The 72,089-nt window shown below is 35.3% G+C and overlaps 4 protein-coding genes across 4 annotated transcripts; 3 read left to right on the plus strand and 1 right to left on the minus strand.

Annotated features, from left to right (window-relative positions):
- Positions 1-6,873: 6,873 nt before the first annotated feature.
- Positions 6,874-9,650, plus strand: LOC120076518 (uncharacterized). The gene is made up of 3 exons (XM_039030372.2): positions 6,874-6,952; positions 8,293-8,619; positions 9,442-9,650. Exons 1-3 carry the CDS (start codon positions 6,874-6,876, stop codon positions 9,648-9,650), a joined length of 615 nt encoding a protein of 204 aa, XP_038886300.2.
- Positions 9,651-11,545: 1,895 nt separating this feature from the next.
- LOC120076526 (VASCULAR-RELATED NAC-DOMAIN 6) lies at positions 11,546-16,328 on the plus strand. Its single transcript, XM_090307848.1, has 5 exons — positions 11,546-12,001; positions 13,237-13,378; positions 13,610-13,701; positions 13,832-13,934; positions 15,936-16,328. The coding sequence occupies exons 1-5, from the start codon at positions 11,699-11,701 to the stop codon at positions 16,091-16,093; spliced, it is 798 nt and encodes a 265-aa protein (XP_090163974.1). The 5' UTR covers positions 11,546-11,698; the 3' UTR covers positions 16,094-16,328.
- A 1,259-nt stretch (positions 16,329-17,587) lies between these two features.
- On the plus strand, positions 17,588-18,551 carry ADF10 (actin depolymerizing factor 10). The gene is made up of 2 exons (XM_090307851.1): positions 17,588-17,965; positions 18,373-18,551. Exons 1-2 carry the CDS (start codon positions 17,724-17,726, stop codon positions 18,521-18,523), a joined length of 393 nt encoding a protein of 130 aa, XP_090163977.1. The 5' UTR covers positions 17,588-17,723; the 3' UTR covers positions 18,524-18,551.
- On the minus strand, positions 18,204-23,409 carry LOC120086310 (uncharacterized). Its single transcript, XM_039042889.2, has 6 exons — positions 23,061-23,409; positions 21,279-21,883; positions 19,962-20,154; positions 19,738-19,802; positions 19,430-19,640; positions 18,204-19,277 (listed from the first exon to the last, which is right to left on the minus strand). Exons 1-6 carry the CDS (start codon positions 23,247-23,249, stop codon positions 18,915-18,917), a joined length of 1,626 nt encoding a protein of 541 aa, XP_038898817.1. The 5' UTR covers positions 23,250-23,409; the 3' UTR covers positions 18,204-18,914.
- Between the last annotated feature and the right edge of the window lie 48,680 nt (positions 23,410-72,089).

Raw genomic sequence — 72,089 nt, forward strand, 5'->3', positions numbered from 1 at the left:
CATCTGATTTGGGAGTTGGGAACTTAGCTTCACAAGATGGAGTTCACTCCTTCCCCAAAGTAGGGGTAAGTAGATAGATTGATTTCTTAAGGGTTGATCCCAGAGCTTAAAACGATGTGGTGCCACATACCTTCTCATGGCCCGAGAGGTATTCACACATAGTAGGACTATGTTGTATTGTTCATTAGAGGGATCAGTGGTACTTAAGGAGGAAGATGTAACTACAGGGACAAAATGGTAAATTGGCCTACTGTAATTACGAGCATCTGTGAAGGGTCATTGTACTGATGATTGGTTATATCTAATGGACTTAAAAATATACCTATGACAAGAAGAGTTCAACTATCGGTCTTTAGTGGAATGCCTGACAGTTAACGGATGGTGGACATCGTGACTAAAGAATTTAGTCAACTATTCATGTACTGTTGGAGCTTCGAGCCATAGGTCCATAAGGTCCCCTTGGTAGCTTGGATACAAGTTGAGAGTCAGTTTGAAATGTTCGAATTGACAAGAGTGAGTCCGATTATATATGATATAATTGAACGAGTTAATTAAATATGATATAATTAACTTTATGTATGAGATACATTAATTTTGAGAAAATTGGATATAAATATGATTTATATCTAGTAGAGTAAAATATTATAATTAATATATGATATTAATTTATATGTTATGAATATGATGAGATCATATTCATTATATGGTTATAAAGAAAATGAGACGGCGTGTCTTCTGTTCTAATAACGAATGAGTGTATTGAAAGATCACTTAAATAGCTGACGGTGTGTTAAGCATGAGATGCATAGACATTGTGTTAAAGAGAGTGTCATCGCTTAGAAAATCAGTTCCTATACAATAGTGCCTGCACGATCGCTTACATATACGATATTGCTAAGCGATCACTTACTGATTACACCTTTGCGCGCTATTAATTAAATGATCGTTTACCTTTTCCTAAGTGATTGTTAAGCTCTCGATATTTACTAAACGATCGTATAGATGATCGCTTAGTTTTTTCTATACGATCCTTTAGACGATCGCTTATTTTTTCCTTCACGGTCGTATACTTCACCTAAACAATCAAGCATCTTGTCTATGCAATAGACGACCTCATCTCTCACTTGCTTGATCGTTGTGGGTCTCTCTTCCTCTTTCCCTCGACCAAATCCGAACAAAAATCACACTTTGGATTCTCACTCCAAGAATACTAAGGTTTCTGAGTGATGGTGTCATCTCCGTTTCCTTTTGTTCGAGTGGTGATTGTTCGAGGTAGACGGTTGAGTTTTAGACTTGTCGTGAAGAAGAAATCTTCATCTGGTATGATCTCTTTATCTCTTTAGCATTATGAATGCATATTAGTATGTTTGAATGTATATGTGGTAATTCTATCATAATGAATTAGAAAGATTTGCATCCGCTCGTAGGAACTCTAAGAGTTCCTTCAATTGGTATCAGAGCACTCAGTTTCTGATATTCCAATTCATTGCTGCAAAAGAATTGCATTTATATTCACGGTGGGTGCAGCATGTCTACTCTCTGTTTTAATTATTAATTTGTTTGTTGATGTGTGGATTAATGGAAATTTCTGGGATGTAACCTCGGTTTGTTGAATTCTCTAGTTAATTGTTAAGGCCCCTGCATTTTTTGGGTACAATTAATTGCTTTCGAGTCTGTAAATTCAAAGTTACTTTGGGTCTTAAGTCATTCGTGATGAAGTTCAGAGCAAGGGTTGCTATTCTTCGTGGAAGAAGACGATCAAGTGTCTGTCGAGTGGTGTAGACGATCGCTGATATCGGATGTTCGACTGTCGTTTAACGCGCGCGTGCACTAGATGATCGTATAGCTCAGCAAGCCTCATCGCTTAGTTACTGACTATACGATCGCGGAGTAATTGCATGGTAAATCATATACCTTTCGCGTGCTAAGCGATTGTCTAGACGATCAGGCTTCACGACCTCATTGTTGTTAATGCGATCGTTTAGCTTTCATACTATCGTCTAGTGCGCGGTACACGATCGTTTACCTAGCGGCGTTTACTACAAAATGGGAGCTTCACCCGATGGTTCAAGACCCGGTTCGCTTGTGAACCGGTTTGCTCAGTTGAATTATGTAAATAGATTGTTTTCTCATTCTAGTTTTATTTTGGTTCATCCCGGTTCATTAATCCATAGTTTTATACATGTGATGTATATATTTTTTTTGTCATATGGTATGCACATATAGATAAATCCTACCTTAGGTCACGCATATTCTCTTTATTATAAGTGTTATGATTTAGTGAAGCATGATTTAATTTACATAAGTGCATGCTCATGCATCATATAATATAAGAGTTATATTTATGTATACTTTATTTATTTAACATTATATTTATAAGCGTTATAAATACTTCGTTATGTGGCATGAGTATTTTAGTTGTTTATTTTATAAATGGTTATAAAATGAAATTAGAACTAATAATTAGTAAAAGATTAATATGTAGCAAATCTATCTATTATAGACCTTTTGTCTAAGAAGGGTTCTGTCTAGGCTAGGATATTTAAGATGACGGCAACAGAACACCCCTACTTGGGAACTTACCTGGAAAGGTAATTTAGATAGATTTAATGCATGCGTGCAAATTAAGGCCAGTCCGTTAAAGAGTTTAATGTGACTACTTGAATTTTTTTTTTTTTTTTTTATAAATTTCAAAGACAAAAGTTGTTTTTGAGCAAACTTAATAAATGACTTAGATCATTATCAGTAGCTGGATAGTCTATGTTAATAAACCCCTAGGTAGAACATTCAGTTTGAGATACTTGGGGCATTTAATGCTTCATTTTCACCTCTCGCGTTTCTCCCTCATAGTCTACACCGTGAGATCTACCCTCAGCCTCGAAGCACCTTTGGCGTGTCCTCCTAATGGATGGTGTTTGGGTAGGTCAATATTAAGGTAGATGGAGAGAGTGTTCATAATAAGTGGGAGCAGGAAGTGCGATAACATATCTCTCGGTCTCCCTCGTTGGATTGAATAAAGTTTCTACGCACCGCCTCATAGCACCCTGGGTATGTCCACCTATAGGATAGTTGTTTTGCATGTTTCTTTATTTGATCTCTTGTAAGAGCATATGGTTACTTAGTCTCTTGTCCTAATCTATTTTTTCCCTACGGTGGGCGCATTAGGGCGGGACTCTGGGGCCGAAAACGAGGGGTTACACTTATGCAGAATTGTTAAGGGTTAACTATTCTGGACCGAACAAATGATGGCTATTAGGTTTAATTCCAAGAGTTGGTTCTTCCTAATGGATGAGAATGTCTCATCCCAGTGAAAGGACATCTGATCACCCTAGGTGATGTTTGTCCTGTCTCGCTAGGGCATCATTACAAAATAGAAGTCTTTTCACTTAGGATACTTGGAATCTGTTTTGCTAAAACTAATTGGTTAAAAAAATGTGGTTTTTGCAAAGTCTTATAAAAGGTTATTCATTTTTTTCAGCAATAGTTTTTAATAGCTTCAGCCACTATCAATTTACTTAGCGCCGAAAAACTGAATGGCCAAAACTATTCAAGTTGGAAACATATGCTCATGACGATACTCATCATCGAGGATATGAAGTTTGTTCTTATTAGGAATGTCCTCCTATTCCACCTCAGGACGCTATTCAAAATGTTCTGGCTGTATACGAGCGTTGGACACGAGCAAACGAGAAGGCTCGAGCCTATATTCTGGCCAGTCTTAGTGACGTGTTGGCCAAGAAACATGAGTCCTGATCTCAACTCATGAGATCATCGAGTCCTTGCGGGGAATGTTCGGACAACCGTCTGAACAACTCAAGCATGAGGCTTTGAAACACATCTTCAGCTCCAAAATAGAGGAAGGCACCTCTGTTCGTGAACACGTGCTGAATATGATGGTCCAGTTTAACGTGGCGGAGATGAATGGATCTAAAATCGATGAGGGAAGTCAAGTTAGCATCATCCTGCATTCATTACCGGAGAGCTTCCTCTACTTTGTTAGCAATACGATTCTTAACAAAGTGGACTACTCCTTCACCACTCTCTTCAACGAGTTACAGACTTATCAATCCTTGCTGAAAAGTAAGGAGAAAAAGGGAGGTGAGGCAAATATTGTCTCGTCCTCTAAAAGGTTCTATCGAGGTTCGACCTCAATAACAAAGTCTGCACTTTCAACTTCTAACTCTGGAAAGGGGAAGAGAAAGAAAGGTGGTAAAGGGAAAAGGAATGCGCCTGCTAACCTACCACCTGTCGCCCAGAAGAAGCGTCCACCGCCGATTGAAAAAGGAAAATGTTTCCACTGTAACCAGAATGGACACTGGAAGAGGAATTGTCCTCGTTATCTGGAGGAAAAAAAGGCAGCCAAGGCTAAGGCTAAGGTAGACAAAGGTAAATATGATTTACTTGTATTAGAAACTTGTTTAGTGGAGAATGATGATTCTGCTTGGATAGTAGATTCGAGTGCAACTAATCATGTATGTTCTTCTTTTTAGGGGATTAGATCTTGACGACAGTTGGAGGCTGGTGAGATGACGTTGCGAGTAGGCACCGGGCACGTCGTCTCAGTTGTGGCAGTGGGAAGCATCCCGTTAACTTTACAGAACAGGTTTCTTATATTAAAAGATGTCTTTGTAGTTCTTGAACTAAAAAGGAACCTCATTTCTGTAAAGTGTTTGTTACAATACATTTACACTCTTTCTTTTAAATTGAATAAAGTGTTTATTCATAAGGATGGTGTTGAAATTTGTACAGCTAAACTGGAAAATAACTTGTATGTGCTAAGACCTTTAGCCTTAAGTTCCCTCCATAACATAGAGATGTTTAAATCTTTCGTAACTCAATCTAAACACCAACGAGTTTCTCCAAAAGAAAATGCCCAACTTTGGCACCTTCGATTAGAGCATATCAATCTCAATAGGATTGAGAGATTGGTGAAGAATGGCCTTCTAAGAAAGTTAGAGGAAAATTATTTACCGATGTACGAATCTTGCCTTGAAGGTAAGATGACTAAAAGACCTTTTACTGGAAAAGGTTATCAAGCCAAAGAGCCTCTAAAATTAGTACATTCTGATCTTTGTGATCCTTGAATGTGCGAGCTCAAGGAGGCTATGAGTACTTTATCAGTTTTACTGAGGATTACTCGAGATATGGGTATGTCTATCTGATGCAACGAAAGTTTGAATCTTTTGAAAAGTTCAAACTATTTAAGGCCGAAGTTGAGAATGCTTTGGATAGACGAATAAAAATACTTCGATCAGATCGAGGTAGAGAGTTTTTGGATTCTGAGTTCCGGGACTATTTATTAGAACAGGAAATTGTTTTCCAACTCTCGGCACAGGGTATACCTCAGTAAAATTATGTAGCAGAGGGGAGAAACAAAACCTTATTGAACATGGTTCGTTCGATGATGAGTTACGCTTTCTTACTGGACTCGTTTTGGGGTTTCGCAGTGGAGACTGTGGTATACATTCTCAACTGTGTTCCTTCTAAGAGCGTTGCAAGAACAGATATGGAGTTGTGGAATGGGCGTAAAGCTAGTTTACGTCACTTCCGCATATAGGGTTGCCCAGCACATGTGCTTGAGGCAAATCCCAAAAAGTTAGAATCACGATCGAGGTTATGCCACTTTGTAGGCTACCCCGAAGGTACACGAGGAGATTACTTTTATGAACCGTCCGAAAACAAGGTATTTGTTTCCACGAACGTTACTTTCCTGGAGGAGGATCATATCAAGGAGCACAATCCACGTAGTAAAGTCATGTTAAGTGAGCTTTCCAAAGAAACTACTGAAACTTCAACAAGAGTTGTTGAAGGACCTGCTTCATCAACCATGTTGATGATAGTTCATCTGATAGGTCGGTTCCACCTCAAGAGTTGAGGGAACCTCGACACAGTGGAAGGGTTACGAACTTGATTGATCACTATCTGGGTTTTATGGAAATCCTAGTTATGGTGACAAATGGTGACGTTGAGGATCCGTTATCCTATAAAAAGGCAATGGAGGATGTTGACTGGGATGAATGGGTCAAAGCTATTATTGATAATTTAGGGAACGACTTTGTTTTATTTTATTTATTAAAAACGGATGAGTTTGAACATGAAATCACGTGTTAGACATAACTGATGCGTTTGCTCCCATGCGTCTGAGGTCATGCGTCGGAATGATGATGCGTTAATCTTAGCATGGAATGACCATGCGTTAATCTAAACCAAATAGTTCGTTTTGACAATTTTTTAGTTCAATAATATAATGCAGATAAGAATATTTGAACTTTTAATACTGATAACTAAGAGTACATTTTTATGTTAGTCAACTTTGATTCACATTTTGTCTTGAACATCATATTTATTTTGTTTTTGCAAAATTAAATTATCATTCTCACCATGATAGAAATGTAACCTCTGAAAATAGAACTTTTTTTAAAAAAACTTTGGGTTGTTTTCAAATATAGAAAAATGTACCAAAATATTTACAAAATATAGTAAATTCCAAAACCTATTATTGATACACTTATAGAAATTTATCCGTGTCTATTGGACTGATAAATTTTGAAATTTGGTTATATTTTGTAAATATTTTCAGCAATTTTACCATTTGAAATAATTTCCCTAAAATTTTCTTTTTCTTCGGTTATGGTCCCCTATGCAAGCATCTATAACAACTTTTTCTTTTCTGAATAATTTTTAAAAATATCTTATTTTTTCCAATATAAAAGTCCCTTTGCTTTGTAAATATCTATAAAACTCCCCTTGAAGTTCCAGAGGGCTCAGAAATAGCATTTGGCTCACAAGAACTCCATATAACAAAGCTTGAAAAAGCTTAAAAGTTTTTGTGCCCTTTAACCTCCATTGATGTTGTTTCCTAGCTTTGCCAAAATGAATAATTCTAAATTTTGTATTAGCAAGCTTGCAATTGCGGCTCTTTTCATGGCTCTCTCCCTCCAAGCAACAATAGGTACACTTATATAAACTCTACCTTAAACTATATATGTTGTATAACCTTTTTTAGTCTACATTTTTGTATATAAGTTGTTCTTCTTTGATTGCTATCAACTCAAGAACAAAATTTGTGAGCATGGGTGGAGTAAAATTTTTCTTTCAAAGAGAATCGATAAATCATTTGCTTAAAAAGTTACTTTCAAGTATATGTCTATTGGCTCGTAAACAAATATCTAATAAATTCTTAAATTTTAAAAATATAGATCACGTTTCAATTTTATCTCTCTAACAAATCACCAACACACTTTCACAAATTAAAAAAAAAAAAGAACCAATCTATCTATTATAGAATTGAATTTTACGTCAAATATGATTCTAAACATTCAAATTTGCATCTTATAATTATAGGTCTTTGATTTTTGTCAGTACAATTGTGAGGTGGAGGATTAAACTTTCATCCTCTTGGGATGGAAGTCATGTACCAATACTACTAGGTCAAACTTGCTTTGGTGATGTAACTACTTATTCATCCGTTACTTCGTAGTTCTATATCCTTAGAAGTATATAATTTAGGTTATCATATATCGTGACTTAATCTAGTATTAAAATGCCATTTTGGTTCCCTAGTTTGAAGTTTTTTCAATTTTAGTTTATCTACTCTCAAAGAATCTTAAATTTATTTCCCACTACTAATTTGTTGTTGATTAAAAAAATTATTATTTATTAACATTTTTACTATAAATTTTGAAAACATAATTACATATTGTAATTTGAGGGGACTAAATTTAAGATTTATTAAAAATACAATACTAAAACTGCGGAATTGAAAGTACAAAAACTAAAATTGAACAAGTTTCGAAGTTTGGGGATCAAAATACTAGTTTAACAAAAACTAAACATCATGGTGCATTCCAAATTACCCTTTGGCTTTTGTGCATATCTCATCCAACTGTTCAATCCTAATTTGTCACATGACAAATTCTTCTGATATATTTTTCAATTAAATTTTGTTTTTTTATTAGAGCATAGGATGTAATTAAGTATTGCTCGTATATATGTAAAAGAAAAAACGTGTTGCTTGTACAATAATCAAAATCACATTTAAGTATGAGTGACTATTTGGATTGACTAAAAAAAGAAAATGTCTTTTAGAAAAGTCATTTTTACTTCAACATTTAAAAAAAAAAAAAAAAACAGTTCAAAAAACACTTTAAGAATATTTTAAAAGGTATTTTGAGCGATTACCAAGTTAAAAAAAAACGCAAGATTAAAATGTAAATTTTGGAAAGCCAAAACACAATTGAAAAAACAACGATGATGATGCAGGAGAATCAAGAAAAACGAAAAGCATGAAGAGGATAAAATGTGAGGCTCTAGAGAAAAGCAAGTATGCATTTGCAGTGTCATGGTCAGAAAAAAGATGTGTGCTTGAAAAGACAGTGAAACGCGGCGGAGGAGAAGCATTCACATGTCAGACATCAGAGATTATGGAAGTGAAGGAATTAAGGAACAGAGTGGAAACAGAGGAGTGTGTCCAAGGTTGTGGCCTCGACAGAAACACTCTCGGCATCTCCTCTGACTCCCTTCTCGATGCTCGCTTCACTCACACTCTCTGTTCCTCTCGTTGCTATGACCATTGCCCTAATGTCGTCCACCTCTTCTTCAACCTCGCCGCTGCTGAAGGTCATTACATTACCGCACCTTGTCTTATAACAATTTTGTTTTTTGCAATTATTTTTTTTTATTTAAATACTACTTTGCTCATTGTACCTTTAGTTTTAATTCATTTTAGTACTTGTTCTTTCAAAATACTCATTTTTCTTGCTTTATTTTCAAAACTTTTTATTTTTGTACACTTTCAACTTTGGAGCATTTTGGTCTTACTTTTAAAAAGTGAATATTTTGGTATCTCTATTTTCATTTTTAAGGAATCAAAATGGTCACTTTTTGAAACTTCAAAAACCAAAATGAACAAAAGTTGAAAGAAACTAACAAGAATGAACGTCTTGAAAATATAGAGACTAAAATGAACTAAAGTTGAAAGTGTAATAAGCAAAATGAACATTTTAAATATATAGATACCAAAATGAACAAAAAAAAAAAGTACGGTCACAAAGTTCTTTTTTTGTTTTCCTTTTGTTTTTTTGGTGTTGGAATGCCTTGAATCTTAATCAAAATTAGTTTAGGAGATTTGTTGGAATGCCTTGAATCCTACATCTAAGTAGAATTGGTATTTGATATATTTAATTATTTAAATTTTTTCTTTTTCCACTTAGAATTTAGAGAAGTGCACTATATAAACTCTCTAACCCTATATGCATTATTTGACATATTCTATATTTTTTATAATATTCTCTCTAATAATCTTGTCCTCCATCTGTCCCGTGGATGTAGCTAACATATTGTTAGTAAACTACGTAAATCAATGTGTCGATCTTCTCTATTTCTTTTTACATTTTTTGTATTCTTTAATTATCGATTTCGTAACATTGTTGAAATTGGCAGGTTTGTTTCTTCCGAAGCTTTGTAAGGCTCAAGGAGGAAATGTGAAAGGAGAAATGTCGGAGATTAGAAGTTCTGGGATGGTTGCATCGGGATCGATTCAGTCGGCTTCTTTTTCGATTGCTCCTGTAGTCGCACAAGGGCCGGTTCAGTTTAGCTCTCTGTCATTTGCTCCGGCACTCACTCCCATTGCAAATGATCATCTTTACTAAAAAAAATTATAATTAGAGAAGAAGGCTAAAGAGCTTTGTGTGTGTATGGCTTTCTTGGTTGTTTGTTGATGGTCTCTCAGGCTTACTTTTTCATTTTCTTTTCCCTTTTTTTTAGTTTGGTCTCTTGTAATAAAATTTAGATATATTGTGAAATAATCTCATTCAATAAGTATATGATTTTTTATTTTTATTTTTTGAAAATTAAATTGAACTATTTAGGTCATGTTTGGTAAACATTTCGTTTTTTGTTTTTCTTTCCTTTTCTTAATCATTTTTTTTTTAATTTTGGTTTGATTTTTTAAACCATTAGTAAAAAGTAGATAACAAAGAAAAAAAGTTGGAGGTAGAAGTGGTTTTTATAAGCTTAATTTTCAAAAATAAAAAATAAAAAAGACGAAATGGTTATCAAACGGGACCTTAGTAATTTTGCATAACATCAATGATACTTATTGAATGAATACATCTTCAACATAGACATATTTGTACTAACTCAACAAAATTACCTTAGTTTTCTAATGGTTAAATTACTAGTTTAGTCACTTCCATTTTGTGTATACTAAAACCTTAAAATTTTAAAAATATGTAATAGGTCTTTGAACATTTTATTCAATGTCTAATAGGTTCGTTAAATTTTAAAATTTCAAATAGATACCCGAGCTTTCAATTCCGTGTTTTATTTGGTCTCAAACATATTTAATAGTTTCTTAAAATTGACGAATCTATTAAATATAAAGTTAAATTTTGTGTCTAGCAAGATATTAAACTTTTGATTTTGTAAAAATATATTTGCTTATTTTAAAAATGTGTTGAATAGGGTGATAATTCATTTTAGACATAAAATTAAAACAAAACAACTACACAAATAAAAAGTTTAGAGACTTATTAGATATTTTTTTTATAATTTAATGAATAATGATCTATTACATACAAATTTGAAAATCCAATTCGTTACCTTTTGAAGTTTAAAAACTATAATGATAATTTAACGTTTCTAAGTTCAAACCCAATAAAAAAGCCAAAAACCGAAAGGAAAATTAAATGAATGTATCATTTAATAGATTAAAATTTAAATCTTATTTTGGTTTATGAACTTTGAATAATATTCTATTTTGATCTCTAAACTTTTAAAAATATATGTTTTAGTCCCTAAACTTTGAATATTATTTTATTTTGGTCCCTAAACTTTAAAAAAATGTTCATTTAGTTTCTAAATTTTTAAAAAGTGTCTAAACAGTATAGGGTCTGGTTTTACTTTGGTCCCTGATCTATTAAAACTTTGTTAACTCTTTACCAAAATGGCGAGATGACTAGTATTTTTGAATGTCTAAGCTACCAAATAAGTTAGCTACGCTAACAAATCTTGAGTTACACTTTTGAATAAGATGGCAAAAAGAGAGATTTTAGAAGACATTTTTAGTTCATAATTTTGGTTGTTCAGTATTTTGATGTATTGGTTGGTGACATCTTATTTCACCTTCATCTTGCTCAATACATCTAGAGCCTAGTCATCCAAAATTACAAGATTCATCGTATTTTTGTTAGTACGGACTAAAATAAATATTTTTTAAAAAGTTTAGGGACTAAAACAAATGTTTTTTAAATTTTAGGGACCAAAGTAGAACCAGATTTAAAGTTGAAGGACTAAAATTGAATTTAAATGAAAGATTAATAACTATTTTCAAATATAGAAAATTAATCAAAATATTTACAAATATAAACAAAACTTCACTATCTAACTATTAATGAATCAAAATATTTATAAATATAACAAAATTTTACTATCTATTTGACTATTTTTATAAATATTTACTATAATTTTATCATTGAAATTATCCTTTAATAAAGTTTGTTGGTACACTATCTCAGACTTGAAACTCTTAGACTAAGACTTGACTGGGCCTTGATTTATAAATCAGCCCAATTAGAATGAGAAGAAACCGACATGTAGTTTTTAGTTTATACCCATTCGCATAAACCTCGCCGTCTATCCGTTTGTTGAGAAACCTTCGTCGGGATTTCGCCGGAGCCGTCACCTTCCGATCCTGAAGATGGTAAGCCAAAGGCAAAGACTTGCTCGGAAAAAGTACAGAGAAGAACACCCAGAACTGTTCCCGAAAGCAGAGCCAACGCCACCAAAAGACCCTGACAAGAAGAAGAAGAAGAGTAAATTCAAGCGCAAAAAGGAAGAATCGATTTCAAACAGAGACGCAAATAAACCCTACAAAAAGGGTTTTAAGAAACACCCTCTTAGAGTGCCTGGGATGAAGCCTGGAGAAAGCTGCTTCATCTGCAAAGCTAAAGACCACATTGCTAAGCTTTGCCCTGAAAAGGCTCAATGGGAGAAGAACAAGGTTCGTCTTTCTGTTTTACCTTTCGTTCTTCTGTTGTTTCACTGTTCACTGAGTTTATGGAAATTTTGCTCAAAGAATAGGGTTCTCTTTTCAAAGCTACTACTGTAAGGAATGTGCTATCCTTGACAGTGGTTAGGATTGGATTCTGCTCTCCAATTTTAGGGAAACTTCTTAATATAGTTGGGCCCATGCTTAGGCTTCTTCTATCAACTATTGTCACTTTGAAATAGGTTGTTAGAGGTCTTGGGCTAGAGTGACATGGATTATATGGAAGAAGCTCTGTGATGATAATCTTTTTGGAAAGTGGAAGGATTGAAATTAAAGAATTTCTTTAGACAAATATGGGGATATGTGGGGATACTTTTTATGGCATGTTAATGGTTTTGAACAAAGATTTTTGAAACTTTCTATGCTAGGGTAGTACTAAAGACTCCGAGAGTAAATTAATCTCGCTCATCTCAATAATGAATGGAAGAAGGACATATATATATACTCTGTACAATACACGGAAATAACTAACTGTATGACTAACTATACAAGACATGGAAACAATCCATGACTTCAAGAACTCACCAGTGGGTCATGGCAGAAATCCATCAACAAAGCAAAACTTGTTCTTAACAGTGAGCCCAGTCACCGTAGCCTTACTCCATGATGTGTAATTAGTTTCAGTCAATAGGTACGAAACAAGAAACGACATTGGTGGAATCAGAATGATGAAGATAGTAGGATTGGCATACTGTTTGAGGATCGAAGAATTGGTAGATTGATTTGCAGTAGAAGAAGAAAAAACAGGATTAGGGTTTGTGAGAGAAGGCTCAACCATGAGAAGCAACACGCAAGAGATGAAGAACTGTCGGAGAGAAAAATAAAACTCAACTGATACCATATTAACGACTCAGAGAGTAAATTAATCTTGCCCATCTCATTAATGAATGGAACAAGGATATATACCCTTGAAATGACCAACTGTATGACTAACTATACAATACATGGAAATGAAAATATCACATTTTCATAGTTAGGGTGGACTTTGTTCGTTTATTCTTCCTTTGGTTCTTGCAATCTCCTATTTTCTTGAGTATGGTTGAACATCCAGTCCTTCCATCATGCCTCTTAATAGCATTTAAGGTTGTTTTTGGCTTTTGCATTCGAGGACATTAATAACAAAGTTTTTGTAATAGTGTCATGCTGAAGGGAGTCTTATGTCCATCTCTGTTATTTGGCATTCACAGATATGCTTGCTTTGCCGAAGACGAGGGCACAGCCTAAAAAATTGCCCGGACAAAAATGAAGGGACTCTGGATAAGAAGTTATGCTATAATTGTGGTGAAACAGGACATTCATTGGCTAATTGTCCACAACCCATTCAAGATGGTAAATTTTGTTACAATTCAAACTCATATTTATCAGTGCTTTGCATAATATGTAGAATATTTCCTTTTCGGTTTCCTTGTGGCATTCGATTTTCAATTTTTCCAAACCAAGTGACTTTCATATATTCCTATGAAATGCAGCGCTTTTGTGATACAGATGCTATGGAGCTCTTAAGGCTTTATTTATTTATTTTCTGAATTATATGTTTCGTTTTCCATCTTGGATCTATAGGGGGAACTAAATTCGCCAGTTGTTTTATTTGTAATGAAAGTGGACACTTGAGCAAGAACTGTCCAAAGAATACTCATGGTATCTACCCTAAGGTATTTGATTTAACCTTTACATATTTAACTTTCATGTGATGGTGATGGTCACACACCAGACTCTTGGCTTCACTGTAATAAATTCTAGGATTTCCCACAGTTAAGAATTTCCTTGTATGATATTCTGCAGGGTGGTGGTTGTAAAACTTGTGGGGAAGTCACACATTTAGCTAAGGATTGTCCAAACAAAGGCACCCAAGTGATTGATAGGGTTGGTGAATCTGGTTACAGATGTAAGTTTTCCTGCTTCTAGTTTCTTATTTCTATTTTTATTTATCAGTTTCCAACTTTGTTTCAAGCATTTCATTTTTTGTGTGTGCTGTTGTGACATGTTTTGTCGATACAAACAATCTAAAAATTATTCTATTTCAAAAAAAAATCCAAAAATTATAATTTTTTTTTTAAAAAGATGTCATAATCTCTTCATATATTAATTCTCTCTTTCTCATTGGGATATTATGTACATAAAAAAATAGAGCTTCGTTATCCGTGCAGACAGTTTTCTTGAAGATATTTAACTCATTAATTAAATGCATGTAAATTGGGCTAAGAAGTGTAGCGTATGTTTGGTTAGTCGATTTATTCATCTCAAGCTAGTTTTTCTAATCCCACGTGCTACTTAAACTTCTTTTATACAAGCTACAAAATATTAACTTTTAGGGGACGTTTGGGGCAAAGAGTTGGTTATTATAGTTCTAGGTTATTATAGTTGAGTTATAATAATTTGTGTTTGGGGTGTAGATTATTTTAGTTTGAGTTATAATAGTATGCGTTTGAGGTGTAAACTATTTTAGTTTAAGAAGAAAATCGTAAATGCTGTGGCAAATAATAAAAAAATGATGAATGTAAAATAGTAAAAACTATAACAAATAGTAAATACTAGCAAATGGGGTTTTGAAATAGTGTTGACGGTAGCTAATTGGGAAATACAAAATAGTATTGACTGTAGCAAGAGGTGGTTATTATAACCTTAGGATAGTTCTTGCCCCAAACATCTCCTTAGGAATTATGAACCTACAAATGAAATACAGAGTTACACAAGCCAAAGTTTCTGGAATTCATTCATTTGCACAAAGTAAGGGCATGTTAGGATTGACCTTGCAAGGACTTAAAAAGTGTCTTTAAGCACGAACAAATTTTTTTTAATCACATAAAAAGTCAATTCAAACAAGTCCTAAGATTATTGATAGTATTTGAACTCATATATTCACTATTTAGGCAAAAGCCAAGGGAGTTCAAGATCTACCCCTTCTCCTCAATGCTCAAAGAGCTCAAAAAAAAAAAAAAAAAAAAAAAGAAGAAAAAGAAAAAAGAAAAAACGTATATGCCAAAAGATAAAAGAAAACTAGCTTCCCTCATCTTGCCCTAAATAGCCGAACTCTAACTAACTGAATCCAGTATCTCTCTCCTATTCTTCCCTCACATATTGCATCATTTTCCTCCCCCTTCGCTCTCTCCTATTCTTCCGAGTGTACACTTCAGTAATTGGGAGGCTTTCACTTACAAAAGTTTGGGTTTCCGAAAAACGTGGTTTTCGATTAGAAGAACAAAGCCAAACTTAATATAACTGAGCTAACCATCCCCATTTTGACCGAGATACGTGGGTTGGACATAGAAATCGTGACCTTTGGTCCTTTAGGATATTATTCCACCCACTCAAGGTCAAGCCTGCTTGAAGGAGCATCAAATAACAAAATTGATATGATGATCTGTATTCCTTTTCTAGGAGTCTGCAGGTGTATGTTACTACCCTATTATTCGTCAAAGTAAATGATTATGAATCTTCCAAAGGCACTTCTAACTAGTCAAAATACTTCGAAGTTTTTCATTAGTACTTGTTTCCATATCAACCATCATAGGTTAGCTTAGTGGTAAATAAAGGGCGTTGAGTTTGATAAAGGGCTAAGAAGGATAGGTTTGGTAGCCACCTACCTAGGATTTTATATCCTATAAGTTTCAAGGAATCGGAATTTCATGGATTCTTGGGAAAGAAAAAGCTTGTGCTTTGGAAATAAGTATTCCACAGATGTTTGTATAAAAAAACGTTATAGGAGAAAAGTCATCCTTCAAAATTACTACTCCAATTTGTGGACTAAAAGGGTGGGAGATACTTGGGAATGAGGAACCAAGTCGTCTGGATTGACAAACTGCTGCTAAAATTATCTATTAGAATATTTGCAAAAGCATGAATGGAATATACTGATAATGAGTAAGTATTTATTTTCTGGTCCCAGCATCTGGATATGTGGAAATGCCGAGACGACCAGAGACGAAGCGCATCAGTGGTGATGATCTCGAGGATGACTTCATGAGTGATGAAGATCGTTTGCAGATCAAAGATGCAAAAATGGGAAAGAAAAAGGGTCCTAAAGTTGTGAGGTTCATGGATTGATTCATAGCTGTATGAGATAAATTGTTCTCGTGTTTGTTGTAAAAACCTTTTCTTTTGCACATAAGAGAAAACTGGGTAGTTTTGGAACCTCACCCATTATTTACAAGTGTTTCTTAATTATTATTTTCATCAAATTATGTCTCAAAAGGAGGCTCATTATTTGATGACTTTTTTTTTTGTTTTTTTTGAGGAAGGAATGAAAAATACAAATGGTAACTAACTTTTCCCCTTTAAATCTCTTGCTTACTTGAAGGAGTGAAAATACAATTGATAGTCACTATTAATATATTCATTGTAATTTTCTGTTCTTTAACAACTATATACATATATTTCAATTTTTTTAAAAAAATGTGTGTAGTTCTTCGTTTTTTTTATTTTTTATTTTTTATTTTTTTTTAAATTAAAAAAAGAAATTAACTCCTATTTCTCATACACGAAGGACTAAATATGTGTTTCAATCCTTAATATTTGGGCTAAATGTATCAATGTATATGCATTCAATTATTTTTTAAATTATGTCCTTACCGAAGACAACATACAAATATAAATCCATAATATTTATAAGTTTGACAATGGTTAGTAAAACAACATTATAATTGGTCGTTAATTCGAGAGCTGATGGTTGAAGGTTTAATTTTTCACTTTTTAGAATTAAATTTACATTTTAATAGATCAATTTTATACAATGAATAATTTCATTTTTGAAAAATTCCTATACGTCGAATCATATGAAACTTGCATGAAACAAAATCAATACAAAATCATAGACATTTATGTCTAAATTGATCTACTTTTGTATTGAGTGGTTTAAATGTTATATTATTAATATGAAAATAATGGTAAAATTAAAGAGGTAAGTGTTTATTTTGGGGAAAGGTAAAGAAAGAATGGTGCTGTGTTTTAGGAAGAAATGTGGATGAGGACATAATCACCATTGAAAACAATTGTGAACCTTAGTTTTAACCCTCAAATTACTCCTTTTTATTCTCATCTCTCTCCCCCTAAATAAGGATCTCTTCATCTCTCACATTTCTCCTCTTCTCTTTTCTTCCATTATTCTTCCCCTCCATTTTTCCCTACACCCATCTCTCTCCCCTTTCTTTCACATTCTTCATACACAAAAATGGTAATTTCATCTCTCTCTCTCAATCTCTCTAACATCTTTCATGGCTAAGTGTTCTTGTTTGCAATCTTCTTTTATTACCCTTTTCTCAGTTTCAACACATGTTTATTGCCGTCGTCATCATTATTATTAGGTTAAATTACAACATCTGTAGATATTGGAATTTGAAATAGTGTGTTGGTAACCAGGAATGATAATTACGACCGTCACATGACACTATTTCAAGTCTCAACTTCTGTTCAACATTCTAATGCATTTCTACTTCATTAATGAAAGAATAGATATTCTTTTAAACAAAGAACAAAGTTTAAGAGCATTATTAGCCTTATTATTATTGAATTAGAGGAATGATGAAAAGTGAGAATATGAAGATTTGTACCTCCGACCTTAAGTACATGTTAATGCTCAAAATTGTGTTTTCATAGGTAATCTTAAAATATGATTAGATTAAAAAAGATAAGAATGATATGGTTGTTTGTTATGAATTAGGCGAACTCTGCATCTGGAATGGCTGTGAGGGATGAATGCAAGCTGAAATTTTTGGAGTTAAAAACGAAGAGGAACTATCGATTCATTATATTCAAGATTGAGAATCAAGAAGTTGTTGTGGAGAAACTTGGAAGCCCTGAAGAGACTTATGAGGATTTCACTGCTGCTATTCCTGCTAATGAGTGTCGCTATGCTGTCTTTGATTTTGATTTCACTACTGATGAGAACTGCCAGAAAAGCAAGATTTTCTTCATTGCATGGTAACCTTCCAACTTTGCAATATATTCTTACCTTTCACATTTCGTAAGCATTTCAAAACTACCTTTAAAGTTGAAATCCGTCGGAGTGTTCGACAAAAATCGAGACTCGAATGCTAACACGCAGTTTGACGATTTAAGGAATTTATACTCGAACGGTAGTTTGAAACGTTTGTGTAAGGTCAAAAGTAATACAACAACTAGTTTATGATATAGATATAGATAACAATCCAAACGAAGATTATACAAAACACCATTTCTTGATTTCCTCTTGGGACATGTAAGGAGAGAATTTCAACATACTTTGGTAAAATTTCAAGTTCTCAATCAAATTTTGTTACATAAACTACACCTTAAAGTTGGAGACAAACACATGAACTGAGGTTGTCTGTGATGTCTCTGTTTTGAAGGTCACCTGACACATCCAAAGTGAGAAATAAAATGGTTTATGCAAGCTCCAAGGACAGATTCAAGAGGGAATTGGATGGAATTCAGGTGGAATTACAAGCCACGGATCCTAGCGAAATGAGCTTCGACATAATCAAAGCTCGAGCTTTTTAAGCTCGATTTTCCTCCCTCTCTCTCTTTTTCTCCATCTTCATTTTTGAGACTAAGCATAACTAATGTTGTGACATTACTCTTTCACTTTCTTTGCCCCCTTTTTTCTTCTTTTTTTACTTTTTCATCTTTTTCACAGCTTTGTTTATTTTTGCTTCATGGGGTTTCACTGATCTCTAAAGCTGTATTGATGATCTGTTGTAATTCTATATCTATATATAAAAAAGGGACTTCCTTCTTTCACTTACTGTTTTTATGTGTAGTTTAAAATGGTAAGAAAAAGATTTCAACTTGAAGAAGAAAACATGTAAGAGAAGAACACCCAGATGACTTTTTGTATGGTTTGATCATCATTGATTAAGCTTTCTCTATTGAAGTAGAGGGGTGTCTTTATCTATGGCTGCTTACTTTGAGTATTCCAGAAACTTGTCTCCCATTTTTCTACTTGTTTGATTGAATTCTCTTTTCTACTAAGAACAAAATGAAGCGATGCGGGATCATATGGGGGTGGCATTGCGCAGGGGCTCGAATCTGCAGGCCTTTTCACTAATGAATCCATCATAAATTTCTTGGTGAGCCCTTCAGCTGGACAAGCCATGGCCTCAGAACAAAGCTTGATCGCATTGCGCGGTATCTTCGGCTTGAAAGTAAGGAGTTTAGAATATTCACTTAGAAGATGAAACATGTAGTCATAGACATAGTCCATCTTCAGCTCCTCTTGGATGAAACTGCTAGCTGCTTTACCAATGGCTTGTGCCTGAGTAACCACGAAATGATACATAACCTTGTACCCGAAACTCGAAGCGTATAAGGAGAATTTAAGTCGATAAGTAGCTTGACATGAATTCAAACCAAAAGTTGATACCAATATATACAGCTAGCAACCAGTTTGGCCTATTGTAGAATTACCTTTTGCTTATGGCTGTTGCCCCAATCAACTGCAAATTTTATAGACTTGCACTTGTCATCATCCTTTACGGGCCAATAGTGGTGCACCGGCATCAAACCTCTTGTGAAGAAGTCGTAGTAATGGGGCTTTACGATTAGGGTAACGGAATCACAAGCAAGAATGTATTTTTCGCTAACAGACCAAGCTGATCCTTCTATATAGATTTTATATCTGCAAATGTGTTTAAAACAAAGGAAAACAGAGTTGAGTTGAGTGAGAGATTGGCTAATAATATTGGAATGAACAAAGAGAGAGCTTCAAATTGTACCTATGAAGACATTGGTTTGCAAGATCTGATTGCTTGTATCCCTGCTGGGATTCTTTCATCCAATCCTGAAAATTGTTTTTCAAGCATTATAAGAATTCCTGTCCTAGTTCCTACTCCAATATTATGAGTCAAGCTCGATCCACTCGCAATCGAGTTCTGTTTCTGAACTTGAATGAATCATTAAGTGGCTTTATATTCAACAATATTCAAACATGAACCGATACCTGAGCGAATACACGAGTGTTCCAGTCTTGTTGGTCAGAGACATTGCATTTGAGTAGATCTTTTCGGGTTTCAGCGACCTCCGGATTTCCCTTCCAGTATGCATAAGCCTCTCTTCTCTTCCATGGGATCCTTTTATTCCCTTCTTTTAGATCCTTCAACAATGCCTCCCATGGCTTTATATTGATCTCTGGCCTACAAAAGTACACCACTATATAAATTATTAAATCATCATAACACTTAAAGCTTCAAGGAAACGACATTTTACTTATTCTATTGATTTCAGACCTAATGTTACTGTTAGAGTCAAAAGTTTAAAAGTTCATTTTGATCTTCTTAAAGGCAATTCCCATGATCGGTCTCAAACAATTAATTTCCAAGAAGCACAAAAACTTTAGTTTAGATAATGTATCAAGTTGAGGGTTATCCAGAGAAGGCCCAAAGCCCACAAGCGGGCTCAAGTCCAAAGAGGAGCAGAGGTTTGCATAGGGTTCCGCACGTCAAAAAAGAGAAAGTAAAACACTTAGTTCCTGTGTCAACCAGCCAAGCTTGTGAAGTTTCATCAAGGGGAAAATAACTGAGTCGAGCTTGCCGTTGGTACTTTGCAACCTCAAGGGCCTCACTCATTCTAACATCGTTGGTATTGCACATATCTCAAGGCAAATGTTGGAGGAGCCCCATACCAACAACCTCAAGGGGTAACTAATTCTCTATGTGCTTAGCTGAGCTAAATACTTCCTATAGTAACTTAAGCATCGGAGTGTGCTAAGCTCGGTACCACATTGGTGAAAGTACTCTTGCACAGGTTAGCTTCAACGACGTGTCCATGCCGGGCTGGAGGAGTGCTCATGGCCCATGTGCGAGTTTCATGCACCAACATATCACATACTTGTGAGATATGTATAAAACACAAGTTCTACCAAGTGATTACAAATCCGACAACTGCTCGAAAACTTATATGCATAATAAAACAGATATGAATCACTATATATCTACCATCTCACTTTTTAAGCATGTCACCGTGTCTACATACATATCTTTATCATGTTCGTGTCACAAATTTTTAATAAACCATAATGACCGTGTTTGTATGCCTACCTCTTATAGCATAACATAATAAGATACATTCTATTGGGCCAAAATGTCATATATTTGAATCTCTACTCCCCATTCATTGCACTAAAAAAAGGGAACAGAACAAGACATTAACCGAAAGCAAAGCAAAGCAAAGCAATAAGAACAAACATTCAATTCTCACAGCATGTTGTAATGTAAGCAAAATTTGAAGGGGGGAAATAAAAAGTGAAAGATTGACTCACCATCCCCAGAAGGACCAGTCAGGAAAAACAATATCCAGCGTGGCATCATCCCCACAATAACGAAACAAAGGAGGTGGGGTCGGCCCATTAGGCCCACTAAAATGGCTGGTCAAAATCACAGGCCAGTCAACGCAATCAAACATCAGCTCCAAATCCGGCACTTTTCCGGGGTACCTCCGTAACAACTGTAGGATCCCCCACACTGTAAAAGTATCTCTCGTTTGAAACGACTTTTTATAAGTCTCCACGTAAGCCTTCCCATTCAAAATCACCAGCCGGAAATTCGCCGTCCGTTTCCCAGCCTCTAGCGTGGCCCTCGTGATCCCCGTCCGGGCCCACGGCATCAGGTCCTCGTGGATCCAACGGAAGTGATCGGGGCACGTGGCTGATGATGGACGGTCCAGATCTTCCTCGACAGTCCATTTGGTCGGGTAGTTGGGAGGACAGGTTCCTCTTGTGATGTTATTGAAGGACGTACAATCGAGTGTGAATTCGACTTGTCGTCGGTGGTTTGGGTTTTCTGGGATTTGGGAAGTGTTGTTGGGGTAAAATTGGGCTTTCGCACTCCCTTTTATTGTGTTTCCAGATAAATTATGCGCTGTCGTCTGAAATAAAATCCAATCCAACGAATTTTCATTAAATTTTTCTGCCGACAAATTTAACAGTATCCCTAATCTCTCGGAAATTAGAAAGAAGGAAAAACCATTTTTATAAAAAAGAAATATGTTTCATAAACCATTCAAAATTATCTTTGAATTATAACTTTTTTTTTAAAAAAAAAAAAATTCTATGAACATTTGGACATGAAATATTGTAAGAATAAAAGAAAAATGGTCATGAAACAATGGAGCGTTGACTTAAACAAAACAATAAAAAGATTTCACCATTCAAATCTTCATTCTACATCACTCATTAGTCATTAAACCTAAATTTAGGTAAGAAAATTTTAAAGTATTTGTACTCCAAAAGTGGCTTTGAATTTGAGGTGTTTATGAAAGACTCAGAATATGAAACCTAGAAAAGACATGCGTACTTTTCAAATATAGTGTAAAGTTGAGGACTTTTCTAGAATAGACATGCATAGATTTAAGAACAATGTAAAAAGAAAAACAAAAACACGTTAGAATAACCCTCAAATAATTATATCCATTTAAATTTTAAATAATAATTGTATTTAGTCCCATCTTTTAGAATTATTTTTAAAAAAATGAAAATGAACTATTTTATTTAACTGAATCAATGATAAAAATATATTATAATCTATTGCAATCTCTCCCTAATAGATAGTGACATTTCACTATATATTTAAAATAATTACCAATCATTTATATGCACCATTCTTTGTTATAATTTTTTTATATATCACTTCTAATTAATTGTCATATTTTAAAATGGATATATGCATACGTGAGAATTGATGCGTGAATAACTTTTAAAATATAATTACAATAAAATGTCTGATTGTCCAGAGTACAAAATATAAAATAAATTGATATTTTTGGGAAAGGAAAAGTGGTGTCCACAAGAACGTGGCAAAATCTAAATAAAGGAGGAACAGGCGTCCGAAAAGTGAACAGCCTTATTGTTCCAGGAAAAATGTAGAACCGACAGTTCGGCCAATCCGTGGTTACTTATGACACTGGAAAACGACATGTCGGTTTCGTAACCTTGACAGTTTAAAAAACAATTGTTCTTGGAAATTAAGAGAGGAGAAATTGAAAGAATTAAGCAATTTAATTAGTGATGATCAGAGAATAAATGAAATTAAAGACGGGAACTTACAGAGGAATGAAGGAGGCGCGTGGAGAAGAAGACGCCGGTGAGGAGGAAGAGTGAGAAGAACAAGAAGAAGAGAGAGAAAGTGGCCGGAGATTTCAGAAATGGCTTTAACAGACGGTGATCGGAAAAATAGCGAGAGTTGGATGAAGCGTAATGTGAAAACCTCTGCTGGAAACTGCCGGCTTCTCTCATTTTAAAACTTCTTTATTCTTCCTTCACTCACTCCCCCACATTCTGCCTTTTTAGACCCACCACAGCCGCCGCCGTGCGGCAACGTCAGAGTGTAATTTTGATATTTAGATGAGAGAATGCGGGTTTTTAGATGGGATCGTGTGGCTTTCACTGAAATCATATATTGAATTAAGAAATTTTGTATAAACATAATAAAAATACCCCTTTTTTATCCTCAAAATTACAACTTTACATACTCAAATGTGATTCGTAGACGTGTCTAATAACAACTCTACAAAACATACTAAGAAAAAAAAAAAACATAAATATCAAATAACACAGACAATCCAAATAATCTAGATTATTCCATCTAAAATAACGGTTGGGTTGGATTAATTTTGTTCTTGAATTAGATTCGGTTAAATTTTTCTATTTTTGTTGGATTGAATTAGGTCGTAAAAAATTTAGGTTGTTTCAACATAAACTGAATTACTTCGTAGTGATTAGTTTGTAAATTTTTAACATATTTCTTTTAAAATTATTACGATATTTATCTTTGCTTGGGGTTTGCAATAAAAATCATACATATTTGGTATTTAGCATTTGAATTTTATAAAATTTTAGTTATTAGCCAAGTGTTGTATATAAAATTACATATTTTTAATTAAAAAAAAGTTATAACCCGACAACCCAACCAAATTCGAGTTGGGTTGGGTTTGGGTTGGAGACTTTTAGTTGGATCTTTTGGGTTACCAACCCAACCAAACCGAATTTTTAGATTTTTTTGGAAACACCATCAACTCAACCCATATACACCTTTAATAAACAGTAAAAATTGACATAGTTCAGTAATAGTATATTAGTTATGTATGTGGACAAAAGGAGAGAATAATTTTATTATTAGAGATATAGAGACACAAATAAGATTAGATGGTTTCTGTATCACACATATCAAATCTTAGGTTCAAAATTGTAAATAACATATAACGCAAATACAACTTAGACGATTTAAAGCGTCAAATAATCAATTTCAAGATATTTCAACAATATATATTAACAATAAATCGAGAGGTTTATGGTTTGTATCTTCTAATTATTCTATTATATTAAAAAAAATATGTATACATTAGACAAATATATGTACATATTAGACAAATTGAATTAAGCTTGAATGTAGGACATATGTAATATCTCTTCAAATTTTTTTTTTTAAAGTATACTATAAATATGAAGTAACAAAGATTTGAATCTTTTAATCTTTTGGAAGCGCAACATCTTATTATATCTTTTTGCCTATTATTTTTTTTTTCAAATTTATGAATTTATTAAACAAACTGAAGATGAATTTTGTTGTCTATTTAGACACCAAGTTCTCTAGCCTCTTTTTCTCACAAAAAAAATTCTTAAAAAGTTAAAAGTGCATATCAAACAAGCCAAAGAATTATTGGTAGGAATTAGGGATACCATTCACGTACTTCTTCATTCATTTTTCTTCTTAATAGTTATTTGAAATTGAAGTCATGTAATAATGTTTAGGATTTAGTTTATATGTGTTTAAAATGCTTGTATTTGTTTTCTTCCAAATAAATAAATAAAATGAAAATAAAATGCTTGTATTGTGATTACAAAATTATTCAAGAATTTTTTGTTTGATGAGACATTGTTAACTTGTTACATTTTTTTAGCTTATTAGTAAGAATAATTTGATATCCTATGTTTCACAAAAAAAAAAAAGAAAAAGTGATACTACTTATTTTATTTGGACTAAAATAGAACTACCGTATTAAAAGAGGTTATATAGAGAGAATTTTTACTTTTTCCTTTTGTCCTTAAATTTATCATAAATTTCCATATTGCCCTTTATTGAGTAGTTGTGACTTTTCGAGTGTAGATGTCTTTTTGAAAGACAGTGTAGGTGATTTTTCAAATTTTTAGTTTACAAAATAAATTTATATATTTAAAAAATTAAATCTTAAGTTGAATAAGTGCAATTGATGTTGGCGGGATACAACTCTTCAAGGTAAGATGATATAGATGCCAATTGATGGAAGAACCTTTTGAAATAAAATAAAATCTTACCCTCTAGGCGTGAATCCTTACCAACTTGATGGAAGAACCTTTTGAAATAAATTCTTACACTTGTTATATATATATATATATATATGTTTGCCTTTTTATCAACCGGTTCGATATTTTTCAATCCGTTTTTTTTGCCTAACTCGAATATGACTGATCGACTTCAACTTGGATCGGCAACCACATTTGATCGATTTGTGGTTTTCGATTTTTCCAAACACTCTTAGGGGCAGGGACGGAGAAACTTTCCCTACCTAGTGGCATCTGTACTTTATTGGGAGAGTTGTAAAATTTTTTAGTAATAATATTTGTTATTGGCAATTTGTTTTGAGAGAGAATGAGTTGAAATTGTGTTGTGAAATTAATGGTCGATTTAGTAGAATTAATTATAATTTAATGGAGAGATTTGAAAGGAAGTTGTAATGTTAATAGATGGCTTCGTAAATTGATTCTTCAATTAATTGTGAGAGAGAATTTGGAACCATAATGAATAATTCAATTTTATTAAGAGAAATATTAATTATAAAATTTATTGAGAGAGTTGAGAGAACTTTCGTCACCTTAATAGTTGCATCAATAATTGAAAGAAAGTTCAAAGTTGGTTCAAAATAAAATAATAATAACAAAAATAACAATGGAAAGAAAGTATTGTCCAATTAATTAATATATTTGTGAGAAAAACAACCTTTTGATCCATAAGATTATGTTTGATAATCATCTTATTTTTAAAAATTAAATCTATATCATTCACATATTTTACCATGATTTGCATCTTTCTTAAGTACAATGGTTGAATTCTTAGCCAAATTCCAAAAATAAAAACAACGGTTTGAAAGCTATTTTTTTTATTCTCAAACTTTGGCTTGGTTTTTTAAACCATCGGTGAAAAAGTAGATAACAACAGAAGAAATTTGGAGGTGAAAGTAGCGTATATAGGTTTAATTTTAAAAAATAAAAATAAAAAACAAAATAGTTACCAAATGATACCTAAGTTTTTGGTTTAGTTTCTTTTTGATTCTTAGGTTTCAAAATGTTACACATTTAGTCCTCCAGTTTTGAGTTTGGTTTCAATTTAGTCCCTAGGTTCAACATTTTACAATTTTACTCTTACATTTGGTTTGTCAATAAATACTGACCTTTTTATCTTTATTGTTAATGTCAATTAATTAATTTAAAAGGACTAAAAGAATTATAACTACTTAAGCTTCCCTATGTTTATCACTATTAAAATTAAATTTAAAATTTCACTTCATAATTATTTTAAACTAATTAATAGACACAAGTCAAAAGTATTTAATGAAAAATTAAAGTTTAAAGTGTAAACCTTGAAACCTAAGGACCATATTAAAAAAAAAAATTCAAATCTCAAGGATAGAATTGTAACATTTTGAAACCTAGATACTAAATTGAAACCAAACTCAAAACTCGAGGACTAAATGATAACCTTTTGAAACCTAGAGACTAAATGTAAATTAGACCAAAAACCTAAAACCAAAAAAATATTTTTTTTTCGTATATAATCTTTTTAGCTTTCAACTCTTTCAAGCATAATTTATTTTTTGGTCAGTTGCATAAATGACATTCAAGCCCAAAATAATAGAATATGTAGTACAAGAATAAAATAATTGCATATATAGCACAAAAATTTGGTAAAAGACTAAAAATCTATGCCCAACCTATGATTTCATGTGCTTTTTCTCAGTTTTCTAAAATCAAAAGCTATCGTTGATAGTAGCTATGAATGAAAACCATTAATTTTAAGCCCTTTTTTCCCTAATTAGATACATTTAAGATTTTAACCAAGAAAGTAAAGTTAAAATAAAAGATTGGAATTAATTTGGAAGCCAAAAATTGGGGATGGGTGGATTTTCATTAAAATAGATTAAAGGGAAGAAAAAGGTAAGAATTCGAGAAGAATTAATTTGGTTAAGACACTTCATCATGTAAAAGAAGTAGGAGATGGAGAGCTCTTAAGAAAGTGCTTGCATGAAGAATGTGGAGGTGGCTGAAAGCTAGTCAAGTGGTGCAAGGAGAAGTAGGAGGTGGAAAGAAACTAATCTGTTGAAAGACACCTTAACCATGGGAAGTAGGAGGTTGAAGGCTTAGATGAGAGTGACAGACGAAAATATTTTTGGTGTGGATCTCAAGAGATAACCGATCAAATAATACTTATAATTCACCAAACGAACAACTTATATTAACTAGTAGTACAAGTAGCAAGTCCAGGGTTGAACCTCAGATAAGCATGGAAGATAAGTTCCTCGAAGCGCTTTTTTAGTTAAAGTGGTAAAATGGGGGAGTTTGATGGATTGGAACAGGAAATTCATAAAAGAAATAAAATGCAATGAAAGTAAAAGATAGAAATGCAATTAACTATGACATTCTAGTTTAGGAAAATGGAATGAACTACTGCAATTCTTGTTCATCAAGCTATTTAAATGCAATTTTAGGTTCTTGACTATGCCTAGCCCAATTGATTGGAATCCAAATCAATAGTCCTAATTACCTAATTAATCGAAATGCATAGAAAATGAATCCGCTCCATACAAATTGACAAATCACATTAAGTTATAGGATAAAGCTAGGATGAACGTTCGACTTCCACCATCTAATCAAACATTCAATGTGGTTTCTCTCTAGGTTGATGGGAGTAATACTATTCATTTTACACAATGAATCGCAAGCCTAACTAACCTATTGCTTCATTTGAGATTAACCTATAATTATAGATCACATATTACAAGCCAATCTCTAAGCATTCAAATTATGCAAAAAATTATTGGTTGTCAATCAATAATAAAATTATGCAATTCATAAACACAAAATTCATATTGAAACCCATAGACAAGAATATAGAAATTATATTCAAACAAAATTCTCAAAAAGTACATTATTCTAAATCTCTAAACTAGAGAGTTAGATCTTACCTTCAAACCTGATAATGTCTTTATTAATTACATGAGATGGAGAGAAAAATGGAGAAAAAACACAAGTGGAGAGGTGAGAAGAAAAGAAAACCGACATGAGGGCTGATTGGAGGTGATTCCTTTTCATTTTTTCTGCCTTAAAATGAAGAAGAATGTCATATACTGCAACGCAGCGTTGCAATGTTACGAAGCCTCGCGTGCGCCTCCGTAAATATTCGGAGTGTTGCAACACCACATGCCTATTTTTTTAGCATTGCAACACTCCATCCAAAAAAATTTTCGTCATTTCACATACTTCTGAAGTCTGTTGCTCAAATTAGCTTCTAATTGCTCCAAATTAACCCCGAATATCTTGTAACAATTGATTCTACCTCTAAGATGCTTGATGCCTATAAAATCATTAAATAAACACATTACACATAGTAACGACCTATAATTAAGAAGAGGAAAATAACACATTTTTTATGCTATCAAACACCCTCAACTTAATTCTTGATCATTCTCGAGCAAGGTAGAATCACACATTCACATAAAAAATATATGCTTGCTCAATCACAGAGGTTATTACTCTAGTTTCATCGGTCTCTAAGGATGAGATTTGCAACAAAAAATAAAATTCGATCACAATCAATCAATAAGCACATTTTAAAAATGATTCTAAACCCATCCATGCATGAATAAGCCTCAAGCCCTACTAATTAAGCCGACAAAACCTAAAATGGTTTTATAAAGCTCTCAATTTTTTTTTCCCTTACTTTGGCTCACAGGTTCAAGAGCTAAGCTTCCTAGGCTCAACAATGCAATGACACACTTAAGGAAACCAAACTTTTATTCTATTTTTTTCCCTTTATTTTCTTACTTTACATAGAAGAGGAACCCTTATCTAGACACGTCACCTTCATTTTGGCTTATCCACACAGGTTATGTGAAAGATATCCAGTTACGAGCAACGTCTTCGAACAAGTGCCAAAGCTTACGCATTCCTCGGGGTGCTTTAATTAAGAGGGAAACTACGGGTGTCATAGTCGCCCCAGGTTAACAATAACCCAAAGAAAGAGGAGCAATCACCTTAAAAAATAACATACAAACTTGCTTTTACTTTACAACATACTTCGCCTTTTACAAACTTTTTTTTTATTTACTCTACACTTGACTTTTACAATACAAAATAAGAGTTTGGCAAAAAACTTAGGCATGCGTTACTAGGTTGAACTTTCAGTCACTTAACACATATTACCTAGGCCTTTCGGGGTGACAACAAAAATATAAGCCACATAATACAATTCTAAGCATGCAACACCTAATTTTGTTAGATAAAGGACTTAAAAATGCATGGCAGATAAGAAAGAATTTTAAAACAGGCTAAACATCATGATCATGCTCTTTAAGCATAATTTCAAAACCTAATCACAAAGAGGGTGCATCATCAACTATTCATCATAACAAACCAAGCAAGAGAGCAAGCAAGCAATTCAAGCATACAAACATCGTCTGAGCACAATGCTCAAGGACCCCAAGCTATCACAACATAATCTACCCCCAATTTAGTATGATACATTGTCCCTAATGTATCTCTAATCTAAGCCCAATGAAATAAAAGAGTTATGGGAACAGAAAACCTCCTATAATGACATTTTCGCACACGGGATGGTGGTATGAGGGCTCGCGTATGAATTGATTTTCTTCTTCTTTTAGGGCAGTGGAAAGAGCCTACAAAAGAAAAACAAGAAGTTAAACTAGAAAGCGGTAAAGGAAAGCAGTAAATTTTATCAACTGGCTCCTTCTTGGAAGGACAAATTTTTAACATCGGTTGCTTGATGTGACCTATTCCTTGTCAAGGTATAAAGAAATTCTCGTATTTCTCTAGTCTTTCTTAGATGAGTTAATATAGCCCGGTAAGGCTTGGGATCCTCCTTAACCTCACAAACTGGGAAGCATGGTATGACGTCCTCATCATCATTGGAATAGTAGCACTCCAAAAGGAACTTTGCCTCCAAGGTACAAATGATGGACTACTCTGGGACGCTTTCCAATCTCTGCACGACCTCTGTCAGTTAGGCAACATGGTCAGTCATGCTTTGCAATTGAGCTTGAACATCTTGCTGAAATTGAAGAAAGCTATTAGCAAGTTTAAAAATTAAGAACTCCAAAGTCATACCTATGCATGAATCTCCAGGAAGTGGTTCCTCCTCCACCGCGTCGACATGGACTACCTCATGTTCTGGGCCATTGGGGAATCCAAGGAATGGTCTGGCAACGACTCGTCCGGCCTCCTAACTGAAGTTGCAAGCTGAGAAACAAGGTTACTCAGACTTTGCAAGTCAGTTCTAGCCTTTGCCTCGAGGCAAAGACTATCCTATTGGAAGTGCTCGAACTTCCACTACCTACAGAGGGTGTCTTGGTGAAGCTCAAAAGTACTGTCAGTAAGTGATAACGGGTAGAAATACACGTTATTACAACACAAATAAGTAAAACAATAAGAGAGTGCAACGGTAAAAATAAAAAATATCATGTCCAAAAGCGCTAAACTGAAGAAATTGCGATCGCATGCGCCCATCGCATAAAAGTAGCTAATTTACTTATTTTGTGCAGGAAAAATGCATTGACGCAAGTAAAATTGCGATCCAAGGAATTAGGTGTCCACGCGCTTGAAAGATTGCGATCGTGAGAAGTTGCTCAAGAAGGTGGCCACATAAAGACTGCGCATTAAGGTGACAACATAATAAATCATGATGGGATGGAAAGCTGATGAAGGTCGAATCTGAATTTAGTTGACAAGCCGTTAAAGCTGCACTGTAGCAAGTACACTCAACTATCGATGACCATTAATTGGCGCATTAGAGAAGAAGATTTAATGACCGCCAATCATTGCAATCATTAGAGAGAAAGGCTGCTTCACCTTGAGCTCTATAAATACTGAAGACCACCATTGCAACAGGGGTTAACAAGTTAGATCATATACAAGTTAGGAGTCGTTAGTCTGTTCACGTACATACTTAGATTTAGAGGATAGAGACGAGCTAGGAGATGAAGAAGCAGAGAGATCATTCCCGGACAGATTGAGAGACTGCCGGAAAGCGCTACAAAGTGAGAGAGGGCCAACACTTGCGAGAGCAAGAATATTCATCTGGACAGAGTTGAATTGAAAAAGACAGTGTAAAAGGCCACGGGAAGCAAGACATTACTTACCAGGCTTCTTATCTTTAAATTCCATTGTTATTTTGTATTCAACACTTCATTTATAGAAAATGGAAATCTCATTTCAATCTATGTTCAATCTCTCCACATTTCGCATGAGTAGCTAATTTTTCGAATGGGTTGAGAAGTACTTAGCTTACATGACCTAAGATTTATATTTTATGCGATCATCTTGTCTTATGTATGTGTCATTCACCCTTTAGAGATACTTGAGAGAGTAGTCTAAAGATAGAATCTAGACTTGAGAGAGTCAGATTAGAATCTAGGCTTGAGAGAGTTAGATTAGAATCGCATAAGCAAGAAATTGAAACTTAGACATAAGTTCTATCGCTATTTACACATCGTATGCACCCTAAAAATAGGATATGATAGTATGCGGTCACCTTGTTTTATGTGTGTATCATGCATTATCGCATAGACAAGAATAGAGGCTTAGATATAAGTCCTATTGACTTTTTCTTATACATCGCATGCGTTTTAGAAATAGGAATTATGGCATTTGCATTGAGAGATGACATGTTGTTGTTTGTGGGTAGCATGATCGCATAGCTTGTACCTATGGTCATCCTAGTGAAGTGAAGACTCTGTCATGAACGGTGTTATATAACGAGACGTTAACACTTCGTGGTCAGGTCTTATACAAACTCTTTGTATAGGATGCCACCGCTTACATGTCCCCAATACGAATGATCAAGATCAGACCATCTGTGACAAGTCACAACACTTGTGACCATTCCACAAAGCGGGCCACATCCGTAGCGTTACCAGGATAAGGTTTCCCTCCTATATCCATATACTACAGACCATTTTGGTTATGACTCAAGACATGATCCACTTGTATGTCACCACATACATGCTTACATCACATACAGATAACTAGGGATTTTATGTTTATTGGTTTGTGGTAAAGCAAATAAAACAAGTTACTGAGCAAAAATACAAGATGTGAAGTAAATATCATATATTAACAACATAAGCATTCATACAAACTATTTACAAACTACAGGACACGAGGCTTTAGGGGATCAACCCTAACATGCTTCTCCTCCAAGAATTCAACATGGAAATAATTGACCATAAGGGGATGGAGAACCAGGTTGCTGACCACCTATCGAGATTAGAGAATCCGGAAGTTGACCGTATTCAGTCGGAGGTGAATGCAACCTTTCCAGATGAGCACTTGTTCAAACTTGAAGAATTACCATGGTATACAGATGTTGTCAATTACCTGGTCTGTGGGCAATTTTCGTAGAATTACACAGCCCACCAAAAGAGACGGCTTATGCATAAATGTAAATCCTACTACTGGGACAAGCCAAATCTCTACAACAAGGGGTCAGACCAGATCTTGCGACTGTGTATGCCAGAGACTGCTTATCAGCACATACTTTCCCAGTGCCATGACTAACCTTATGGTGGACATTTCAGAGGTCAACGTACAGCAGCGAAAGTGTTACAAAGCGGGTATTATTGGCCAACTCTATTCAAGGATGAGCGAGACTATTCTATGAAATGCGACAAATGTCAACACATAGGAAACATTTCATGGAAGAATGCGATGCCGATGAATGTTATATTGGAATTAGAGCTTTTCGAGGGTTGGGGCATAGACTTCATGGGACTATTTCCACCATCAAATGGTCACAAATACATTCTGTTGGCCGTCGATTATGTCTCTAAATAGATTGAAGCGGTATCATGTGTCGCAAGCGATGCGGCGACAGCCTCCAGATTCTTGCGAAGAAACATCTTCACTTGTTTTGGTACCCCACGTGTCATAATAAGTGATGAAGGCTCCCACTTTGTTTTGTCGCAATCATTAAATTTTGATTACTTTATTTAGTCACCGCATTCTTCCCCGTACCAATTATGATTTCAATGATGAAACTCATGCCTTTATTTTTTTATTGCATGTATTGGAGTCAACTTTATTTCAGGATAGTCAATTCATGAAACATTTCTAGAAGTTAGCGGTCCACCAACTTTCTTTCAAAAGATTTTTTACAAAATTTCCTAAGAGCATTGCACGAGTTATTTCAGTCTATTAGCAATGAGGACATTGCTGTGTATAAATTTGGGGGTGCTAGTATTTGTTTCCCACCTTGCTACTTTTAGAAATTTCAATCTAAAAAAAAAATCATAACGTTGAGATCGGATCCTACTCGTAGTTGGATGTCCGCATGACACCCGTGGGGCCAAACAAAAACGAAGGTAGGAATCGTGATCAACGCATAAAAAGTGATCACAAATCTGTTGGCAAATAAAATAGGCATGAGATAGACTGAAAAATAGCGCCTTGCTCGTAGTTAGATGCTCGCATGACACTCGTGGGGGCAAGCCAAAACGAAGACTAGGCACTTGGATCAGCGCAAGGTCACAAAAGGAATATCTAAACAACGCAAGGATAAAAATTATTTTGAAATACCCCGGTTGGAGAATGTTTTGAAATAAATCATGCGATGTCCTGAAAATGAGTAAAGTTTTTTTTAAGGTTAAACTTGCGGTCCCTAAGTATTAGAAATATTTTAGGAAAAGATGAGGATAGAAATTAAGAAGGCGTTGATTCATGAAATTTGAATAAGGCACCATGAGAAATCTAGGTAGGGTAAAAGCGGTTAACTGTTTAAAGAAAATCTTTCGTTTATGCTTTAGGACAAGCATTGTTTTAAATTTGGAGGTGTGATAACGGGTAGAAATACACGTTATTACAACGTAAATAAGTAAAACAATGAGAGAATGCGACGGTAAAAATAAACAATATCATGTCCAAAAGCGCTAAATTGAAGAAATTGCGATCGCATGCCCCATCGCATAAAAGTAGCTAATTTACTTATTTTATGCAGGAAAAATGCATTGGCGCAAGTAAAATTGCGATCCAAGGAATTAGGCGTCCGCGCGCTTGAAAGATTGCGATCGCAAAGTCATGCGATCGTATACGATCGTGAGAAGTTGCTCAAAAAGGTAGCCGCATAAAGACTACGCATCAAAGTGACAACATAATAAATCATGATGAGACGGAAAGCTGATGACGGTCGAATCCGAATTTAGTTGACAAGCCGTTAAAGCTGCACTGTAGCAAGTACACTAAACTTTTGATGACCATTAATTGGCACATCAGAGCAGGAGATTTAATGACCGCCCATCATTGCAATCATTAAAGAGAAAGGCTGTTTCACCTTGAGTTTTATAAATACAGAAGGCCACCATTGCAATAGGGGTTAACAAGTTAGATCATATACAAGTTAGAGAGCCATTAGTCTATTCACGTACATACTTAGATTTAGAGGACGGAGATGAAGAAGCCGAGATATCATTCCCGGACAGAACGAGAGATTGCCGCAAAGCGCTACAGAGAGAGAGAGGGCCAACACTTGCGAGAGCAAGAATATTCATCTGGACAGAGTTAGAGTGAAAAAGACAAGTGTAAAAGGCCACAGGAAGCAAGACATTGCTTACCGGTCTTCTTATCTCTAAATTCCATTGTTATTTTGTATTTAGCACTTGATTTATAGAAAATGGAAATCTCATTTCAATCTATGTTCAATCTCTCCACATTTTGCATGAGTAGCTAATTTTCCGAATGGGTTGAGAAGTACTTAGCTGGCATGACCTAAGACTTACATTTTATGCGATCATCTTGTCGTATGTATGCATCATTCACCCTTTAGAGATACTTGAGAGAGTAGTCTAAAGATAGAATCTAGACTTGAGAGAGTCAGATTAGAACCGCATAAGCAAGAAATAGAAACTTAGACATAAGTTCTATCTCTATTTACACATCGCATGCACCCTAGAAATAGGATATGATAGTATGCGGTCACCTTGTTTTATGTGTGCATCATCATCATCACATAGACAAGAATAGAGGCTTAGACATAAGTCCTATCGACTTTTTCGTATACATCGCATGCGTCCTAGAAATAGGAATTATGACATTTCCATTGAGAGATGACATGTTGTTGTTTGTGGGTAGCGTGATCGCATAACTTGTACGTAATCTTAGTAAGTGTTAACTAAACCCCTTCTTAACCCATTCACCACATACTCATTGTAACTCTCGATTTCATCAACTCTTTGTTCGAACTCCATTGCATAGGAAATATTCTTTATCAAAACTCCATCCAACTTATTTGTTTTCACCATCGTAAGAGAATCAAAGTAGCTGTCGCATATTTACTCAGTAATCCCTGTGTTTGACCCTGGATTTACAGGAAACCTAGTGAGGCTTATACTTCGGTCTTATTAGGAAAACTTACATGTGCAACGCATAACACATCACCGCAAACTCACACCATAATCGCATCACAATTTACAATGCATTAGCAAGCTCCATAACCAAAGCCTCTAAAGACTTACATGACCTTAAATAATGAGCAGAAATTGACTGGTGTGGTGCTGTAAAATCGTGGTTGTCCAAGCTCTACTATCGTCCAGAGTATCCATGGTCAAAGGACTCCTCCCACCAAGAATGGTAAGGCTCGTAGTCCAAATGATCATAATACCCCTCAAAATGACCATATGGTACTAGACTCCACTGCAACCTTGGGCCTACTACCTCTGCTTGTTGCGAACTCCACTCTATCACGTGGCCAACCAAGGTGTCAACTCAGCAATATGGCGGTCAAGATCACTTACTTCGTCATCAAAATCTACAACTTGGCTTTTAGAATGGGTTATATTGATTTGGAAATCCTATCATGCTTAACTAACACAAAAAGAAAACAAATCAAAGTAAAAGAAACTTTAACTAAAAACTAACCAGGAAGAACTAATTGGTATCTTCGACAACGACGCCAATTTTGATGGACTTTCTTTTTGGTGTCACTCCCAAATGATCGTCGATCAAATAATACTTACAATTCACCGAACGAACATCTTATACTAACTAGTAGTAAGTAACAAGTTTGGGGTTGAACCTCAAGGAAGCACGGGAGATTAGTTCCTCGAAGCGCATTTTTAGTTGAAGTGGTAAAAGGGAGGGGAGGGGAGGGGAGGGGGTTGTTGTGGATTGGAAAAGGAAATGAATAAAATAAATAAAATGCAATGAAAATAAAAGATAGAAATGCAATTAACCATGACATTCTGGCTTAGAAAAATGGAATGGACCAATGCAATTCTTGTTCATCGAGCTATTTAAATGGAATTTTAGGTTCTTGATTATGCCTAGTCTAATTGATTGGAATCTCAATCAATGGTCCTAATTACCTAATTAATCGAAATTCATAGAAAACGAATTCACTCCATACAAATTGATAAATCTCATTAAGTTCTAGGGATAACACTAAGATGAGTGTTCAACTTCTACCATCTAACCAAACATTCAATGTGGTTTCTCTCTAGGTTGATGGTAGAAATACTATTCATTTTACACAATGAATTGCAAGCCTAACTAACCTATTGCTTCCTTTGAGATCAACCTATAATTATATGTCACATATTACAGGACAATCTCTAAGTTTTCAAATTATACAATTTAATGCTTGTCAATCAATAATAAAATTATTCAATTCATAAACACAAAATTCATATTGAAACCTGTAGACAAGAATATATAAATTACATTCAAACAAAACTCTAACAATTACATTATTCCAAATCCTTAAACTAGAGAGCTAGCTTAGGAAAATGGAACGAACTCATCAGAAGAGCGGGAATAGCTCCCGACCAGTGTGGTGCCAAGACAATATGCCCAAATCCATCAAAATCCCTCAGGAGTATGGACACGCCTGTGGCACGTACTTTGCTTGTTCGTTATCCCGCATGCCCTAATGAGCGTATCTTGGGACTAGCTAACCCACTCATGTCTCGCCATAACTGTCACGATCTTTGATCCGTGACATTCTCACCCACTCGGTTTCGCAACGTCCTTATTGCGAGGAAGAGTGCAAACTCACCCCTAGGATCGTTATGTGGTGTAGTTACTCCCTACATACTTCCGTAGAGGTCTTCATCCTCAAGGAAGACCCATGCTTGGCAGACACTCATTTCTCAGGTGCGAGGCAACGTGCATTGGCCAAGCACACTTTCTTATCTACATACTCATTCATGGGCCCGCCCATAAGATGGAATGTTTGGTGAACACTATGAATGCGACCATATGTTAGCTCTAATATCACTCTGTCACGGGGTCAGAGTTCTTGCGCACGTGACATCCCACGTGTTGTACCTCGGCCTCGCCCTTACCGAGGTAAGCCATCTATAACGCTCTCGAGATGGACTAGTTTTGCCCTCCAATGGACTCATTAGGGGAGCGGGAATAGCTTCCGACTAGTGTGATGCCAAGGTAATATGCCCATCTATCAAGATCCCTCAGAAGTAGGCACACACCTATGGCACGTATTCCACTTGTTTGCTATCCCACATGTCCCAGTGAGCGTATCTTGAGACTAGCCAGTCCACTTGTGTCTCGCCACGACTATCTTGATCTTTGATCCATGACATTCTCCCCCACTTGGTTTCGTAACATCCTCGTTGCGAGGAGGAATGCAAACTCGCCCCTAGGATCGTCATGTGGTGCAACTATTCCCTGCATACTCTTGTAGAAGAACCTCTCCCTTTTTTTTCCATTCGAGGTTTGTGAGTTCTTCTCATCCTTTCGGGCAAGATCTTTCTTCGGTTCAGACTCTCCTTCGTCTTCATTCAAAGGAATGGACTTCTTGCCTCTTTGGGTGGAATAATCTGTGAGTAATTTTGCGGTGGCAATGGCATCACCCAACGTCGTGTCATTGCGCTTATCAAGCTCTATCCTTGCCCAATCTTTGAGTCCATCTTTAAAGTAAAAAAAGGGCATCCTTATTCGATAGATCGTCGATCTCAAGAATGAGTGCTATGAACTCCTTGATGTACTCAAGGATGGTACCGGTTTGCCTCAACCGTCTGAGTTTTCCCCGAGTCTCCATCTTGACATTGTGTGGGACAAAGTTTTTACAGAGCTTGGCCTTAAATTGTCCTCAAGTGTTTATGCGACATTGGTTATGCTTCCACTCAACGTGTTTTCTTCACCACCATAGTTGAGCTACATCCCTGATGAATGTTGGGACATGGTTTATGCGGGCATCGTCGTGGAACATTCATGAGGCCTCAAAATATCGCTCTGGGAATTATCTACCATTGTGGCATTCCTTGTGCCATCATACATGTTTGGTTTTAGGATTTTGATGCCCGATGCAGAGTATATAGCGGAGGGCGCACTAGTAGAGGCGGGAGTGCTAGTGTGTTGATGAGCTTGAGATTCAACTCGAACATCATCAATCTCTTTACCAAGTCTATGGATTTCTTCTTCCATAAAATTACGTGGATTAGATACTTCAATGGAGAGTAAACTTACCTCCAACTTGAATTCTTGTCTGAGGGGCCCAATCATCTCCTTGGCTACTAGGGTTATCTCGGTGTTCTCTTAGACCAGCTCATCATAGTTATCACTCAACCGGCCAACCATGAGCTTCACATCCTCTAACTCACTCTCAAGGGTGGCCAAGTGAGTGTTGACATGATCCTTCACTGTGGAGCCTTTGGACTTGGAGCGTTTGGATGTGGTGCGTTGCTCACCCCTTCCTTGGGTGGTTAGTCCTTCCACTTGCTGCTCGATTGGAGAGTGATGTCCCTTCTCAAATGTCATATGCTTGGAAAAAGTTTTAAGGCTACGTGCGGTGTCTAGGTTCTAAGAGCATGGCTATGATACCACTCTGTCATGGAGTCAGAGTTCTTGCGTATGCAACGTCCCCGTGCGGCATCTTGGCTGGCCCTTACTAAGGTAAGCCATCCATGACACTTTCGAGATGGACTGGTTTCACCCTCCCATGGGCTCATCAAGGTAGCAAAAATAGCTTCCGACCAGTGTGATGCCAAGGCAATATGCCCATCCATCAAGATCCCTCAGGAGTAGGCACACGCCCGTGGCACGTATTCTGCTTGTTCGCTATCCCGCATGCCCCAGTGAGTGTATCTTAGGACTAGCTAGTCCGCTCGTATCTCGCCATGACTGTCACAATCTTTGATCTGTGACATTCTTTTCCATTCAGTTTCACAATGACCTCATTGCAAGAAGGAGTGCAAACTCTTCCCTAGGATCGTCATGTGGTGCAGCTGCTCCCTACATACTCCCGTAGAGGTCTTCATCCTCAGGGAAGACCCATGCTTGGCAGACACCCATCTCTCAGCTGTGAGACAACGTGCATTGGCCAAGTGTACTTTCTCATCTACATACTCATTCATGGACCCGACCACAAGATGGAGCACTTGGTGAACACTATGAGTGCGACCACATGTCATCTCTGATACCACTCTGTCACAGGTCAAAGTTCTTGCGCACATAGCGTCCCCCCTGTGGCACCTCGGCCTTGCCCTTACTGAGGTAAGCCAACTATGACACTCTCGAGATGGACTAGTTTCGCCCTCCCATGGACTCATCAAGGGAGTGGGAATAGCTCCCCATCAATGTTGTGCCAAGGAAATATGACTATCCATCAAGATCCCTCAGAAGTAGGCACTCGTTTTTGGCAAGTACTCCGTTTGTTCGCTATCTCGCATGCCCCAGTGAGCGTATCATGGGATTAGCCAGTCCACTCGTGTCTCACCATGATTGTCATGATCTTTGATCCGTGACATATGTCTTACCTTCTCATGTAGGATCAAGTCTATTTGGAGACCAGTCAACAAGGTTTTGGGTTGTTTGAGCAAGTTCTAATATGTAAGAATGCTCTAAATACTGTTTCAGTCTAGTTTAAGATCATTTAGATTTGTCTCTAATGTTTGGAAGTCATCATTTTTAGATTTGGCATAGTTTCGGGATTGTTCGGATATTTTGAAGAAAGGAACTAAGTCTGTCTTGGTGAATTTTAGGCGTTATACTTCTCTTGAGACCTTTTTGGATTAAATTTAGATGTTGTAAATTAGTTATCCACTCATAAGTGTATTTTATTTTTAATTTGAACTTGGTTCGAGACATTCAAATTTTGGCTTAAGGTTGCTTTAGGTAAGTTTGCTCATTTTGAATAATATTTGAGATGTTAACTAAGGCTTTAATTTAAGTTCTAAACTTGGGACATTGTGTCTCTTATTTTAGGAATCTTTTGGATAGTTTAGGAGTGCTTTAATACACGTAAGATATGTGAAATTCTACCGTGGAGTTTGCGTGTTGTTTGATATCATGTTGTGTGCTTTACGTGTATTATAATTTTACTTTATGATTTAAATACCTTAACTCTTTTTTTTTTTTTTTTTTTTTTTTTAATGTTTTGTATTCTAGATGCTTAAACATGTTGAAAATGTAGTGATGTTTATTTTATATGGTGTAAGAATAAACAATCATTAAGAACAAAACGTTGTATACTTTATAAACATGATCGAAATTTAGTTTAATTCCTACAATCTCGCACATAGAATATTTCCGTAGTCTTATGGCATAAACATTATGCATTCTAGAGGAAAAGAATAACAATTCAAGGCTAGGATTATTGAGTGCATTTGGAGTGTTCACTTTTGTGGTCACTAATACCTGATACTTTTCACACAAAGATCTCATCCAGTGTAGAGATAGACCAATAAGTTTAACTTCAGTTTGAACATTGGAGTAGTCAATTTATAAAGAATGCAAAAACTTTTCATGCAAAAGTTACCATCAATAAGAAAATAAAAACCAAATGACAACATGACAAGGTTTCTCACTTAAGAAAAGTTTATTTCTTCATAACAACATGCAACTTAATTATTAAGCCTCGGCTCACCTCTCGGGTTTCTTTTTCTGAGAGCTTTTTGTGATGACATGGAAGAAATCTCATCTCCACTAATGTATAAGTCATTTTTAACCAATTGTGAGTTCTAAAAACTTGATCATATACTTCTTATTCGATATTTTTGTTTTTCTTGTGGGGAATATTTCTAGTGTGAGTATTTAAACTTTGAAGCCATAGACTGAAGACATTTGATATGTGTTAAAAATAAAGAATAGGGAAGAGAAGAACAACAAGATTACATGGAAACCCTAGTACAGGGAGAAAAACCACGATATAAAAACTTTTCTTATTCTTTTAAATTTGATACACTGAATACATAGGGACACACTGTATAAATAGACAGTAGGAAACCCTAGGGGTCTACACAATTACATAAATTCCCCTAGATTAATTACCCTATTTTCAACACTCCCCCTCAAGTTGGAGCATAAATATCGACAAGGCCCAACTTGCTTACACAATAATTAAAATTTTGTCTCAGTAACCCTTTTGTAAGTACATCAGCAACTTATTGGTTTGAAGGAATATAAAGGATCCATATGTTTCCACTGTCCAACCTCTCCTTAATGTAGTGTCTATCTATCTCTACATGTTTAGCTCTGTCATGTTGAACTGGGTTGTTTGCAATACTGATGGTAGCTTTATTATCACAAAACAATTTCATCGGAAGCTCATTATCTTGCTGGAGATCTGACAATACTTTCTTCAACCAGATTTCTTCACAAATTCCTAGACTCATGGCCCGATACTCAGCCTCAACACTACTTCTAGCAACAACTTCTTGTTTCTTACTTCTTCAGGTGACTCGATTTTCCCAGACAAACATACAATACCCAGACATCGATTTTCTATCAACAATAGACCCTGCCCAGTCAGAATTAGTGTAGGCTTCAACAGATCGTTTATCGGTTTTCCTGAACATTAAACTTTACTAAGAGTTCCTTTCAGATACCGAAGAATAAATTCAATTGCTATCATATGATCCTCACAAGGAGCTTGCATAAACTGACTTACAGCACTTACTGCATAAGAAATATCAGGTCTTGTGTGAGATATGTATATCAACTTCCCAACTAACCGCTGATACCTTTCTTTATTAATAGGAATTCTATCATTTTTATCACCGAGTTTCACATTGTATTCTACTGGTGTGTCAACAGATTTACACCCAGTCATACCTGTTTCTTTTAGCAAGTCCAGAGTATATTTTCTTTGAGAAACTGATATACCTTCTTTTGAGCGAGCCACTTTCATTTCCAGAAAGTATTTTAGCTTCCCAAGGTCTTTAATTTCAAACTCTCTGGCCATCTCTGTTTTTAGCCTCATGACCTCTACATCATCATCCCCAGATAAAACAATATCATCAATGTAGACAATAAGAACAACTATCTTCCTTGATGTTGATCTTTTTATAAAAGGAGTGTGATCAGAATGCCCCTGAACATACCCCTGTGCTTTCACAAAAGTTGTGAACCTATCAAACCAGGCCCTTGGAGATTGTTTCAATCCATATAGTGACTTCCTCAATGTACACACCTTGTTTTTTAATTGACTCTCGAATTCGGGAGGGGGACTCAAATAGACTTCCTCCTCAAATTCCCCATTCAAAAACACATTTTTAACATCAAGTTGGTGTAGAGGCCAATCTGTATTCACAGCGACTGATAAGAGCACTCGGGTAGTGTTAAGTTTAGCCATAGGTGAAAAAGTTTCAGAATAATCTACTCCATAGATTTGAGTAAAGCCTCTTGCAACGAGTCTAGCCTTGTACCAGTCAATCGTCCCATCTGACTTGTACTTTATAGTAAACACCCATTTACATCCAACTATCTTGTGCCCTTCAGGCAAATTCACCGGTTCCCAGGTTCAATTCTTTTTTAGAGCTCTTATTTCTTCCATAACAGTAGACGGCCATTCTGGTTTTTTCATTACAACATTTATGTCATCTGGAACCACCCCAGTGTCCAAACTAGTAGTGAATGCTTTGAACTTGGATGCCAGATTACTATACGTCATGTAACTATGCATAGGGTGTTTATTATATGAACGAGTACCTTTCCTCAGAGCTATAGGAAGATCAAGTGATGCATCACGTTCTTTCACCTCTCCAGGCCCTTCACCATAATTGACTATCTGTGTATCAGAAACTTCAGTAGTATCTTCCACATCATCATTAGCAAGAATCATTTCATTCTCTGCAGTTTCCCCCTCAGTCATTCTTTTAGTATTACTGCTACCTTCTTTCTTGTCTTGCCTGCCTTCATTAGTCTCCATATATATATCAACATTATTAGGAATATACGTACCTGAACCTGATGGCAGGTCTAACTCCGGCACTGGAGCCGACAGTTCTGGTTCAACAGGTGACACTGCTTCTTTCCTGTAGTAAGTTTTCCAAGGAACTTGATTGGTAGGAAGGACCAAACTATCATGCTCAGAATTAGGGTTAGACAAGGTTTGAATGGACACTGACTCTAAAGGAATAGCATAAGATGACCAGTTAGTCTCTTTTTTTATGTTCTCCCTCTGAAGATGACTAACAGGAAAAAACGACTAATCCTCGAGGAAGATAACATCTATGGAGACATAGTATTTTCAAGACGACGGGTGATAGCACTTATATCTATGTTGATGGAATGGATATCCAACAAAGACAAAATTCTGAGCATGAGGAGTAAATTTCGTGCAGTTTGGACCATGGGAGTGAACAAAAGCAACACAACCAAAAACCCGAAGAGAAACATCAGAGATCAATCGAGTAGTTGGAAAGAACTCATTAAACAATTCTAAAGAAGTATGAAGATTAAAGATACGAGAGCACATCCGATTAATGAGGTGGGCAGCAATGAGAACTGCATCTCCTCAGAGGTACGATGGAAGAGTAGTGGATAACATAAGAGACCGGGCTACTTCAACCAGATGCCGATTTTTACGCTCAGCTACTCCATTTTGTTGCAGAGTGTAAGCATACGAGCTCTAATGGACAATACCTTTAGAAACAAGGAAATCGCTGAAGAAGTCATTAAAAAATTCTCGCCCATTATCACTTCTTAAAATCCCAATCTTTGTTTTAAATTGAGTTTCGATATTTGTATAAAACTGTTTGAAAACAGAGGACACTTCATATTTATCAGTAAGAAGAAAAATCCAGATGAGGGGGGTGTGATCATATATAAATGTAACAAACCACCGTTTTCCAGTGGAAGTAGTAACCGGTAAGGGACCCCATACATCATTATGAACAAGAGAAAATGGACTCGAGGGTTTGTAAGGCTGAGAATGGAAAGAAACACGATGTTGCTTGGCACGAATACACACATCACAATTAAAAGAAGAAGTACTAACATTACGAAATTAATGAGGAAATAAATACTTCATATATTGAAAATTCGGATGTCCTAAGCGGAAATTCCATAACATAACATCATGTTCAGAAACAGAAAAATTTAAAGACATAAACCCAGTTTGGTGATCATTCCTAGAGGAAGCTTCGTCAGAAAGAAAGTATAGTGCCCTATCGTGCCGGGCAGTGCCAATCGTCATCCCCGATTTTAGATCCTGAAACAAAATGGAATCTAGTGAGAAAATCGCCTTACACTTCAAATCTCTTGTTATTTTATTGAAAAATAACAAATTATACGATATTTTAGGCATATGTAAGGTACCACGTAGAATTAAACCATTAAACGTAGAGATATTGCCTTTTCCCGCAACATGGTAAAAAAAGCGTATGCAATTCGAATACGCTCATTACCAGCACTTGGGTTATATGACATAAATAACTCTAAGGAACTCGTAAGATGATCGGTGGCCCCTGAATCCACAATCCATGGTTTTTTACCATTTATACTAATCAGGCCAAAAGAAGGGAAATTATCTGACTGTGCAATTGCATTCACCCCAACCGTGCTCAAGTTGTGCTTACTATCACCGGAAGATTGCTTCTGAGTCTGTTCATCTACTGATGCACTTACCAGGGTACGACTAGTATTAGATTTGTCATGAGACTGTCGTCGCCTGCTGTTTGGAGGCTTCCCGTGTAATTTCCAACACTGATTCTTTGTATGCCAAAGCTTCTTACAATGTTCACAAATAGGTGAGGTTTTTTTTTATCACCATCAGCACCAGACAACTTGGCAAAAAAGGTGGCTACGTCAATAGAAGGAATGGGATTATTTATGGCACACGACCGATCCTCTTCCAGCCGTATTTCAGAGCAGACTTTTCTGAGTGAAGGAGTCGGGCGCTGGCCCAATATCCGACTACGAACACGATCAAATTTAGGGTTTAATCCAGCCAAGAACACATAAACACAATCTACCTCCTCAATCTTCAAGTATTGGGCCCCATCTTATGGACAGTTCCAGGCAATCTCTCTACACAAGTCCATCTCTTGCCACAACATTAATAGTTTGTTAAAATAAGAAGTAACATCCATGGACCCTTGTTTTCATTCATGGACCTATTTGTGGAGTGTATATAGCCGAGAGGCATTCTGTCATTTAGAGTATAGATTTTGCGCTGCCTCCCAGATATCCTTGGCGGTTACAGCATATAGCAGTTGTCTTCCTATATGGGGTTCCATACTATTTACCAAAACAGAATGTAACAACGAATCTTCTCCTTTCCAAATTTGTTTTTGTGGATCACCTGGGGCCGACTTTGGAATTTTCCCTGTCAAATATCCAAACTTGTGACGCCCTTCCAAGGCCATTCGAATTGATTGAGACTAGAAGAAATAGTTCTGGCCATTTAATTGTTTCTCTACGATAAATCCTGCAGAACTACCCATCGAACCAGATAAGTAGGAAACATTAGGCACAATAGTTAACGAGTTTACCGGATTTTCTGAATAAACCAGTTGAGAATTTGCACCAAACATTGTATCCAAATTAGAAATCTGTTGTTATAGATAAGCCAACCGTTGTCTCACATCGTCTGGGTAACGGGCTGAACTACAAGTGGCTGAAAACGGTGCTGGTCGGCTGTGCTGTTCAAGACTTCGGGGCGGTGAATGTGGAAGGATTGGACGGCAAAAAAACCATCGGATCGGAGCAAAAGTCGAAGGGTCGGGTCTGCCCATCGCTGGTCTGCCCTTGTTCAACCCGGAATGACCCGATCTACCCTTGTTCAACCCGGAACGGCTCGATTTTCTCCAGACGTACTGATTCTACTTAGATCGGATCGATGAGCTCGTTCTTCGTGTCCAAGGCTGCCGATTCTGCCCAGATCGTGGTCGATTCTCCCACCATAGGTCGTCTGTTCTTCGCGGCCAGCTCCGATCGTAATCGGACACTCCACCCGCTGGTCGATTCTTCTCAGACCGTTGTTCATCTGCTTTTCTCAGCCAGCTTCGATCGTGACCGAACGATCCACATGCGACTTCTGAGTTCGACTCGTTTCTGCATGGAGAAGCCCAATTGGCGCGATCTGATGTGGTGGCTCCCACTGACGGCGACTCTCTGATGATTTCAACTGGACAACAGAAAGTAACTCTAGTAGGGTAGCTTGAAAACACTCTTTTACAGCTGATCGGATAGTCGTTTTCATGTCAAAACTCGAAGACCCATCAGCAGAAGAAGATTGGGGTTGATTTTCTTCCATAATGGCTAGGGTTTCGTCACCTTGCTCTGATATCATGTTAAAAATAAAGAATAGGGAAGAGAAGAACAACAAGATTACGTGGAAACCCTAGTATAGGGAGAAAAACCACGATATAAAAACTTTTCTTATTTTTTTAAATCTGATACACTGAATACATAGGAACACACTGTATAAATAGACAGTAGGAAACCCTAAGGGTCTACATAATTACATAAATACCCCTAGGTTAATTACCCTATTTTCAACAATATGTAGTAAACAATTTGCTTTAGCAGGTATATGATAACTTGTAGAAATACAAGTTATTTATGCCACCTTATCTATATATTGCGGCCAAAAGTTAGTAAATATGCGTCGATTGTATGAAAATTAGCCTAGTATTACAATAATTATAAATGTTTGCAATTACACCCACTAACACCATAAAGATGGAAGACAAGCTGAATTTTACTCTGTTTTATAGGAGACCAAGTCGCCACTTGCACTCAAGGCTCACGAGAAACTGATCAACGCATATCTGTCACATTGCGCTCGTCAGTCAATAATGAAGAGACGATTACTGCAATGACGGCACAATGCGATAGTCGATCTAAAGCTGTGTTTCAACCGCATGCGGTAATAAAAACAACACCGCATGCGAATCCATGATCGAAAGATGCAGCTGAGCAATACAAAAGCGGAGGATTGAGATACTGTACAACTAACGGTTGTGCAGAATTGACTGTCTGATTGCATAACAGAAGGAATAATATCCCTCCATCTTCGAAATTACCATGACAATCAAGTGGGGACCACAAGGCCGGAGTCAAAGATCTGCACCTATAAATACCCCATTGATTTTAGAGAAAAAGTATGCTACGGGATACGGGGTAAATGTTGCAAAACTGTTGAGAGAAAAGGCTGAGCTGAGTGCTTGAGTGAAGAAATCTGGGAAGAAGACGAGATAAGGTCGAGAGGTGAATCTTAGATCTAACCTGCCAAACACCGGATTGAAAGCTTTGCGCAAAGATCCCTGCTACCGGTGGAGCAAGCCTGAGAGGGAAGCTCTTCCTACCATCAAATCCATCCTATCCGGCAAGCAGATCTCCATCGAATCAGTGCCAAGACATTGGCACTTGTTTGTATCTATTCTATCTCTTTCATCGTTGTATTTCACTTTCTCATTCTTTTTTCATTCACACCATGTATCAAACGCTTAATAGACGTATTTAAATGTTTCGATAGCCTTCATTTACCATTTTTTTGTCATTTCCGTTCACCCATCAATCACTTTCTTCATGATATCTTCTTAATTACCTGATAAGCAATATGAATTAACTAAGTACTTAATATGTGTTAAAGATATAAAATACGTTTAGCTAAGGCATGCTAGACGACATCTTTACCTGTGAGAGCAGATGTGAAGATGCCATTCTGATCTATCGAGAGAAGGTCAGAAGAATGCGTTAACTAAAGCGAGTAGTACTTCCAGACATGGAAGCAACCTTGCGTTCATTACGTTAGTCTCTGTTTCACCACAGACATGTGGGAGCGCGGCCGATCACTGAAAGGTGTACGCCAAGAAAAGAGTGGAACAACATTTGTAGCTTCAACGCAATTGAGAACTTGCGTTGTTTATATTATTTGTCTTTCTCTTTCTATTCTGTTCATAAGACTTGCCGCTGCATTCCACGTCTTTGCACAACTTTCACAACCAGCCTTGACCCTAGCATCTTGTATATGAAGCTTGTATCTTGTATCATCTAGCTTAGGTTTATTGTATTTCATTTTATTATCGCATCTTTACCACTTTACTTTATTTTATCGCAATTTATATACCTGTACAAACACATTTTTAAAGATTGAAAACCTGGTCGCATATATCATGAACATACCACAATAACCTAAACCAGTCCCCGTGTTCGACCTTGGATCACACCGAGAAACTTGCGGTAGAATTACACTGGTTCTATCGTAAGGAAACTTGTGACAACGCATGGCATACTACGTGAACACCCATCATTAACGCATATCTAGTGGTAGTATCATATCATTTCGAGCATAGAACATCATCAATCATACCTATCAAATACTTTGTCGACAAGTTTATGGTACGGGGAACTGGTAACGAGGACATTAGCTTGTACCATCCATCCATTGTTGTAATGTGCAAAATTTTCGTCAACAAATTTATGGCGCCGTTGCCGGGGAACTGGTTACGGGAACATGGACTTGTATCATTGTATATCTTAATTTTTGTCAACAGTATACATTTAACATATGGGATGTTGGGGGCCAAAAGACGATAAGATCATATTGGACGAACTATTTTGAGCAGACGGATGGACTGTGGGTAGATGACAGTTCTGATCTTAGAAGATTGGATGATTGCAAATCAGAACTTGATAATCTTTTGAAAGAAGAGGTTTCAATGTAAATGACTTTGATATCTCTGGTACTTGTAAATCTTGTCACAAATTATTTTGTTTTCAACTTAAATGACTTTGACAAATGACATGTTTTGTTATATTTTCTTATTTATTGACTATCAGATTCAGGAATTTGATGTATGTATGTTAATATATGCTGTTGTCCTTTTTTCAGTATCTTTATATTTTAGTTTTGTTTCATGATCTGTTTTCAGTAGCTTTTAACGAGAGCCGACTTTAGTAGCTTACAAATTGTATATGTAAACAATGTTCTCTACCTTTCCATGTGTATTTGTATATAATCTCGCATTTATGATGACACAACTCACTCTATGTGAATAATCTCCTCTGTTTCTCCAATTAGTAGCTTATGAATTGTGTACTAATATCGAAGAAGATGAAGTTAGGAAGAAGAAGAATGATCACACAGTTAAGGGTTTCTCCAAAGTCTATATCTATGGTGCAAAGGGGGTAATTTTTCTTTATTGCTTGAATTTTAGAGATTACAAATTTCATACACACTCTTCATCTCACCAACTTCTTTTGTATGAAGGGAAATGAAGAAGAGGCAGCTAGCACCAAGGTTGTTGATTACAACAAAATCGATGTGTTATTTTTAACGTCCTTTGCACTAATACATGGGAGAAGGTGTTTAGATCTAATGATGATTGAATATCTAATTAAGACTAGAGCTAGTATAACATTGTCTTATATACAGTGCTTAACATCTCTGAACCTTTTGACTCATGGATATGCTTTAATTATAGTTGGATTAAAGTTTTCTTGTTTGTTTATCTTAGCTTGGTATTGTACATTTTGGATTAAATTTTGCATAGTGATTGCTGCCAATAAATAGATTCTATCACACTGGATGTGTTCTTGACAATTGAATAGGAAGGTTTTGAAGAAATTTGATTGAATAGTGGAAGTTTTTTGTTACATCATCTTGTGTGTATGTTATTGTTATGTTAGAATTGGTTGTATTCAAAGACTAAATTGGTGTATTCATATTTATTGAAGCACATTTTCATTTTTATTGTTAGGTACTAGAGTTTGAACAACTCTTTAGGAGATCAAATTAGTCGTATTCATATTGCAAATATGGTGTTCAGACAATAAAGACAAATGTGATTGGCACATTGAATATATTGGGACTTGCCAAGAAAGTTGAAGCAAGATTAGAACAATAACTTTCATGGCTTTGGATTAATCATAGTAATGAACTGCTTTAATATGTTTATATTGTCTTTTAGTGAAGGTTAGATGTTTCTGTAGCCTTAAGTTTCTATATTATAGTGAACCGAAAGAATAGAAGAAACCTCAAGTTTCAAACCTCAAAGAATCCTTTTTGTACATATTTTTTACTCTATTCAAGCTTCCATCGTGATGATGCATTTAGATTGATTGTTGTTGGCTTCTTTTTTCTTGTAGCTTGAAGTGTTTATTTACACCGTTCAATTTGAATTCAGAAGAAAGCAGCGAATGTTGGTCCTGTTTTGGTGAGCTTTAGTTGTTAAAAACTCTTTTTAGACCCTTTTGGATTAGATTTAGGTTCTCTAAATTAGTCATTAACTCATGGATATGCTTTAATTATAGTTTAGTCTTGATTCGAGGTGTATGAATTAAGGTTTAAGGTTGTATTGGGTAAGATTACCCATTCTGAATACTTCATGAGTCTCTGAATTAGGTTTTGAACTAAGTTCTAACATTGGGACTTTGGTTTTTATTATTTCAAGAGCCTTTCGATTATTTTAGAAGTGTTTTTTAGATAAGTAGAATTCTAGACTACTCAACGCATTTTAACGTGTTTTTGGAGTACTTTAAGTAGTACTTTTCTTAAAGTGTTTATAGGAAAGATTTTCACATAAAAACAATTCTTGTAGGTCATTTTAAACTCATTCGTAATTACTCTAAGGCTCACTTGTATTTTATATGCTTGAATTACATTTGATTTTGATATTTATTTTATATTACCATCATAGTTTTATATTTGACAAGCTTGCATCTATTTGTTATGTCATTAATTTTTCTATTACTCTTCATTGAGGGTAATATTATGTTCTATTTTTTTTACTTATTTGTTCAAATTGTTGTTTTATCTACTTTGTAGGTGGGAAAATAGTCTCTAGGTTCCAAAAATTGACACTAGAGAAACTTGGAAAGACATCGTTGAAAACTCCTAATTTATTTTCAGCTTATTTTTAGTCATTTTAACCACTTTTGTAATTAATTTATTTTGAATTCTATTCTTGTATGCAACTTAGCATGTATACTCTACTTGTTCAATGTAGAATATATAAGTATACTTCATGGTTGATACGTAGGAATTTGCTGTCGAAACCATATGGAGCTGATTTGGATGAAAAATATATTTTATCTTGGTTTTGGAGTTAAATTATCATCCATTTTTTTTTGTGACTTATTGAGGATTTGTGAAAGCAATTAAGATTTTATTTTGTGCATGTACAGGTAAAAGAGAAATATTATTGATTTGCACGTGCGTAAGCAATAAACACATACATACATACATACATACATACATACATACATATATATAATTTTTTTAATGACAAAACAATGATACTTTTAATATTAGACAATTACTGATAAAAAGTAGGTGAAAAATCAACATTGAAGATAATATTCAATGTCGGTTGAAAACTAATTTTTAATGTCAGTTGAAAACCGACATTGAAAATTGTATTCAATAGCGGTTGAAAACTGGTATTGAAGATAACTGGCATTGAAATCTTGATCCTCTACAATGTCAGTTTAAAATCGACATTAAAGAAAACCAACATTAAAGACCTTTTATAACACGACTTTCAATGTCGATTTTCAATCAATATTATACTCCTATAATGTCAGTTTTAAACCAACATTAAAATACAATTTTGTAGTAATGGCCTCAACACTCCCAACCTAGTGCCTATGGCCCATTTTGGTGCCCATTGACATGTTTTTTACTATTTTGGAGTTTGGTGAGCTGTTTTGGAACCCAATTACTATATATATATATATATATATATATATATTATATATATATATATATATATATATATATATATATATTCTAGACCTAAATTAATCATTTTGGATTTAAGGGTATTTTTAGATAATTATGGAATGATTTAAGGGCTACTTTGCAAAAATCTTGAATTTGGAAAAATAAGAGTTAATAAAGATATAAGGTGGATTTGGGGATAATTATGAATTAATTTAGGGTTATTTAAGCTTGGAAAAAATTATAAGGGATGATCTGATGAGCTTGAACTATTTTTCAGGTCAAATTAAGGTTGGGGAAGCTTATAACCCAAAGAGTTCTAGCGAATGAACCTTCCTGAAAGAAAACCCTATTTTGTCTATGTTTAAGAGCGTTCATGAAATTACTTGTGTTCGTGAGTTATTCCAAGGTTGATACAGATAAATATGATTTTATCATCATGCATTTAGTTACAAATTTAAATTCAACCTCTTGTTTGATTGTTCATGCAAATTTTTTTTTTGAGAAGTAATGGTTTGAAAAAGAGGTTTTCAAACAAATTGGATCTAGTACCTTCAATGAGATACTTGAGCTCTGTGTGCACATATGACAACTGCTATACGTCGAGCTGGTTCCGTAGTAGTAAAGACTGAGTGTTTTGAGTTGAGTCCACCTCAGTGACTAAGTGTGTTGAGTTGGTTCTGTTGGAATTGATGCTCTAAATCTTGTACGGTTCTATAGTTTGTAATTGTAATGTACAAACATTTTATTTATGTAATAAAATATGTGATATTTTATTTTAAAATTAGTTGTATTAACCACATATCCATAAACTAACATCCAGAGTTATCTTGTAACTTAAACATGTATGTAGAGACATACGAGTGGATCCTGTTTAAGTGATAACCTAAATGGTCTATAGTAGATAAATAAGACTAGATACATTATCCTGGTGACACTACGAGTATGAACCACTTTGTAAGTGTTACAATTGTTGTAAAGTGCTACAAATGATATGATCCTAATCATTCATGTGGAGACATGGAAGTGGGGATATTCTATATAAATAAGTTTGTATAAAACCGGACCACGAAGTGTTTAGTCTCATTATATAACATTGTTCATAATAGAGACTTATATTTCACTAGGATGACTATAGGTAACATGACTTGAATCTTGAGTGAGTTTGAACTCTTGCTTGTGCAGGCGGTCTTTTGATTTGTATGGGTGAGAAGGGCCAGATCGCCGACTCAACAAGCCTACCATTTTGGGGATTCGTCTGATTGGGGAGTTGGGAACACAACTATACAAGAAGGAATTCACTCCTTACCAATTGTTGGGGCAAATAGATAAATTGCTCTCTTAAGGGTTGATTCTAGGGCTTAAACAATGTGGCGCCAAACCCTCTCATAGTCTGAGAGGGGTATGATCATAGTTGGACTATGATTTATTATTCATTAGAGGGATCAGTGGTACTTAAGGGGTTAGATGTAACTACAGGGGCAAAATGGTAATTTTGGCCTAGCTGTACTTGCAAACAATTTGTGAAGGGTCATCGTACTGTTGATTGATTATATTCAATGGACACAAAAATATATCTGTAGTGCGAAGAGTACAACTGTTAGTCTTTAGTGAAGTGCCCGAAAATTAATGGATGGTAAATAATTTAATTAAAGAGTTTAATTAATTACTCGCATACCGTTGGAGCTTCAAATTACAGATTCATGAGGTTCTCTCAGTGGCTCAATGGGATTTAATGAGAATTAGTTTTTGGATTAATTTGAATTGTTCAAATTAATTGAGGGATATAATTAATTAATTTTAATTATATATGATATAATTACTATAACGTATTTTATACATTATAATATTAAGTATGTACGAGAGGAAATAAATGTTTGAATATGATTCAAATATTTATATGAGTTGGATTCATCTAGTTGAATATAATATAAATGTGATTTATATTAAAAGCCATTAACGAGAGAAATTAAACTATAGGTTTTATTGTATTATATACAATATTTGATATAACATATAGTTTAATATATATAATATGATAAAATTGTTATCATACACTCACACACACACACACACATATATATATATTAAAGTTTGTTATTAAAATTAAAATTAATTTATTATTTTATTTTATTTTTAATAATTATAGTTTTAGGGAGGGAGTTGAGTTGTAACTCCCTCCCTGTTTTTCTCTCAAAACGTGTAGGAGTGGAGTTGCTTCTTCAGTCTTCTTCTTCCTGTAACAAAATACATAGAATAGTTCGATGATTAAAGAGATCACAGAGGAGAAATTTTTTTCCTTCCTCCCTCTCAATCCAAAATCACCAGAGCCTATATCTCCTGGATTCTCGCTAGAGAATACCGAGGACATTCTTGTGGCGGTGCCCAATTGGCCATACAATTTGTACGAGTTTTTCATAGAGAATTGAAAAAATGTCTTCAAAGGTAAAGGTTTCTGAAACCCAAATTTATTCTTTTGTTTTTTCACTTTTTTCATGCTGTATTATTTTGAAATTAAATGCATAATTGTATATGTTTCTCTATAAAATCGAATTTTGTAAAAATAGGGTTTGGGATAATCTATTATTTCCGCTCAAGGACCCTTCATTGGGATTTTCAATTGGTACCAGAGCTAGGTTTTGATCCTAAATTCCTTTTTTTTTTATGAATTAATTTCACAGTTTTGGTGGGTTTTAGAATGTGCATTCTATGATTATTTCATGTGATGAATTAATGTTGAATGTGGTATTGTATTGATGGATGTTTTCGGGTATGGACATTAGTTTTATGGCTTTCTTTATGAATTTAGTTCTTTAAAGGCCCATGTTTTGGGGCATATGTTTTTGCTATCAAGTCTGTAATTATTTGTTGAGCCGTTCACGATGGTTCCTGACCGAAATCTGGAGAAAACGAGGCAGAAAACAGTGGTTTTTCGAAGAATATTGAAGCAGTAGTGGGTGACTGTATTGTAGTGTCGCAATATTGTGGCCTAGCATTGCGACGCTGTGATGCGGCAGACAGAAGGAAATTTTTGTAGCGTTGCAACGCTGGGCACAGTGTTGCAACGCTTCGAGATGAAAGTTTCATGCGGTTCAGCTCCGGTTCACGTGTGGTTCATGGTTTTCCGGTCCAGTTTAGTTTTTGGGTTCTTTGGTTCGAGTGTTTTAGGTTCATCTGGACTGGTTCTTGGTCCGGTTTGAGCGGTTCAAGACTCGATTAACCTATTTCGAATTGGCTATTTTTTTTTTTTTTTTTTTTTTTTTTGTAATAGTTAGCTTTTAAAATGCAAAATAGATGTTCAATCCTAGTCCATCAACTACTGTTTTAATGTACATGTGATGTATGTTTTATTCTTATATATATGTCAAATTGTATGTCATATAGAATTAAAACCCACCATAGGTTATGCATTTATTTTCATGCATAAGTTATATTATAAGTGTTATAATATATGTTTATGCATGATTTAATTAATATAGCATGTCCATGCATCATATAGTATAAATGTTATAATATATGCATGCATCATTAATAGCATATTCATGCATCATTTATATTATAATTGTATAATATATGGTTCAATGTATGTATGGATGTATGCTATTGTATGTTTCATTATTTTATTATATAAATGTTATATATATGTTAATAATGAAATGGAATTGCATGAAGCAGGACACTACTTTAGGTTAATTTATAAATGTTAAAATTTACTAAAGAATGTCAAAGCATGCAATATATGGTTTTAATTGTTTCATTTCTTTATAATTGTTATAACTAAATGAAATTAGAATTAAAATCAATAATTTAGAGTTGCATGCAAACCTTAGGTTAAAATCAGGTTTTAAAATTGTTTTAAAACATGATTGAGATAGACTTAAGATCACGTTTTTTAATGAGATTAGAAATTTAACTTTAATCTTTTAATTAATTTAATAGGATTAAACTGATCTTAGTTAAAAGATTAAATATTGTAACAAATGTATCTAGAAAGGACCTTTTATCTAAAGCTAATTCTGTCTAGGTTGGGGTATTTAAGTTGACGGAAACGTAACACCCCTACTTGGGAACTTACCTAGAAAGGTAAATTAGATAGATTTGTTACAAGCATGAAGGTTTGATTAAAGTTTATTAAAGAGTTTAATGGACCTTAATCAAAATTGTTTAACTATCCAAAGGAAAGTGTTGTTTTGGGGCAAATTAAACGATCACTTAGATAAAACCAGTCATTGGATTTTCCTAAGTTAATTAACCCTAGGTAAAACACTCAGTGGAGGAAAATGGGGTATATGATACATCATTTCATCATCTTCACGTTTCTTCTTAAAGTTCACACTGTGAGATCTATATTCGATCTCGAGGCCCTATGGGTGTTTCCCTATGGGTGACATTTATATAGATCAATATCAAGGTGAATGGAGAGAGTGTTTATAGTAAGTGGGAGTGGGACGTGTGACAACACATCCCCCGGTCTCTCTAATTAGTTTGAAGTAAAATTTCATGCATGACCTCGTGGCATCGTGGGTGTCCTCCTAAAAGATGACATTTTTGCATGACGTTTTATTCAAACTTCAACAATGGATAGGGTTGCTTTAGTTTCATGTCCCAATTTGTTTTCCCCTAACGATTGGCTCATTGGGACAGAACTCTAGGCCCTAAAATGAGGGGTTACACTTACAAGAATTGTTAAGCAAGTTTAATAATTTCTTAACCGAACAATGGTGATTGATCATTATAGTAACAAGGTGTTGTTTTGTCAATTAGTTGAGAATGTCTCATTTCAGTGAAAGGGCACTTGATCACTCTACGGTGACTTTTGTCCTGACTCACTGAAACATCAGTACAAAATAGATGTCTCTTAAAGTACATTAGACTATTTTGCTAAAAATGATTGGTTGTCTTGTTGGTTTAATGTAAATAAACTAATAATAAATAATTTGTATGATTTTAGCATTTTTATTTCAATATGACTTCCTCTACCTTAAATCTTCTCGTTGCTGACAAATTAACGGGCAAAAACTGTGTTTCATGGAAAAACATAATCAACACAATACTTATAATCGATGACCTTCAATTTATCCTAATGAAGGAATGTCCTCCCATTCTAGCTCCAAATGTTGCTCGAAATGTATTAGAAACATACGAGCATTGGACACGGACAAACGAAAAGGTACGAGCATATATTTTGGCAAGTCTTTTTGAATTCTTGGCCAAGAAGCATGAGCTGATGCTCACAGCTCTGAGATCATGGAGTCCCTATGGGGTATGTTCGAACAACCGTCCGCACAGTTCAGGCATGATGCTCTCAAACACATCTTCAATGTCCATATGAAAGAATGGGTGTCTTTTCAAGAAAATGTTCTCAACATGATGGTCTACTTCAACATGGCGGAGATGAATGGGTCTGTTGTTGATGAAGCCAGCCAGGTTAGCTTCATTTTGGAATCTTTATGTGAAAGTTTCCTATACTTCCATAGCAATGCATTTTTGAACAAGATTGACTATAACCTAACCACCCTCCTCAATGAGCTACAGACCTTCCAGTCCTTGATGAAAAATAAGGGACAGAAGGGTGACGCAAATGTTGTTTCATCCTCTAAGAAGTTCCACAGAGGTTCGACCTTTGGGACAAAATCTATACTTTCTTCCTCTAGTGCCAAAAAGTGGAAGAAGATGAAAGGTGGAAAGGGGAAAGCTAACCCACCAGCTACTGCTCAAAGGGTAAGAAGGCGAAGTTTGTAAAAGGAATTTATTTCCATTACAACCAAGAGGGACATTAGAAGAGGAATTGTCCCAAGTACTTGGCAGAAAAGAAGAAGGCCAAAAGCAAGGTAAATGTGATTTTCTTGTTTTGGAAACATGTTTAGTGGAGAATGATGATTCTGCCTGAATTATAGATTCTGGCGCCACTAACCACATTTATACTTCGTTTCAGGGAATTAGTTCCTGGCGGCAACTAGATACTGGTGAGATGACGATGCAGGTTGGAATTGGGCACGTCATCTCAATTGTGGCAGTGGAAGATCTCCAGTTGACTTTACAGAATAAATTCATTTTACTATAAAATGTGTATGTAGTTCTTGGTTTAAAAAGGAACCTAATTTCTATAAAGTGTTTGCTTGAATAGTCTTATTGTATCAACTTCAATGTAAATAAAGTGTTTATTTCCAAAAATGGTGTTGATATATGTTATGAAAAACTGGAAAACAACCTTTATGTGCTAAGACCGTTAACAACTAAGGCACTCTAGAACACTGAAATGTTTAAAACTACGGTAATTAAACATAAAAAAACTTAAAATTTCTCCTAAAGAAAATGTCCAACTTTGACACCTAAGATTAGGACACATCAATCTCAATAGGATTGAGAGGTTGGTGAAGAATGAACTTCTAAGTGAGTTAGAATTTTTTTTTTTACCTGTGTGTAGGTCATGTCTTGAAGGAAAAATGACTAAAAGACCCTTTACTGGAAAAGATCATAGGGCCAAAGAACCTCTAGAGTTGGTACATTCAAACCTCTATGGTTCGACGGATATTAAGGCAAGGGAGATGTTTTGAATATTTCATCACTTTTACTGATGATTATTCAAGATATGGGTATGTTTGTTTAATACAACACAAGTCTGAATCTTTTGAAAAGTTCAAAGAATTCAAGGCTGAAGTTGAAAATGTATTAAATAGAAAAATTAAGACATTTAGATCTGATCGAGGTGGAGAGTTTTTGGATCTAACATTCCAAAACCATTTGATAGAACATGGAATTGTATTCCAACTCCCAGCATCTGATACACCTCAATAAAATAGTGTATCAGAAAGGAGAAATCGGACTCTGTTGGACATGGTTTGGTCTATGATGAATTATGCTTCTTTACCTGACTTGTATTGGGGTTATGCAATAGAGACTGCAAAATATATTTTGAACTATGTTCCATTCAAAAGTGTTACTGGAACACCTTTGGAGTTATCGAATGGTCGTAAAGAAAGTTTACAACATTTCAGAACCTGGGGTTGCCCAACACATGTGCTTGAGGCAAATCCTAAGAAACTTAAACCTTGTTAAAAATTTTGCCTATTTTTAGGGTACCCTAAAAGAACGAGAGGTGGTTTCTTCTTCGATCTTAAAGAAAACAAAGTGTTTGTTTCGACAAATGCTACTTTTCTTGACGAAAACCACATAAGGGAGCACAAGCCTCGCAGTAAAGTTGTGTTGAATGAACTTTCCAAAGAAACTACTTAACCTTCAATAATAGTTGTTGATGAACCCAACACCTCAACAAGAGTTGTTGAAATAGGATCATCCAGTAGGTCAAATCCACCTCAAGTGTTTAGGGAACCTTGACGCAATGGGAGGGTTACGAACCCACCTGTTCGTTATATGGGTTTAACGAAAATCTTAGCTATGGTAGTTGACGGAGATGTTGAGGATCTATTGTCTTACAAGAAGGCAATGGAGGATGTTGTTAAAGATGAGTGGATCAAAACTATGAATCTCGAAATGGAGTCAATGTACTTCAATTCAGTATGTGATCTTGTATACCTGATGGAGTAAAACCTAGAAGTTGCAAATAGATCTACAAGAGAAAACAGGGTGATGATGGGAAGGTGCAAACCTTCAAGGCTAGACTAGTGGCAAAGGGTTATACCCAGGTTGAGGGAGCCGACTACGAGGAGACCTTCTCACCTGTTGCCATGTTAGAGTCTATCCGGATCCTCCTGTCCATTGCTCATATTATTACTATGAGATTTGGAAAATGGACGTCAAGACTGCCTTTCTAAATGGCAATCTTGATGAGACCATTTACATGGAGCAGTCCGAGGGATTCATAACCCAAGGTCAAAAGCAAAAGGTTGTAGACTTAATAGATCTATTTATGGACTGAATCGAGCTTCTCGATCTTGGAATATAAGGTTTGATAATGTGATCAAATCTTATGACTTTGATCAAAATGTTGATGAGCTTTGTGTATACAAGAAGATCGTCAGCAGTTCACTAGCTTTCTTAGTGTCATATGTAGACGATATCCTACTCATTGAAATTGATGTAGGTCTACCTGACTGAAGTTAAGAACTGGCTGGTGACCCAATTCCAAATGAAGGATTTGGGAAAGGCTTAGTTTGTTCTAGGAATTCAGATCTTTAGAGATCAAAATAACAAAATGATAGCTCTGTTCAAGCATCCTACATTGAAAAAATGCTTGTCAAGTATTCCATGCAAAACTCTAAGACAGGCTTACTATCTTTTAGGCATGGAGTGATATTTTCTAAGGAGCAATGTCCTAAGACACCTCAAGAGGTTGAGGAAATAAGATGGATCCCCTATGCATCGGCTGTTGGCAGCTTGATGTATGCAATGTTATATACGACACCTGACATCTACTATACGGTGGAGATAATCAGTAGTTATCAGTCTAATCCAGAATATGATCACTGGACCACCGTTAAGAACATCCTCAAGTATCTATAGAGAAAGAGGGATTACATACTCGTGTATGGTTCTAAGGATATGATCCTTACTAGATACATGGACTCATTTTCAGACTGATAAGGATTCTAAGAAATCTACATCAGGATCAGTGTTCACTCTTAACGGAGGAGCAGTAGTCTGGAGGAGCACCAAGTAAAGGTGCATTGCTGACTCCAATATAGAAAGAGTTCACTCTTAATGTAGCGGCTTGTGAAGCTGCTAAGGAAGCTGTTTGGCTCAAGAAATTCTTGACTGATCTGGAAGTCGTTCAAGACATGTCAAAGTCCATCACACTTTATTGTGATAATAGTGGTGCTATGGCTAATTCTTGAGAACATAGAAGTCACAAGCGTGGCAAACACATCGAGTGGAAGTATCATCTCATCCGAGAGATTGTGCAACATGATGTTGCTGATCCAATTACAAAGGCCCTCACGGCTAAGGTGTTTGAGGGTCAACTACAGAGTATAGGTCTATGGGACATGCCATGTTTAGACTAAGGCAAGTGGGAGACTTTGTAATAGGCAGTTTGTGCCCTAGTTTATTGCTTTGTGTACTTTGTATTATAGTTTGACTTTTACACTGTACACCCCACTAGCTTTTGGTCAAGTGGGAGATTGTTAGGATTGATGCCCTAAGTCTTGTAAGGTCCTATAGTTTGTAATTGTAATGTACAAATATTTTATTTATGTAATAAAATATGTGATGTTTTATTTCAAAATTAGTTGCATTAACCACAAATCAATAAACTAATATCCAAGGTTATCTTGTAGCTTAAACATATATGTGGAGACATACGGGTGGATTATGTTTAAGTGATAGCATAAATGATCTATAGTAGATGGATAAGGCTGGATATCTTATCCTGGTGACACTACGAGTATAGCCTGCTTTGTAGGTGTTACAATTGTTGTAAAGTGATACAAATGATATGATCCTGATCATTCATGTGGAGACATGTGAGTGGAGATATTCTATACAAAGGAGTTTGTATAAGATCGACCATGAAGTATTTGGTCTCATTATATAATGTCGTTCATAATAGAGACTTACATTTCACCAGTATGACCATAAGTAATATGACCTGAATCTTGAATGAGTTGTGAACTCTTGCTTGTGAGGGCGATACTTTGATTTGAATGGGTGAGAGTGGTCAGATCGCCGACTCAACAAGCCTACCATTTTTGGGATTCATCTGATTGAGGAGCTAGGAACACAGCTACATAAGAAGGAATTCAGTCCTTCCTCAATGTCGGGGCAAATAGATAAATTACTCCCTTAAGAACTGATTTTGGGGCTTGAACAATGTGGCGCCACATCCTCTCTTGGCCGAGAGGGCTTTGATCATAGTTAGACTATGATTTATTGTTCATTAGAGGCAGTAACACTTAAAGAGTTAGATGTAGCTACAGGGGCAAAATGGTAATTTTGGTCTAGCTAAATTTACAAGTAATTTGTGAAGGGTCATCGTATTATTGATTGGTTATATCTAATGGACACAGAAATATATCTGTAGTGCGAAGAGTGCAGTTGTTGGTCTTTAGTGGAGTGCCTGATAGTTAACGGATGGTGAATAATTTAATTAAAGAGTTTCATTAATTATTCGTGTACTATTGGAGCTTCAAGCTACAAGTCCATGAAGTCCTTTTGATAGCTCAACGGGATTTATTGAGAATCAGTTTTTGGATTAATTTGAATTGTTCAAATTAATTGAGGGAATTAATTATATATGATATTATTAATTAATTAATATATATATATATATCAAAGTTTGTTATTAAAATTAAAATTAATTTTATTAACTACTATTTTCGGGAGGGAGTTGTAACTACCTCCCATTTTTCTCTCAAAATGTGTAGGAGGGAGTGTACTTCTTCAGTAGCAAAATACATATAATAGTTCTGTGATTAAAGAGATCCTAGAGAAGAAATTTTTTCTTACCTCCTTCCTCTCAATCTTTCCTCTTCCCACTCAATCCAAAATCACCAAAGCCCACACCTTCTAGATTCTCATAAGAGAATACCGAGGTCATTCTTGTGGTCAGAGAATTGAAGAAACGTCTTCAAAGGTAAGGGTTTTTGAAACCCAAATTTAGTTTTCTGTTTTTCACTTTTTGCATGTTGTATTATTTTGAAATTAAATGCATAATTGTGTATGTTTCTCTGTAAAATCGAATTCTATAAAAATAGGGTTTGGGATGATCCATTGCTTTTGCTCAAGGACCCTTCATTGGGATCCTTCAGGTTCCACCTCAGTGCCTGGGTGTGTTGAGTTGGTTCCACCCAAGGATGTTTAGGTACAGGTTCAATGACTAATTTATCATGCGTTTTATTAAGTTTCATGTAATTCTTTGTTATAAAAAGTTTATCATGTGTTTGGATGAGTATCTATTAAAATAATATGCGTTAAAAGGTATTTCTTTCTTTCATACATTTGAAAAGAGTTTCTGATTAAAGTGTTAAAGCATGCGTTGTTTCAAATGTGCTCTGAAACAAAAAGATTATTTCATAAAATGTCACTTACTGGGCTTTCCAGCTTACATTTTCCAAATGTTTTGTCCCTTTCCCCCCTCCCCATATAACAGAAGAGAAAATTTATAGGTGATATGCGAAGTCGAGGTCTGCCATACCACAAAGTTAGTTATTTATCTTATGGGGTTTGGTTGTATGTAGTTGGTTTGGAGTTTGTAAAACAATTTGTACGAACATTAAGTTATTATTAATAAAGTAATATTTTAAGTTAAGTTGTTTGCTTGGTGTTAGGAGTTGTTGAACAAGTCAAAGCAGATAGTAGATATCACAAAAAAGGTGGTATTTGTTGCCTTCACGCCTCATTCTATGTGAAAGAGGTAAACTAGGAGGGGGTGTGACAAGTTGTATCAGAGCCAGTATCAGGGAAACCTGAGGGTTATGATTGGAAGGTAGAGCCAATAATTCACAAAAACTTGGGAAAGGTAAGGAAACCAGTTAAGTTTATAAAAACTTAAGGAGTCTGTTAAGTTATAAAATATTAGGGTGTTAGATTTTGAGGAAAAATTTGTGGGTCGAGCGAGTTAAGAATAGAAGTTCAAGGAATTAAGAAGTTAAGATTAAAACAAGGTTATGAAAACCAAGAGTTATACGTTAAGGAAACCTGGTGATCTGTTCATGGTCGAGAAAGTTTTTGGAGAGCCTAGGGTTGAGTCAGGAAGTTAGAATGCAATAAGGAAGTCAGCATGTGGTTATTGCATGGGTTAGGTAGAAGTATTCCTAAAGGTGTCAGTTAGCAAATGGTAGGAATCATATCTCAAATTGGCAGACCCAGCAGGCAAGCCAATATTGGAACTCGCAATGCTACCAGAAAACCTGGTAAGGAGGATAGGGATGAATCAAGTCATTCTCAGGTTAGAAGAACAATTCCTTAATCATATTGTTTGAAGGTATGAAACCAAAAATGGTTGGGACTAAAGAGCCTAGAAACACTATTGATAGACTAAGAAATAGGGAGTTTGGCTTTAGGAAATAAGTAAGGTGTTATGTGATCGGGGCAAATATAAATAACACAACACCTTGGTGGGAGGCTAAAATGAAGCCTAGCTCGGAATAAGTTTATCATACCATATAGGATGGTTAGAAGATCTCCGAATCTAGTTTTTGAGCCCATGGAGAGAACCTCGCATGATATGGTCAGAGATCTTCGGATATAATTTATGAGCCTATGATGAGAACAACCTAACTTCGAGGTTGAAATATGGCTTAACTTAGAGTGGAAAAAAGGGGAGACAAAGCTTTGAGGCTGAAACATGGCTTAGCTCGAAGTCGGATGTATAGGGAACCTCCAAAGCTAAAATATGGGTTAGCTTAGAGGCGAAAGAAAATGACTTTGAGGCTGAAATATGGCTTAACTTGGAGCCATGAAAGTGTCGGGCTCTAAAGCTAAATTATGGGTTAACCCAGAAACTTAGTTGAGCTTTATGTGCACGTAGGACGGGGATGAGCTGTTTGTGTTGGGATTAATCCATCCTGGGATGATTTTTTAGGGTTGGTAAGTTACAAATTTATGAGGATATCCAATTGGTCTTACTTATCTTTGGACAACTTTAGCTGAATTTCCAAGACGAAATTCTTTTAAAGGGGTAGTAATTTGTAAGTCCTCTTTTCCTTATTAGATACATTAAAGAATTTACCCAAGAAAGTAAAGTTAAAATACAAAGATTGAAATTAATTTGGAAGCAAAAATTGGGGAATGTGGTGGATTTTTGTTAAAATAGATTAAAGGGAAGAAAGAATTGGAAAAGAATTAATTTGGTTAAGTCCCTTCATCACGCAAAACAAGTAGGTGGTGGAGAGCTTTTAAGCAGATGCTTGCATGAAGAAGATGGAGGTGGCTAAAGATTGGTCAAGTGATGCATGGAGAAGTAGGAGGTAGAAAGGAACTAATTTGTTGAAAGACGCCTTAACCATGGAAAGTAGGAGGTGGAAGGCTTAGGTGAGGGCTGAGAACACCTCAAAGAGGATCTGAAAGTTGGTGTTGCATGTTGAAGCCATGAGAAAGGGGGAAGTAGGAGTTGGCAGCATGTTCGCAAGGGTGGTGCATGTTAGATTGTGTATATAAGGATGAGAGATGGAATTGGTTCTTCCAAACCACTTGTGCAAATTCAGAATTTCTTAAGCTAAAATGAAAAATAATGAGTGAGGATGACTATCATAGGCTGCCATGAAGATTAAAGGCTAGGAAGATTGAAAATTTTGAAAAAAATCCGAAGGTGGTCAGTGATAAGGGCAAAACTGGGCAAAGCTGATTTGAAGGGCTTTTTGAGGCATTTTTGATGGGTTTTAAATTTCCAAAAATTTAAGTTAGTAAGTTAAACGGTCTCTCCTGAGTTCTATAAAAACTATTTGATTGGGTATGGTTGGATTTGATCAAATAAATTTTGAGAGGTGATTGGAAAATCAGGATCGAGGAAGACAGCTCAAGGGTGCCAACCTAGCTGCCCAGCCCATGCACACGCCTGCCCTCACGCATGCCATAGCCTATTTACACTTCAGATTACACTAAATAAATAAAAGTTGAGCTAATGACTTAAGATAGAGATAAATGAGGGAAATTGAAAATTTATAATAAAGACTAGTTTCCAACAATTGAAATGCTAAAGTATGGTTAGTGTGGGAAAAATATTAATAGATGTTTTGGGATTCAAATATTTAATAAGTTAAGGGTAAATGGTAAATTATGTGAGTTGTTGGGAAAAAGGAAGTTTATTTTGAAAATTTATATTAGGGTGGAATTATTCCAGGATTAAATTAGGTGAGGTAAATATGATAAAATTAGAATATAAAGTTACACTTAAAAAGCTGAATTTGAATAAGTGTGGTATAATTGGCGATTAGTAACATACAAATGAAGTTTGGAATTATTGATAAGTTAGGAAAAAGGATTTAAGTTAATTGAATTTAATTATTAAGTATTTTAATTTAAGATGCTTCAAAGTTAAGATTAAGAAAGAAATGTTTAAAATTTGAATTAATTAAATAAGTACGGAGGGAAATTGTTAATTATAAAATGTAAAGAAGTTATCAATTAAATGGAAATTTGAAGAAAAAAAATAACATAATGATAATAATAGTTATAATTAGAGATGTCCAATTTCCCTGGGATTCCCCGATTAAGCGAGGAATGAGAGAGGGAGTGGGGAAAAAAAAATTTTCGTGAGCTAAACATTCTCCGGCCCTGATTAACTTTTATATATTTATTTAGTATAGTTATCTAATATTATGTTATATGTTTAAATTGAATGTTTAAATTTAGATTATATATGTAAATAATTTGATTTATATTTATTTATTTCTACTGAAAAAAATTAATTAGCTTTTTAAGCTAAAATTTGAGTAATTTATCTTTAATTCAAATTGTCATATAAAACTAACCATAATAAACAATTTAGTGATAAAGTTAATTATTTAATTAAAAATTTCTCATATTAGTGATTTAAATTAATTAGCTTTTTACAACAAAAAAAAAGTAACGGGTAAAAATTTTACGCGGGGAATCCCACCCCGATCCCCGTGGGGAGTTTCACAGGGATGAGGAATAAAATGGGGAGTGCGGACGGGGATGGGGAATGGTATCCCGAGTCCGCCTCGCCCCATGGACATCTCTAGCTATAATCTTTATATGTAAATAAAGTTTTTATGAAATATCAAATGAAATTGGAAAATTTGAAGTTAGGAGTTTATAGTGGATTTATATATTATATAGACCATCTAATTTGTTATAAAACTAGGGAAAGGAATTTTTAAAAAGGAAGTAAAAGAAAAATAGAATGAGGAGGAAGTTGAAATAAAGAACCGAAAATTTATATTGGTGGGAGAAGTGGGAAAAAAAATTAAACATAAATGCCAATACGTGCGCAGCTCAACTCAACTCACATAGGGCTCGTACTATTAACTTTGAACTTAACTAATTTCGTATATATTGGTTTTACATCTCAAAAGGCGGTGGAGAAAGAAGTAACTAGAATGAAGACACATAATTATAAAGGTAAGGAATTTATAAGGTCTCTCTGAAGTTTTGTTGAGAGTAATTAAGCTCTTATTCACCAAAAACATCGTATTTAAACTCTGGAAACTGTCGCCTGAAAACAGAGGTTTCGAGGAGTGTTTGATCGATTCTGGGAGTTTAGGACAATTTAGTCGTCTAAAATTTGAGGTTAGTTAATTCTAATGATGGGTAAAAGGTTTATATAGGTTAATTGAAGTTTTGTTGGCCTGAATTTGGTGAATTTGCGTATGAAAATCCTAACGAAAAACAGGGTCGAATCTGAATTTTTCTTAGGGCTGGAGGTTGAAGATGAATCCTTCCGTCATTAAAAGTTGAAAATTCAAATTTAGGTTAATTTATGTATTTTCAAGCATGATTAGGGGTACAATTGGTATTATTATGATACTTTAAACCTAAAATTAGAGAAAATTGGAAATTGAGATCCTAAATTAATTTTGAAGTTGATTAAGAGATTAATTTGTTAAATAAATTTTAATTAGGGTTAATGGAGAAAATTTATAAAATTGGACCAGTAAGGTTCAGAGAAACATTAATGATAATTGACATTGGCATTTTTAAGACACTTAAAACCTAGAATCGGGTTTATTTGGGAAGTTACGTTAATTTGAATTTTGTTAAGGGAACTTAATTGTGAGTAAATTCTAAATTTAGTAAAATTAAAGTTAAATTTGAAAGGGAAAGGCTAAAATGGTCAAGATTAAGGTTTAAGGAAAATTAAAGTGGAGTTAGTTCTTATTGGAGATTAAGTTTGGGATCTTAAGTTAATTTTAAAGTAATTAAAGGATCGATTTGTAAAGTAAAATCTTAAATTGGACCAGATGAGGGTTTTGGAAAGTTTAAGTGAATTGGTTTTATTTGAAGATTAATTTTCAAATAAATTGGATTATGGTCTTTTAGAGAATAATTAGGGAGTTGTCAATTAAATTTCAGGATTATCAAGAATCCGTAGAACTAAAAATCTATGGATCAACGGGTTGATTGTGAGTGATTTGATTTTCAAGTATTTCAAATTATGAACTATATGCATATAGTATTTTAGTTAGTATTTTTTATGAATGAACTCTTGATGTATTTTTATGAATCTTGAACGTGCGATTTATATAAACATGTTTTATCTAAGGATTCCAAAAGAGTTTGATCTATGATGTAGTATGATTTCATGGTGGTTTTAAAGGAAGTAGATTTCAAGCCATTGGCTTAGGTACCAGGGAATGTTAGTCTACTTTGTGGATATTTGACGAGGATTGTCAACACGCTCTGACTGGAATTGTCAGTATACTCGAGTATGTCTAGTGAAAATTATCGACATGTGCACAAGAGATGGGTTAAATTGGATATAGAGTTTAGTGAGATTTTTCCTAGATTCTGAAATTTATATGAACTATTCTATAGTTTATTTGAGAAGACTTATGATCATGCTATTATATTAATTTGCATATGTTTCCAAGATTTCCTATTATGAGTTGATATGTTTTATTCTAAAGGATTATTTGATGTTGAACATTCTTTGAAAGGTTATTAAATGTTTAAAGATCTGGTTATTGAATTAATCTTGCTTAATAAATGTTGTCCAGAAAGTATTTCCAAAAGAAAAGCCCATGTTCATATTAAAGTACCACTCACTAGGCTTTCCAGCTTAAGTTTTCCAAATGTTTTGTTTTTCTCCCATGTAGCGAAGGAGTTCCGGTTGTCGCTGAAGGCCGAAGTCTGTCACAGGATTGGGTTCATTACATAGTTTAGTGTCTTGGGTTCAGGGTTAGTATCAGCGAAATCCAATTCAATCAAGTTATGAATGTTGAACTAGATCAGAGTCCTATTAAAATTCTTTGTAAAGATATTTGAGTTAGTTGTTTAATAATAGATTATTATTTGTTGGGTTGATAGCTTGAAAATTAGTTAGGTAGAATAGGTTAGATTGGATAATAAATATCACAAAAGGGTGGTATTTGTTGTTCTCACACCTCACACCTCCTTCTAGATGAAAGAGGTAAACTTGGGAGGGAGTATGACACCCATAGCCTTGCGCACGCTCGACACCCTGCCAGTGCTCACACGCACGTCCCACACTCTGGACGTATGCTCATGCTTGCTCAGCAGTGCCGACGCTCAACACACCCATGTGTGTGTGCCCCCATTCACCTATTGTATCCAACATGCCTCAACACACCCAGTGCCTATGGCCTATTTTGATCCCATTGACATGTTTTTTACTATTTTGGAGTTTGGTGAGTTATTTTGGAATCCAATTAAGATTTTCTTGATATTTTAGCTCTAAATTAATAATTTTGGATTTAAGGGTATTTTTGGGTAATTATGGAATAATTTAGGGGCTACTTTACAAATACACTGAATTTGGAAAAATGAGAGTTAATAAGAATATAAGGTGGATTGAGGATAATTATGGATTAATTAGGAGCTATTTAAGCTTGGGAAAAATTATGAGGGATGCCTTGATAAGCATGGACTATTTTTCAGGTCAAATTAAGGTTGGAGAAACTTATAACCCAATAAGTTTAGGGGTGGCAATGGGACAGGGACAATGATGCATTCTTCATCCCCATATCCATAGGGATTTTTAATCCCCGTCCCCACCCTTTTCTCATTTGGTGGAATCGGGGTCGAGGTCAGGGAGTCCCCATTCGAGGATCAGGTGCCCAAGGGAAAAATTATGTCTTTTATTTTTATTTTTAATCATTTTTATTTAAAATCAATATATTTTTAATATATTTGGGGTGGGGTCAAGGTCAGGACTATCCTTGCCCCGTCTCTGGTTCGAGGACCCGTTTTGGGTTCCCGATTTGACCCCATCCTCAATCAAACTAGGGATTCCTTGCTCCGATCAAGGTGGGCATTTGTGAGGATCTAACCCAGTAGGGATTTTGCCAACCTTAAGGAAGTTCTAGCCAACAATGATGAGCGACCCTTCCTAAAAGAAAAATCCTATTTTGTCTATGTTTAAAAGTGTTTTATGAAATTAGTTATGTTTATGAGTTGTTCCAAGGTTTATACATATATATATGATTTTATCATCATCCATTGAGTCATGGATTTAAATTCAAACTCTTGTATGATTATTCATGCGATGTTTTTGAAAAGTAATGGTTTGAGAAAGAGGTTTTTAACCTATTAGATCTGGTACCCTGAAGAGATATTTGAGCTCTGTGTGCACATACAATAACTGCTATGCGTCAAGTTGGTTTCGCAGTAGAAGATACTGAGTGTGTTGAATTGGTTCCACCTCAGTGACTGAGTGTGTAAGTTGGTTCAACCTCAGTGCATGGGCGTGTTGAGTTGGTTGACCCAGGGATGTTTGGGTACATATTTGATGATGGATTTATCATGCATTTTATTAAGTTTCATGTGATTCTTTATTATAAAAAGTTTATCATGTGTTTGGATGAGTTTCTATTAAAATAACATGCGTTAAAAAAGTATTTCTTTTTTTCATACATTTGAAAAGAGTTACTGATTAGAGATTTAAAGTATGCATTGTTTCAAATGTGTTTTGAAACAAAAAAGTTGTTTCATAAAATGTCACTCACTGGGCTTCCTAACTTACGTTTTTCAAATATTTTGTTTTTCTGCATCAGGTAATGGAAGAGAAAAGTTATGGATGTCATGCGAAGTCGAAGTCTACCATACCATAGAGTTGGTTATTTGTCTTAGTACTTTGGGGTTTGGTTGAATGTAGTTGGTTTCGAGTTTGTAAAGTAGTTTGTATGAACATTTAGTTATTATTAATAAAGTAATATTTTAAGTTAAGTTGTTGTTTGCTTGGTGTTAAGAGTTGTTGAACAGGTCAAGACGGATAGTAGATATTACAAAGGATGGTATTTGCTGTATTCACGCCTCCTTCTAGGTGAAAGAGGTAAATCTGGGAAGTGATGTGACACTGATAGTTGTTATCAATGAATATCCCTGATAGCTTTCAATTTGAGAAATGTGATATTAGTTGCTATCACTAATAACATTCATAGTTGCTATCAATGATAGCTTTTAATTTGAGAAATGTGATATCAGTTCACAGATAACTTTAAATTTGAGAAATATTAGGAAAAGAAAACGGTCGTCTCTTCCCTTCTCTTGTAATCTCTGCTATCTGAGTCTCTCCCATCTGAACCCTGAAACCCATCTTCTCTGTCACGCGCGCACCATTCGCCACCCTTCGCTCGTGCTCACGCCGTCGTCACCGTCCTTGACGGCACAAGCCCTCTCTCTCGTCTCTTCCATCTAAAGGCCGCTCCCTTCTTCTCAATCTCTATCACGAAACCCAAAAGAATGAAAAACGTGAAATTAGCTTCTCAAAACCCAAACCAAATCTTGAAACTTCTCGCAAAGCTTCGTGAAGGTGATGAATAACCCAAGAACCGAGGAAATCGGAAAAAAGAAGAAGAACCAAAATTTCGAACAATGCAAGTGATGAGGGCCGCAGAATCGGAAATGGGAAAAAAAGAAAAGGAAGAAGAAGATGTTGTACATTGAGAAAAAGGAAAAAACGAGAAAGGGAAGAAGAGAGGGAATGAAAAAGCGTGCACGAGGGCAAACTTGTAATTTTCAAAAGAATTAAAAATTGATCGTTCAATTTGCAAATATCTTAAAGAAGCCATATCTTTAATTTTTTTCACCTGATTTTGCTATCTCTTATAATTTCTCTTATTTTTATGCAAATTTTTTAATATACTTGAAAATGTTTAGGCTAAACTTGAAATTTTTGAAAAGTTATTATATTTTATAGTCTCTAATGTTTTTTTTTTTCTTAAGGTTATGATACCATTTTGATTTTTATACTTTAAAGTTTGTTTAACTTTAGTCTCTGTACTTTCAAATGTCTATTTTTTAGTTCATGACCTTTCAACAAATCTTATATTTAGTCTCTAAGAGTTATACTTTATCAAAATTGGTTAAAT

The sequence above is a fragment of the Benincasa hispida genome, chromosome 1 (genome assembly GCF_027475165.1).
Source record: "Benincasa hispida cultivar pf3 chromosome 1, pf3_genome.v1.1, whole genome shotgun sequence".
Taxonomy (NCBI): Eukaryota; Viridiplantae; Streptophyta; class Magnoliopsida; order Cucurbitales; family Cucurbitaceae; genus Benincasa; species Benincasa hispida.

Excerpts from the sequence above, each read along its gene's own strand:
- ADF10 (XM_090307851.1), top strand. The coding sequence starts at position 17,724 with ATGGCTGTGAGGGATGAATGCAAGCTGAAATTTTTGGAGTTAAAAACG. Across the intron at positions 17,966-18,372 it reads AAGATTTTCTTCATTGCATG|GTCACCTGACACATCCAAAG; the intron begins GTAACCTTCCAA and ends TCTGTTTTGAAG.
- LOC120076518 (XM_039030372.2), top strand. The coding sequence starts at position 6,874 with ATGAATAATTCTAAATTTTGTATTAGCAAGCTTGCAATTGCGGCTCTT. Across the intron at positions 6,953-8,292 it reads CTCCCTCCAAGCAACAATAG|GGATAAAATGTGAGGCTCTA; the intron begins GTACACTTATAT and ends AAAGCATGAAGA. Across the intron at positions 8,620-9,441 it reads CAACCTCGCCGCTGCTGAAG|GTTTGTTTCTTCCGAAGCTT; the intron begins GTCATTACATTA and ends TGAAATTGGCAG.
- LOC120076526 (XM_090307848.1), top strand. The coding sequence starts at position 11,699 with ATGGTAAGCCAAAGGCAAAGACTTGCTCGGAAAAAGTACAGAGAAGAA. Across the intron at positions 12,002-13,236 it reads CTCAATGGGAGAAGAACAAG|ATATGCTTGCTTTGCCGAAG; the intron begins GTTCGTCTTTCT and ends TGGCATTCACAG. Across the intron at positions 13,702-13,831 it reads CTCATGGTATCTACCCTAAG|GGTGGTGGTTGTAAAACTTG; the intron begins GTATTTGATTTA and ends GATATTCTGCAG.
- LOC120086310 (XM_039042889.2), bottom strand. The coding sequence starts at position 23,249 with ATGAGAGAAGCCGGCAGTTTCCAGCAGAGGTTTTCACATTACGCTTCA. Across the intron at positions 20,155-21,278 it reads GACTGGTCCTTCTGGGGATG|GCCAGAGATCAATATAAAGC; the intron begins GTGAGTCAATCT and ends GTACTTTTGTAG. Across the intron at positions 19,803-19,961 it reads ACACTCGTGTATTCGCTCAG|GATTGGATGAAAGAATCCCA; the intron begins GTATCGGTTCAT and ends AACAATTTTCAG.